Below are 72,089 nucleotides of genomic sequence, written 5' to 3' on the forward strand. Positions count from 1 at the left end.
GGAATGCCTTTTTATTACCAACACCTGGGTCAGAATTTGAACTCCGGCTCTGTAATGAGCAATCCACAATTAAAAATTGAATGCATTAATTTGAAATCTTAATTAAATTTAGCCTTGGAGAAACACAGCCCTAATAATGATCATTAAAAATATATCGGAAGTGGTTTTTTTCTTGTTTCTTCCTTTTTCTGTTAGCTTTGTCTTTTTTTTTTTAACCCTGAAGAGTGTAAAGTTGAAGGTACAGACACTCAGAATAGGATAAAGCAATTCTGCAGTATTTTGTCCTCAGAGTGATAATACTATCACATTATAATAAAAATAGTTTAGATAATAGAAAATACATTTTAGATGTGGCAGTTTATTTCCCTTATTGTGCAAGATTACTGTAAGAATATGGATGAACATGGCATTGACATGAATGACTCAATAAAAATTTGCTCAAAACAGCATTCTTAGATTGCTGTTTCCTTGTTCAGCATGTAGTGTAGAAGCCATTTAGCTGTAAGGTTTCTTTTCCTTTGAGTTGAGGAAATCGCTTTAGAGGTCTGTGAATTCCACAGACTACATCAGTAGTTGACACTCAAAAGTAGTCCTTTCCAATTTATTAAATTAAGATCTCTTCTTTGCAGCTGACACAATAGAGTAAAAATAGTATATTAGAGGCTTGATAAAGTAAAAGAATAACTATGTGCCTCAGCTTTTTGAACAGTATGGTTCCAGTATACATGTATTGTGTATATATGTGTATATGTACACACATACGCATCCATGGCATATTTTCTTATTTGTCAGATATGTCAAACAGTATTGTAAATTATCAGAAAGTCATATCAGAGCTTTCTTTAATAAGAAGAAAAAACCTAACTTTTGTTCCTGATGGAAGTTGCTGGCATGTTTTCAAACAGGTTCTCTAATGATCTTGTTTCACCATGGCAACCAATATGGAGGTGCTGGCTCAGCAGGTAGTGGAGACTCAGCAGGTGGCTGAGGTGAGTGACAGATGATATAACAACAGTTGGTGTATGAGCTTTTGAAATGAGGAACATATTAGGGGGTCCTTGCTGTTTACAGTTAAGCATAAATGGGACAGAAAGTCTTTATAGAACAGTATTGCTTTACATCTGGGGACAAACTAGTGTAACCAATATGTGGTTTGCTTACCTTACTTTATTCTGGTGGCCCCCATACTAGGAATGCAAGTAGGAAATTCAACGTGAACTATAGAGAAACTTGGCTGTATTTTGTATTGTTTAAAAAATTAATGCAACAAAATTTCTGGTTACTTGATCATTAGCTTGACCATTTTGGACATGAAAGGTTTCTGCTTATCTCTCGAGTTGTCATCTAAATCCAGAACAGTGTTTGAAGTTACCTGTTTTACTTATGCACTATATTGAATTTACAGTAGGGTGATTAATTTAAGCCAGCTTTTACATTTTCTGCCTACATGTATGAGAAAAAGAGCACAAAATCTACTTAAAGTGATATTAAGTGATGTCTTCTCTTGATGTATATTCACTGAAACTTGGATGCTCAACAGCTAAAATGTCTAAATCAACTCATAAACACCAAAACGGCATGTGATCATGGCCATAGAAAATAACCTATTTATCTCCTTCAGTATGCAAACTTCAGTCAAAAAATAAACAAGAATTTTTGTCTGGTTAAGATTATTTGGTTTAATATACTTCAAATTTACCTTGTAATCATAATCATATGATTACATAATTAAGGGATTTCATAAATAACAAAGGGCAAGTAGGCTAAGAGACCTCTGTAGACAAGGCCACTTTTCAGACATTAGTTTGGGGTTTTTTTGATCTGTTGAACTAAGATTACACCTGGATATTAAAAAATACTTTTAGTTCCAAGAAGACACTCCATATAAGAAGGAAATATGTGTGCCATTGTGTTTTCAGAAATTAATTTGAGATTCCCTACTTAGAGCAATTTTTTCCTAAAAAATTTTGGTTCTTTTTTAAATAGTGTGGAAAATGGCCTAGTGAGTATCTTGGGAATAACATCTAAGGATTGGTTTCAGAAAACTAAAATTTCACACTGCCAACCGACAAGTGAATTTTCACTGTAGTTTGCTATATCAGGTATGGATTTGGCAAGCTGCATTTTTTAAAAACACACCAAATAAACTTGGAAAGAAAAACCTGTAATGGAAATACTAGCAAATCTTATACTATTTTGGTAGAACTTGAGTGCTATAATCACATCTAAGGCACATAAAATATGTGACATTTGTAATTCCTCGTGCAGGAAATGCACCGTGGTAACATAGTGTGATGGTTGTATCTTGCCACTGGAGAGATCGCTCCATCTCAAGAGTGTATGAAGCTCTGTGATTTCTTCCTGGCCGGTGGGTAAATAGAGGGCTTCATCTCTTTATAGTATTCAACTCCTCCTTAAATGATATGCCTGTCCACTGCATAACACCATGAAAACTTTGTTCATGGAAAAACAGTTATAAGCAGCATTATCTCATTAAGAATTAATTAATGCTATGACCATGTTGAACAATTTCTTTATGAATGGCTGGCTGCCTGCTATTTGTGTCTTCAGATAGATACAATTTTTAAAACCGGTAAATACATTACTAGTTTTCTTGAAGTATGCTAAAATTCTGTATTTGTACTCACTATTTCTCCGAGTGAATGCAGCATGAAACTTGGCATTGGCCTTAAAAAATGAGAGTCTTTTTCAGAATATCCTATTTTTCATCAATGAAAATTAAATGGAAGGAGAGAAAGAGTCATTAATCATGCACTTCTAAGCACATTTAAGTTATGAATGATGAAAGACAAGTTGCAAACAGGATAACTTAATGCAAGTATTGTCAGGTTTAGCTATATCTGCATCATTTTTTCAACATAATTGCCACATAAGTAGTGTATGGGTTTATTGAGAACTATGATGCCAAGCACCAAATCAGACTGTCATGCAAGCAGACCATATGTTGTTTTTCTTTCTTGAGCAATAGTTCATCAGGTTTGTTTTCCATGAAACTGTGAATGTAACACAGAAGTTAGTGAGTGCACTCCAGTATCGCATTACTTTTCTACTTACTCTATTTTTAGGACTTTGTAAAATTGTAATTATTTCAAATGGTTTCACTGCTGTTGCTTGCTTCTGCTTTATAGCAGTGTTGCTTGTTGCATTTTTCCAACTGTGTATTTCCATTTTTAGTGTCTGCAGTTGCTTTTACTTACAGCTCATGGGATTGGAGAACAGAGAGCAGCTGGAGGATTCAAAGGGAATTTCAGCAATTCCTCCTCATCCTCAACAGCTTTTGAAAAGCTTAAAAAATACTTTAGCGTTAATGCAAAAATAAGAAACGTCAGTTGCATTGCTGGAGGATTTCAGTTCCTTTCAGTTCCCGCACTGCCCTGATAAGAACCTATCAAAACCTTGGGCATGAAAAAATACTGGATGTCTTTGTCACATAAAGTATTTTCATAGAATCATAGAATAGTTTGGGTTGGCAGAGATCTTTAGAGGTCATCTAGTCCAAATCCCCTGCAGTGAGCAGGGACATCTTCAACTAGATCAGGTTGCTCAGAGCCCCATCCAACATGACCTTGAATGTTTCCAGGATGGGGCACTTACCACCTCTCTGGGCAACCTGGGCCACTGTTTCACCACCCTCATTGTGAAAAATTCCTTCCTTATATCTAGTTGAAATCTATCCTCTTCTAGTTTAAAACCCCTGTCCTCTCACAATAGGCCCTGCTAAAAAGTTTGTCCCCGTCTTATAAGCCACCCTTAAGTACTGGAAGGCTGCAGTAAGGTCTCCCTGGAGCCTTCTCTTCTCCAGGCTGAACAACCCCAACTCTCTCAGCCTGTCCTCATAGAGAAGCGTTCCATCCCTCGGATCATTTTTGTGGCCTTCTCAGGCCCCTCTCCAACAGGTCTATGTCTTCCTGTGACAAGGGCTCCAGAGCTGGACGCAACACTGCAGGTTGAGTCTCACCAGAGCAGAGTAGAGGGGCAGAATCACCTCCCTCGACATGCTGGCCACGCTTCTTTTGATGCAGCCCAGGATATGGTTGGGCTTCTGGGCTGTGAGCACACATTGCCAGCTCACGTCCAGCTTTTCATCCACTAGTACCCCCAAGTCCTTCTCAGCTGGGCTGCTCTCAATCCCTTTATCCCCCAGCCTGTATTGATACCAGGCATTGCCCCAACCCAGGTGCAGGACCCTGCGCTTGGCCTTGTTGAACCTCATGAGGTTCACATGTGCCCATTCCTCGAGTTTGTCCAGGTCCCTCTGGACCCTCTTCAGATCTGTCTGACATGTTACATCATAAGTAGTTCAGCAATTTAGGTTTAAGTCCAGATGAAGAACAGTGTGCTGAAAAAGGAGAGTAGAAACACTGCTGTTCTGATGGAATAAGTTTTTGTTTTGTTGTAAGAATTAATGAAGTGTAAAGTAAGACCATTTATGTTTAATATTTTATTATTGGTCATTTTCTCATTTCAGGATGAATTTTCAAGGTGGAGTTTTGATGCTGAGTCTTCTGAAATAATTTTTAGTTCACATACAGCTTTGTCAAGTTACTGTTAATTGCATAAGACATAGACATACTGTCAGCCTGAGAAGTATCTCACACAAAGTGCGTATTGGAGTAATCAGATCCTACATGGTTTATGCAGTTTGGCAGCCTCTGAATTCAAGAATGTTACCAGATGTGGCCTAGCCACTGGTGTAATATAGGTATTGGGGTGTTATGTAAGACATAGTCTGTGATTTTTTTTTTTTAGGATGCAGATATGCCAAAAAGTGCAGCTTCTTCCATGACTGCTGCCTTCATATGTCTCCCACATGATCTTGCACCAGCAAGCTGTTAGGGCAGTTAAAGTACAGATGAGTTCTTCCACGGTGAATCTGAATTTTATCTGCCATTCTACAAAGGGCTCAAGTGGTCAGGACAGTTAATTCCAAAGAATATCTCTGAAACTCTTTTTAGATATATCTTACATCTGTGAAAGAAATATATTTGGACATTTCTAGGCAATACATACATTTTCCATTAAAGCTTATTATTAATTTAATAGCTAAAAAAGTTAATTACAAAAAATATCTATATAAAAATAAGTCTTTCTGATTTGATTTGAGATGTAGTGGTTTTTGTGGTATAAAACTAGGTACCATATTTTTCATTGAGATTCTGTAACTGTTTTGTGAGAGAAGACTTGTAAAAAATAGTTTAACTTTCTGGGTGCAGTTGAACATATTTGGGCTGTGATTGCTTAACTATGGCTTACTTTAATTTCTATTCTCTTTTCTGTAATATTAATGTCATCTCAAAAATTAGTTTATGCTTAGTGAGAACTGAGCAGTGTATTTAAGCAATACAATTAGTTTGGCTTTTAGTGGCCTGAATATAGGAAATGTTCTTCTACTTAAGTTAGAGAAGCTGAGAGGCTTTCAAAATTCCTCCACTATGTGGCAGATTGATTATTCTTTCAATGTATTTTTCAAATGCTGCTTTCATAATCAAGGTGGTAGTGGGGAAAGTATTGAAAATTTGGTTCGTAAGTACAGAAGTTTATTAGAGAGAGATATATACACACATACAAACACACCTACACACATAGATGCGTATGTACACTCTGTGCAAGTCAACGGAGTAAATTAGTATGCAACTTGACTATATGGCTATGAAGAAACATTATTTATTTCAAATGACATACAAATAATGAAATGTCTAGCCAAGCTTAGCTTCAAACTACTGATTTTATATATACATATATATTTTATATATAACTATATATCAGAAATTTAATATAATATGATTGCAACTAAAATGTAGAACTAAAGTGAACTACTTTACTGAAAAGAACTAGGAAAAATAAAGTATAAATATACAAAATTTTATATATACATTTTTATGTATATAAAATGACAAAATTAGGAATAAACGTAAGAGAAGCAGGCAAATTTAATTTTGCCAGCCTTCAAAATGCACTTAATTGCCAAATACTTGGGTTTAGTTTAATGATGAAAAAGGTAAGACAGTGGATATGTATGTTCCTAAGTGTATTTTTATATTTCTTGAGCTTTGTGTAGATCCCTTGTGTCATTTAATGCAAATCATTATTAATTAATATCTATACACCTCAGCATATGAAATTATCGCTAGTGATACTTGTTGGTTTGAGACCCCACGTGAATGCAGGCCTCTGCCTATTGGTCCAAAGTGGACAATTCTCCATGCTATGCCACTTGTCTTCAGCTTCTATCTTCCAGCAGTATACCAGAAGTACACTTGGCATGATTCATGAAATTGTTTTGTTCTTCCAGTCTCCCTACCTATAACTAGTGTTTGCAGTGTGAGTGCTCAAATGAAAGTATCAGTTGCATCCTTGTGGACTTCTAAGGAATCACATAGTAGTTAAGCATGAAATGTATCTGGTACAGATCCAAAACGATTGGTTAGTGCCATGAATCTGAAAACTGCTTTAATAATGTGGAGTCTTCTACATTTATGTCCTACAATTATGTTTAATGCTGATTGCTTTCTCCTCTTTTCTCCTCCCTCCAGTTGTTGCATATCAAATTCCACAATCCCTGTGCACATTAGCAAAAATTCCAGTGCAAGATACCGTCCCAGTCTTCTGCAAGCACATGCCGGAAAGGTTACAGGCATTCTTACAGTGACATTTCCAATAAGTGAAATACATACAACAAGAAAAATCATAGTCTAAGGAGAATGGTAGATATCTGAACTAATTTCTGAATAGTGTTTAACTCTGAAAATTACTAGGTACAGTAATTTAAGTATTTCACAGAATCACTAAGGTTGGAAAGGACCTTCAAGGTCATCAAGTCCAACCATTAATCCAGCGCCACCATGTTCCCTAAACCATGTCTTGAAGCACCACATCCACACGTTTTTTGAACACTTCCAGAGATGACGACTCCCCACCTCCCTGGGCAGCCTGTTCCAATGCCTGACCACCCTCTCAATGAAGAAATTTTTCCTAATATCCAATCTAAACCTTTAATTAATTCTCATTTAATTAATTCTCATTTACTCAATTCTCATTAGCTTAAGAGGCTCTCTGTTGTATTAATCATAATCTATACTCTGGTAAGCATTGTTCTGTAAGAATGTCACTGTTGAAATATTAGAAACTCTAAAATTACAAAATACTAATTCTGCTTCGCTATGGGTATTTATTATGGTAGCATAGTTGATGTCCCATAAAGATAAGAGTGAAAGCCTCTGTAGCTGTAATATTCCTGTGCAGCATATAGTACTGAGAAAGGCCCATCACAAAAGAATTATCAGGCTTTAGAAATCTAACATTACTCTTAGTTAAAGATGCATTTCATATCTTTTACATTTCTTGCTCAAGACTGAGATTTTGTGAGCGACTTAGGCAATTGTGACAAAGCTGTTAACTACATTAGTTAATACTACTAATGTAGTACTAACGAACGTACTACTAATGTAGTACTAACTACATTAGTACACTATAGTTGATAGGTTTCATATTTTATTTCAAATTTTGATTACTTTGCTAGCTTGTCTTTTGATTGAGAAAACATACAGCTTTTGGTCTTTTTTTTTTCTTACTATGTCTATTTGTATTACTTCTGCTTAAGTGTTACAAGGATTCCGCTTTCTCTTTGCAATACACCTATGCCAAACTTTACAGTTGGGAAGTCTACTTCTGAACAGAGGGTTATGTAGTGATAAAACATGTCTATATTCAGGGTTTGGTGTTTGTCCCAGGAAAGACAAACTGCTAATCAGGTATTATAAATGTCTTTCCTGAATGAACTGGACAAATAAAAGCTTGGACTGACAAGGTTATTAAGTGTGGTGTCAGATAATAAGCACAAATAAAATCCAACTAAAATCTTACTGAGTTTTCTCACATGTTTTAGGTACAATACTTTCTCCCACAGTAGATCGCAATTAGTTGACCTAAAGTTTACATTGTACCCATGCTATAAATACACTTCTGTAGTTACAGCAATTATTTATAGATAATATTTTTAGAGAGTTGTACAATAGATAATTGTGTTTTCTATCAATTAAAGAGCCTAATTTCAACAGTGAGCACATTTCTGTGCTAAGATTAGGAGTTCTTGAAGTTAAAATAAAATACCAGTGCTACTTAGAGCACCTAGGTCATGCATTTGTTGCATAAGGCTTTGTAATGGACTGCACTCAAGTGCATTCAAGTTTACTGTTGTAAAACTTGTCCAGTACATGGTCTGGTTTTCTCAAAACTTCACATACCATAACTGTAACAAATTTCACTTTCAAAGAATTTAAAAGTATTTTCTGTTTTCACCCATTTGTCAGCCTTCACTCCCACCTCATAGGAATGTTTTGTTATAGAGTTTGAAGTAATCACACGCGTGTCACAAACTTACTGTATGAATTCTTAAGTGTATTAAGACTGATTATGCTACTTCATATTTGAGGGCCCCAGACTAGTTTAGAAAGGCCTATGTTCCTTTAAATACATTAGCTTAAAGAACTTTAAGGCTTCAGATGCTCCACAGGGAATGTGGTGGATTTTCCTTTCAATTTTGCTGATTTGAAAAGAATTCAAGATACACACAAACTCTTTTCTCAGATTTCATTTTGCTGCTTTACAGTTCACAGAGAGTGAGCAGGTTAAGGGGCTTGAGAACAGGGGGAAGAGTAAGCTTGACAACCTGGGACTATATTCCCCAGATGAAATTAATCTTACTATTAGACAAACTCCTTCAGCAGCTGGCAAAACAGCAGGAACACGTCGATTCTGCTTCCTTGGTTACAGGGAATGATAGTGCACTTGACCTTCGGAGAAACAGGGTCACAGAGAGGGCATTTTAAAACAATACTGGCTGCTTGCTGTGATTAGAATCCTCAGTAATGGAAACTGGATGAAAATACCTGTGATCTGACTAAAAGTGACCTTGACATTTCTCTTGGATTGTTTTGCCCTCAGAGGTTTGCTGAGGAAAAATGTAAATAAGACTGCAGGAAGAATTTGACACTAAGTACTAGAGCCTGTACAGTGTACAGCTAGGGAGCTTCAGGAAGAAAACAGTACTAACTGTATTAAAGCAGATTATTTTTTCTCCCCATCTCTTAAAATAAGTGTGTTTGATGTGTTTTGTGTAGGGAAATTAGGGAGGGTTGAGCTATCTTTTACATTATATGTATTATTTTCTGACTCTAAGTCAGTGTTAGTGGTTACTTTTAAATTATTCTTGATTAAGCCTCCGTAAAATGTGGTGCACTGACGTTTTCTATGATATACGGCCTACTTTCTTTCTTCATCTCTTGAAGTCTCATTTGAGACTCTTCCCAGTCTTAAAGAAATTAAAGTGTATTTAATTTTTTAAAATACGTTTTAGAATTACAGAATTGTACATCATCGACTTTGCAGGAGTAGTTTTTTGCATGTATAGCTTCCAAAGCAGTTGCTTTAAACATTATACAGGTTTCATGATGTCATGTTTCTTCTGAACAGCAGATTAGAATAGTCAATGTTATGTTTAATCCTGTAAGTGAACCTAATATAAAGCTAAACTGTATTATCTTCCTTTTATGAGTACTTACAAGCCATTTGCTTTCAGATACTTTGATTGAATTTATCTGGCAGTGTAATTAATGATAGCTTAATTTTTCCTATAGTATTTTTATAAGCTGTCTGAAGGTAACCTTGTAAATCTCTGATAGAACTTTTTTTAGTGTTGCATATTCTTGGACTACTATTCCTTTTTTTTTCCTTTTTTTTTTAATATTTTTACTTACGAAGTCAAATTTGGTACTTTATCGTACTTATCAAAGTATCTATGGTACTTGACACATACTTATCCATTCTGATTCTTTGTAGGTGTGTGACAATACTCGAGGTAGAAATTTAGCTGCCAAACAAAATGACAGAAGATTTTTTTTTTTCTTCACTCTTGTAAGATATGGATATCAAAAAATATGTTCCCTTTTTGCATTTGATTTATTTACCATGGTGGTTGTTTTGCTGTCAACTAATGGTATGTGTATTCAGTCTGGAAAATAAACCTGAGATTTTTAGTAGCAGTCAGAAATTTAAAGCTCATCTTATTCCACTGAGTATTAAGTAAGCAAGCCTGAAAATAAGGTAAAATTTTGCATTTCAGAGTCCTGCACCATGCATGTTAATATATATATAACAATAATAAATGATATATGCACACGGAAGCATTTATTGGTATTAGACACGTTATTCTCCATTGGTGCACCATATCTTCTCAGCCAAAAGTTTAATAAATATTCTTGAATATTTAAATATGAAAATGACATATCAGCATATAATGGCAGCTGGTCTCAAATTTACCCAACTTTATAGAATACTCACTGTTAGACTTAAGATAACCATCTAGTCATGCGGTGAGGATGAGAAATAACTCATATTAAAGGAGACTGGAATGGATTGGTAAAAATAACCTTTATATGAGGATGTGGTCCATTCTATAGAAACTGAGAAAGTGTTTTAAAGCATAAAGCACTAGATTTCTTATTGACATGGTACCTGGAACCACTGTTGTACGCTAGGACCCCTTTGCAGCAGGCACTTTACAAACCCAGAAAAAAGAAATGGTTGTTCAGTCCCAAAATGTTTACAGAAAAATTTCAGTGCAGCTGTTGTACTGGTGTTCTTTTTATAAGTTGATATAAAGCCTCGAACAACATGGAAAAATTAGATGTTTATTTCTAAGCTGCCCACAGTGCATCAAAGTTTGAAGACGCTACACAAAAATTCTTAAGGATTCTATAATTGAAGGTGAAACGATTGGAAAACAGTTTTAAAAGATATTCTTGCTCTAATTTAGACCTTTTAAAGGGTGCATAGCTTAGATAATAATTTGGCAGGGAATATGAGGAGATCATTGTTCAAGTATGTCCTCTCAGAGCCTTGATTTTGGGAGACTTGTTTTTTTTCTCACCTATGTAACTTGTTTTCTGCTGCTGGATGCGTTGTATCATCCAATAATCACAAGATTCTACTATTTCTACATCTCTCCTGTCTATGTTCCTCATTTATCATGCAACTTTTGTGACCTGTGTATTAAAGATAATCAGAGATAATATGTAGAGATAGTATGTTAGATTCAGGTTTTACTTTTACAGTACATGGGTCTACTTATGGTACAGGCGATACGAAAGTAGAATAGTATGGCTTCATTAGACGCTGTATATTTTAACACATTTGCTTCCCCAAAGAGACTGCAGTAAATTTTCCGTGCTATCCAAACTGTTTTTTGTTTCTTTACATCACAGATGAACTTTTCTGTATATTAAATAGAAAAGCTTACAAAATTAAGATTTTTCCGTGCAAGCTTCAATAATGACCAAATTGACACTACCCTGTTGTTCAGTTATATCGGTTTTGATAGACAAATCATTCCAAGATTGTTTAAAAGAGGATTTAATAAAAACAAATTGTGAGCTTCCTGGGTTTTGCTACATGTCACTGCAGATATTAAACGCTATATTTGATACTCTCAAATTCCTATATAGAATGCAATTGTTATACTCAGTCATACACTAAACACAGTCCTATTGTGGGACAATGCAAATGTGTATTTAAGGAGTATTTATGAAAACCCAAAATACTGTTTACAATCACAATTTACAAGTATTGTAAGTGATAAAATTTACAATATGAAATTATTTTAAATTATATCAAAATGTAAAATCTCTTTTGAAAGGTAAGTAAGATTTATTTAGCATTAGGCAGACTTGCATAAAAATCTAGGCTGCTAAGTCATTGACATTATAGAACATTTTTCCAAAGAACAAAGTTTTGTCCTATATGCATTGTTTTCAAATAAGTAGTTATAGGTTAAACTGAGTGTAGAAGAAATCAGTAGTGCCATATTCTCTTTCTTATAGAGTATGTAACTCCAGTATTTTATTCCAGTTGAAATAGAATGTCTGTATAAATTTAAATGGGAAATTACAATGCTTGTTACTCAGATATGCTGCATGTCTAAAATCTGCTGTCAGCAGTCTTTTAAATATTATTGTGGTTTTCCATCATTTTGTATAATAATTTTCAACATAGAATGTGACTAAAAAAATACCCATGTTGTGCTATTGACTGCAGACAGTAATGTCACCTCTGAGTTACTGTAGTCCTAAATACTAGTGTCACACACTAAATCCTAGTGTCGTGCATGCACTAACTGATGTTCAAATATTTTTGCACCTTTTTTGAAAATACTGGTGAACATATGCAGTGTATGGCTTTAGAACCAAATTATCTCCTTTGTTTTGAACTTTCTCACAAGAGTCAAAATATTGAGCCATGTCACGGACTAGTAACTTGTAAAATGCACCAAGAAAGCAGAACTTTCGTAATGGGTACAGGACAAATAAATGTATGTAATTTTCTTCTAAGTTACTATACTAGAAGTAGCAGAATGATTTAGCTTTCCCTCTACTCTGTTGAAAACAAGCAAATAAAAAGAGATCGGAACTAACCATGTTCTAATTCTTCAAGAACTTCCACGATAATTTTGATGTACCTTGTTTTGATTTTGTTCAAAATCAATCAGTTAAGCCCAATTTTTTGTGTGGTCAGGTTCCAAACTAAGAATGGCAAAAATGTATGTGCTGATAGTGAAAAAAATACATGTACACATCTATATCTGCAGATACTTCTCTGTGTTAAAGACTGCTATAACACCTTCAGCTCATGCTTATATCTGGAAAAAAACCCACTAGTACCAACTAAGGTACTACTTATAAGCAGCTGTATTTCCTAAGCTTAATAGAAGTGGGATCGGATGGCTGTGGGCCGTGGCAAGCAGTACCTTTCTACCTGTGAGCTGACTGTAAGGACTAGAATACAAGTGCTTCATCTATGCTACATTTACAATTGTTAAGAAGGAACAATTAATACCAACAGTTGCATCGATAAATCTGAGGATGAACAAGCACGAAGTTTAAATATGCACAACTAATAATGCACAACAGCATTATGTGTTTAAATGTACGTTGTCAATGCCATATTCTGTAAACAGAAGATAAAGACTGTCAAGCCAATGTTGTCTTGCATGCTTAATTTAACATTTAACAGTTTTGCTCTGAAAATAGCTATGCAATCAGTGTTTTTCAAGCTTTTTCTAGGTATTCAGAAATAGATTTGCATTATAGTTCGGTACTCTAGAAAGGTATGGAATAGAACAAGAAACAATAGTATTCAGTTGTAGTGCCAAATTTAATCCTTGTCATGGTAGTGAAATCCTCACTAGAATAACAAGAATAAACCACATATACCTGAATACATGCTGAATATATTGATGATCTATTGGAGTATGGATTCCAGAAAAAATCTGCACCGTTCTAAAGTAGAAAAACAGAAATTGTGGGACAATAAAAAGGGGGGGAGGATATGAGCACACTGAACAACTGGAATTCTAATTTATTCTGCTGTCTAAAACGCAGATATCCAGATAACCAGCCATCTTACTTTTAACTTTTTACCTTAAAAATATTGGACAGTTAAAATTGTTCTTACTTCTTGAAAAATGAAATTACTGTTTTCTCCAAGTGAGCTGTATAGACACCACTCTTTCAGAAGGCTTCATAGATGAAATAAGGTCAGAGACATAAAAACTAAAGGCCAGTTTGGTCAGATAGGAGTTCTGTGCACGCTTCCAGCAGATTCCATATATTTCTTGTCTCATATATGTTCCTGGATTTGAGGACATTTCTGTTTAGGGGCATAGAGAAAGCTTTTCTAAGTTTGGGCTACCTGAAAATTTAAAAAGTAGTTAATAAAATACTTCGAAATTATTAAAAGGTGACATATTTAACATTATACATTCTTGTGTATACAGTGTATTTTGTTTCTACAGAAGCAAAAAATGAGGTGAATATATAATCAAAAGTTGAAAAAATTATTTCTGCATTTCCGTAAGCTGAAGGATCACATAGTAATTATCCAGTGATTTATTTGGGGATGGCGTGGGGTGGTGGTTTGATTTTGTGGTTTTGGTCATCTATCAGGTTCATTCTGTTACCATAAAAAGCCAATATTCTGATAATTCATTGAAAATAAATCGAAGTTGGTTTAATGACTGTAACCTTTCCAATGAAATTAGGTTCCATGCTAAAGGGCCATCTGATTTTTTATGAATACATGTATTTTTAAAAGTGTTCAGTACTGTAACAGTAAATTAAAATTCTGTACGTTATTTACAGGTGCAGACTGTTCAGACTTCACTATCTGAATCTCCAGTGATGACCAGCCCTTCCCAACGTATCCAGATAATTTCCACAGACTCCTCTGTAGCTTCACCGCAACGCATTCAGGTAAAAATCCATTGACTGAGCAACTAACTATTAAATCTTTTTTTTTTCCCTTCTCCTTTCTCTTATGTTTATAAAAAAGCATGCTAAAGTCTGCGGAAGACTTCCTTAGATTTTGTGAAAGAGATAATTTTTAGTGCAAACTAAAATTCTCTTTCCTAGCATATAGTTGGTGATGACTAGTTGGCTGTATATAATAACTGTATTGATGATGTTGTCAGTGAGGAGTATTTGCAGAAGTTAAACTTACATATACAAATATGTACATACAAGCCTAGATACACAAATCTCCTGAGCTCTAGCCATAGAAAATGGGCAGACATTGTCAACAGAACACCTAAAATAATCTCCAAGGGCATTCCTCTTATTTTCTCTCTCTCTCTTTCTTTCCCTATTTCTCTCTCTCTTTCTCTGTGTCATATTTAGGAGCAAGTGGGAGACTAGCCTATTTAGGATAAAGTTAACCTTTGGGAATGCTCATTGTTCCTGATAGATAATATAAAGATATACCATTAATGTACCAGAATGTATGCAGTGACAAATGGTATAAGAATTGTTAAGTATTAAGGTTACTATAGTGTTGCAGTACTGCAATACTGAGCTTTTGCTCTCATTGACCTTGTTCTGTGCCAATACAATACTCTCATGTACTTCTGCTAGAGGTGGTGCTGGAGAAGAGGACTTTGTACTCCAGGGCATTTGGAACAGTCCTGGCAATGCAGCCTCCATCACAGGATGGAGTCTTCTTGGGATATGCCTTGATCAGTGTGGGTGGGTACTGCCCCTATGAACAGCCCTGAAAACACTTTTTAAATTATTTTGACATTGTTATTATACTTGCTATACATGATACAATTTTTTTCTGTAATGTTATTTTCAAATATTCAAATTGCAGCATGTGACATACATAGTTTTTCTTATAAACCTAAATATCATTCACTTCTTACCCAGCTTATTTTTTTTGTCTTGGTTCTTTAGTATCAGTGCTTATGTCTGATTATAAAGAAGTATCTGATTTTTCTTTATAGACAGCACCAAGGAGATGTTTTTCAGTTATCAACAACATTTAGCTATGTATTTTATCTAAAATGTTATTCCTTAAAGTTATCAACAAAAGGTGGAATCAGGCAGCCTTATTGTTTCACATGCTGATTCTCAAAATTCTGTTATGATGGACAGTTTCTATTTTTGATACAGTTGTCTGGTAATATAGTCTCTATTTTTCCTGGTAGAGTAACCATATCAATATGTATCAATATTTCATTGCAAGGTAGATGTTCTCACAACATGTATAACTGAAGCATAATGAATATTCAGCATTCATAAGGTAGGTATTTACATTGCAACTTTTGTTCAATTCTGCAAAATAATCTACCTCCTTATATCCCTGATATTTCTGAAAAAAAACTAGGCCTCCATGGTGAAGGAGAATACTAGGATGAGAAAAGAGTATTCCTGCTTCCTCAGAACAAATACAGGTGATATTGTAGTGGTGTTAGTGATAATGCAAGACTGGTTTTCACTGTGAATTGTCCCGTTAGTTAAGATCCATATGAAAACTATGGAGGCTGAAGAAATCTTGGCAGGGAAAACTCTGGGGAGCTTAACAACTGAAAAGTTTTACAACAACAGGACTGAGGGCTAATAATTGTTCTTCAGCCTTTGAGCTTCTTTGGAGCTTTATGTTTGTAGACTCCATACACTTATGCACCAAAACGTTTATGCATATGAGACCTAAAATGACTTACTCTATTCTGTAAATATAAGAATTTAAAGAATCCCTGAAAAGCTCTGTCTTGTCCAAAATTAGATAGTAGTCTGGCTTCATCCCCAGCTTTGGGTACCATTTCCTTTGTGCAGGTTTCTTTACGTTTGTGTTCACAAAATACGAGATTAATCTTTCCTGAAGAGGAATCTAGAAAAACCATTAACTCTGTTTTGGGTAGTTCTAATACCTTTTTGAGGCATTCTAGCTTAGTAAAACTATTAGCATAGTCTTACTATTAAACTATTAGCATATGTCTTACTTTCTGTAAGACATATTACACAAAAAGGACATGACAGATAGATAAAAAGTCTAGTTAATCAAAATTAGGGAAATAAATACACTTATTGTGACACCTACTACAGTCTCAATTTAAGAGGAATATCCATGTGTAAGTTCACTTCACATTTTATTTTCAGTAGTAGTTTCAACTCTGACATTAAGCCAAATACATAAATGAATTGTATCAAAATAGCTTTCATAGTCAGATTATACAAAATGAATACAAATCTCAAGAATGTACTATCTCAAGAATGCTTTTTTTGTCAGCTGGGGTAATTTTTAATTTAATGTTTTTTTAAATGATCTAGAGGTAGGAGTCGAATGTGCATTAAGTAAGTTTGCTGATGATACTAAATTAGGAGGAGCTGTGGGTTCCCTTGAGGGTAGAGGGGCCTTACAGAGAGATCTGGATAGACTAGAGAGCTGGGCCATCATCAACCATATAAAACATTTAACAAGAGCAAATGCTGGATTCTGCACCTGGAACAGAGTAATCCTGGTTGTACATACAAATAGAGGGATGAGAGGCTGGGGAGCAGCCCTGTGGAAAGAGATTTGGGGGTTTGGGTTGATGGCAGGTTGAATATGAGTCACCAGCGGGCCCTGGCAACCAAAAGGGCCAACCATGTCCTGGGGTGCATCAAGCACAGCATTGCTAGCTGGTTGACAGGGGTGATTGTTCCACCCTGCACTGCGCTGGTGCAGCCCCACCTTGAGTATTGTGTGCAGTTTTGGGCGCCTCAAGATAAGAAGGACATCAAACTATTAGAGTGTGTCCAGAGGAAGGCGATCAAGATAGTGAAAGATCTGGAGGGCAAGACTTATAAGGAGTGGCTAAGGTCACTTGATCTGTTCAGCTTGGAGAAGAGAAGGCTGAGGAGTGACCTCATCACAGTCTACAGCTTCCTCAAGGGGGACAGTTGGAAGGAGCGGTGCTGATCTCCTCTCTCTGATGACCAGCAATAGAACACGAGGAAATGGAATGAAGCTGCGTCAGGGGAAGTTCAAGTTGGACATCAGGAAAAGTTCTTCACTGAGAGGATGGTCGGTCACTGGAGCAGGATCCCTGGGGAACTGGTCATGGCACTAAGCCTGTCACAGTTCAAGGACCATCTGGACAATGCTCTTAGTCATATGGTTTAGTGTTAGGAAGTCCTGTGAGGAGCAGGGAATTGGACTCGGTGATTCTTACGGGTCTCTTCTGACTCAAGATATTCTATGATTCATGAAATTTCTGTGATGCTGTCTCACTAGGCAGAGTATACCCTGTATATATACCTGCCATTCATCAGTTGCGGTCCTTAACATTACGTTTTGTTCTTATTCTGTCTGGGACCCACTATAACTAACTGCTTTTGAACAGTTAAATGTGATTACAAGATCTCCCCATATGTCTTCATTATTAACAGTCAGACTCACACTTTTCACAACTCTGTCTAGTATTTTCCATCTATGTGGTAGATATGTAGATACGTACACATTATGTACATATGTATTTGATTTGATTGTTTTGCAATTAATGTAGGTACCTGCAATAACTTTGCACCAGTGTAATAAATGTACAGATAGCAAAATAATAAATAGCAAGGACAATTATCAGAGAGTATTGTATAATTCTGAGACAGAATGAAAGGTTGGTTGTTTGCAGAGACTAAATTAGAAAGGCAAAAGCTCAGCTAGAGCTCAGTCTGGCCACAGTCATAAAGGATAATAAAAAATGCTTCTACAAATATATTAACAACAAAAAGAGAGGCAAGGAAAATCTCCATCCCTTACTGGATATGGTGGGGAACATTGTCACCAAGGGTGAGGACACGGCTGAGGTACTTAGTATCTTCTTTGCCTCAGTCTTTAATAGCCAGTCCAGGTATCCACAGGGTATTCAGCCCCCTGAGCTGGAAGATGGGGATGGAGAGCACAATAATCTGCCCATAATCCAGGAGGAAACAGTTAAGCCACCTGGACACCCACAAGTTTATGGGGCCTGATGGGATCCACCCAAGAGTACTAAGGGAGCTGGCGGAGGAGCTTGTCAAGCCACTCTCCATCATTTATCAGCAGTCCTGGTTAACCGGGGAGGTCCCAGATGACTGGAGGCTTGCCAATGTGATGCCCACATCTACAAGAAAGGCCAGAAGGAGGATCCCGGGAATTACAGGCCTGTCAGCCTGACCTCCATGCCGGGGAGGATCATGGAGCAGTTCATCTTGAGAGTACTCACGGGGCATGTGAAGGACAACGAAGGGATCAGGCCCAGCCAGCATGGGTTCATGAAAGGCAGGTCCTGCTTGACCAACCTGATCTCCTTCTATGACCAGGTGACCCACCTAGTGGATGAGGGAAAGGCTGTGGACGTTGTCTACCTGGACTTTAGTAAAGCCTTTGACAGTGTCTCCCACAGCATTCTCCTGGAGAAATTGGCAGCTTGTGGCTTAGACAGGTTTACTCTTCGCTGGGTAAAGAACTGGCTGGGTGGCCGAGCCCAGAGAGTTGTGGTGAATGGCGTTAAATCCGGCTGGCGGCCGGTCACAAGTGGTGTTCCCAAGGGCTTGGTTCTGGGGACGGTCTTGTTCAATATCTTTGTTGATGACCTAGATGAGGGGATCGAGTGCTCCCTCAGTAAGTTTGCAGATGACACCAAGTTGGGTGGGAGTGTTGGTCTGGTGGAGGGTAGGAGGGCTCTACAGAGGGATCTGGACAGGCTGGATCGGTGGGCTGAGGTCCATTGTATGAGGTTTAATAAGGTCAAGTGCCGGGTCCTGCACTTGGTTCACAACAACCCCATGCAATGCTACAGGCTTGGGGAGGAGTGGCTGTAGAGCTGCCTGTTGGAAAAGGACCTGGGGGTGCTGGTTGACAGCTGGCTGAACATGAGCCGGCAGTGTGCCCAGGTGGCCAAGAAGGCCAACAGCGTCCTGGTCTGTATCAGAAATAGTGTGGTCAGCAGGAGTAGGCAAGTGATCATGCCCCTGTACGCAGCACTGGTGAGGCTGAACCTTGAATACTGTGTTCAGTTTTGGGCCCCTCACTACAAGAAGGATGTTGAGGTGCTGGAGCATGTCCTAAGAACGGCAACGAATCTAGTGAGGGACCTGGAGCACAAGTCTTATGAGGAGCGGCTGAGGGAACTGGGGTTGTTCAGTCTGGAGAAGAGGAGGCTGAGGGGAGACCTTATCACGCTCTACAACTACCTGAAAGGGGGTTGTGGCGAGGTGGGTGTTGGCCTCTTCTCCCAAGTAACTAGTGATAGGATGAGAGGGAATGGCCTCAAGTTGCGCCAGGGGAGGTTTAGATTGGATATTAGGAAAAACTTCTTTATGGAGAGAGTGGTCAAGCATTGGAACAGGCTGCCCAGGGAGGTGGTGGAGTCACCATCTCTGGAAGTATTCAAAAAATATGTGCACGTGGCGCTTAGGGACATGGTTTAGGGGGCATGGTGGCATTGGGTTAACGATTGGACTTGATGATCTTGAAGGTCCTTTCCAACCTTAAGGATTCTGTGATTCTGTTTTAAAATATAAAGTTTACTGTGGCTCATAAAATTCTTCAACATGTTTTACAGATTGTGACAGATCAGCAAACAGGTCAAAAAATCCAAATAGTGACAGCAGTGGACGCAGCTGTATCTCCAAAGCAGCAATTTATTTTAGCCAGTCCAGATGGAACTGGTGCAGGAAAGGTGATACTGGCAGCACCTGAGACATCTAATGCCAAACAGCTTATCTTTACCACCACAGACAATATTGTGCCAGGCAGAATTCAGGTAAATATAATAATTGAGATAGACCATAGATTTTGTTTTTCAGGTTTTAATTTTTAGATTATTTAAGTATATAATTGCTTTAAGACAAATTGCAATTTCTAAAGATCTAATGACATGGGACCATACTAATTGTAGGCTTCGTTATTTAATCATAAATCCTTCCGTCTTCATGTTCCTCATGCATTCCATTGCACTTATCACCCCTTGTTGTGTGTTCTCATTAAAATTCCAAAGATATAAGCAAATACTTAAGATGGTGCTTGTGAGGAGGGCCAAGTTTTCAGATGGTCTGTTCAAGTTTCACAGATATACAGAGATACAACGCACCTGAGCAAACTTACATTCACAGTGCAGTATCAAGACACTGCAGTAAAAACTCTCTGGAACAGAAGCTGTCCTCTGTTACAGTTGTTTGTGAGTCTTGAGTAAAATCCAGACCAATGGGAGCTTTGCAAAACAGACTATATAAGCAATGGTCTACCTTTAGTGAAATTTGAGATTTCTTCCTAGCATTCTTAAAAAAAAAATAGGCACCTGGTCCCTATTGCTACTGTTACAGTAGAGAATATTTTACAGGGAGAAGCATCACTTCTATAAATACATGAAAAATTCTATTAGCAGTCTTTTAAAATTTATTTTACTATGTTAAATGGGTTACCTGATATTACAGAGGGAAATTTTTGTTTGTTTGTTTGTTTTTAATTTTTCTGTGTTAAATAAAATGTTCTGAGAAGTTTTGGAATCCAAGGCCTTTGGAAGTTACAATATTTCTATAATGGATCTCAGCTTCCGGCTATCCCCTCTGAAACCTGTAACACTAATAGCTAGAGAAGGGGTAGACGGGAACAGCATCTGATATACAACCATCTTTGGCTGAAATATAGCAGCTGTTTGAGAGTAATTACAAGATGGAAAGAATACTGTTGACTGCATAAGTAAGGAAACTTACTCATACTGAACAAAGCTAGCAGTTTTATTTGGAATTTGTTTTGCTATGACTGTTTCAGCATTCTCACTATGGACAGTAAAAACTCTCATTAACTGTCATTTTATAATACTTAATTTCATTCCAGATGTCATACTTATTCTCAAATTCGGTCACCTCTTCCCAGTTGATGCACCAGTCTTGTTCTGTAGGCAAAACTCCGTACCTTCATGTCAGAAGAAAATACTGGCTAATTATTTCTTTTTGTTCTGGAATGTTGTTTTAGATACTGACAGACTCTGCTTCGGTGGAACGTTTGCTGGGAAAAGCTGATGTTCAGCGGCCACAGGTAGTAGAATATTGCGTAGTCTGTGGCGATAAAGCATCAGGTAAGGAAGCATAGAAAGTAGTATTCAAGAAACTTGACTGAAAGGATGAGTGGGATGAAGCAAGGAGGTTGCATGTATTTTAACTGATTTTAGCCATGCTGATGGTAAAACGAATTGAGTCTAAAATGGAAAAAAGTAACATTATACTTTGTATCTATACACACAGAATAGTTAAATGCTGCTTGGAAGGATATCAGTTTGTGCTTCAACTGGAGTATATGATAAATCAGCATGTGCTGAAAGACAAAATAATGATTGAATAGCTCCTGGTAACTGAAAGAGACTATTTGAAGCATTTAGTCTGGTTCCCCACATCTATGGGCAACCATGCAATAAACATGTAACCTAGAAAATTCTACCTGCTCCAGGAAAACACTTCTTAGTGCTCTCTAACAAACTTAGGACTTCCCTGTAGATTTTGGTCTTTTACTATCACAGAAAAAACCAAATCGAGATCAAGTGAATCCTCACTGTTTCAGATTCATGCAGTAACAAGGAGTCTACGAGGTAAAATTTCTACTTTAGCCCAAGAAGTGGACTGTGCATTCATGCTACAGAGAAGACACCGTTCTGTCTCTCTGTCTCACTTTCTTTATTTTTAAGTGTTTATGTAATTAAAACAATACAAGAATTGATATGTATAGGAATTTGAAATTAAGATTGCATTTCAAATTTTATTGTAAAATTACTTATATTCCGAAATTACATAAACTCTTAGCCTGTATGTTCTTTTAATGTATCCTGTAATCTCTAACAGCGGATAGAATTGCGTTTGTACTTATCCAGAATGGGAACTACCACTTCACAGGCCTCGCATTCAGATATAGGCTTAGCCTTCCTATCTTCTCTCCAATCTCCCACCAAAAAGTCCTCACAATAGGTAAACACGAAACATTCTGTAAGATTTTAACAATGCTTTCATGGTGCAAAATGATGGTAAGAATACAAAATAAATTTAAAGGGTGACTTTTACAATGTTTTACTTGCTTAAGATAAATATTTCTATGCTAAAATGTAAGTAATTTCCATCTGATAACAATATATATGTTTCCTAGGTCGTCACTATGGTGCTGTCAGTTGTGAGGGATGCAAAGGTTTCTTTAAAAGGAGTGTGAGGAAGAATTTGACCTACAGTTGTCGTAGCAACCAGGACTGTATCATCAATAAACACCATCGGAATCGCTGCCAGTTTTGTAGGCTTAAGAAATGTCTAGAGATGGGCATGAAAATGGAATGTGAGTGTTAAGTACCCAATGTGATACTGTGCCTACCAAATAATAAATATGTGGACTACCACTTTTTAGTGTGTTCTCTCCATTTTGGTGTATGTTGCCTGAAGGAAACAGAACTTTCGGCAGACAAAGCATCTACCGTACCTTTCTTTCATCACCATTTTACATCTGAGGTGCAACAGTGATCTGTTTTGAACCATGTCTCATACTACTGTAGTCTTTGAGGAGCCCAGTAAGAGCCTCACTTAGAATGCATATTACAAACACAGTGTATGTTTATAATACAAAATATTTTAACATGGATGGACATAAATCTGAGTCTAATGTTCAGTGTTCAGAATCTGCTTGCGTTCTGGTTTATTTTTGCTGCTTTTTCAACCAGTGATAGAAAGTAGTTGATGTCTTTTTTTTTTCTTTTTAAATTTTTCTATTAATTTGGTCATTTGTGAGCATTGTATTATGAGGCATTGTATAAACTATCATATTTTAAATAATATACTTTCATGTTTGTTTGCAGGGCTTCATACAATTCCAGTGCTAGCATCCAAACACTTCTTTCAATGTATTTTGTTTCCAGTTTATAACACCTCTGCTTCTTCAGTCCAGCACTCCATAAAGCCTATTACATGGTTGTTTTGTGATAAATTTATGGAGAATTTAAGGTGAAGCAACAAGTATTTTCCTTTTTCCACTGTGATCTAGGCAGGATAAGTTCCAACCAATGAGTTCAAGGGAAGCAGAACCTGTAAATAGGGAGATCTTTGTTGTATTTGCGTTCTGGAACTCCAGACCTGTAGCGATGATTGCTGTGCTTTGCACACACTGTGCTGAGTTTAGCAGGAGACATTTGTACAAGAGAAACTGCTGCATTTGCAGAAGCTAAACCTTTCTTTTCCCAATATGATTAGGATATATGCTCACTGACTTTACTTTTATGCCCATATTTATGGGCATTGGGTCAGGTTTCCGATTTATGTATCCACCAAGCCAACAAAATGCATATAGCTACTTTTAAGCCCCTAATTTTGCTGACAGTAACATTATTAGCAAAAATAAAATCAGAAACTAAATAACTCTTGCTGGTTATGAGGACAGAGAGAGACATATCCATATATTTTACTGTTACATTCAAAAGGGCTATAGAGAAGGGTTGAATTTTCTTGTTTCCGTATTAATACTGTTAATCTTCTAGAGCAATAACTGCTGTATGATAAATTGGTACAATGAATAGCACAGAAATATTATCTCCATTTACATTATGCCTTACATTTGCAAAGTGTTGTGAGAATTATTAGTAATACAACACTTTTAAAAATTCTTTATACTATCCTCATAGGCTTTTACTCATTTTACTATCCTCATTTTCAGGTGAAAAATTGATGCAGTCAAATGTTATGCCAAACTATAGAGGAGTTTGTAAGGTTTAGTGACTTATATCCCAGATAACTTTCTGTAATCTGTTTAATAATAATACCTTAATATTTTAAAGATGCACTTTTCACTTCCTTTAAAGTTACTGTTTCTTACTATTTTTATTAAAAAATTTACTACACTTGTTTGGCACATTGAAGACTGAGCTTATTTTCTTCCAGTTATCTAGTAGAAATATTTTAAATTCTAAAAAGGTTAGTTTTGGAACACTGTTCCCTAACTGGGTGGAATGAATGGATGTGAGTGAATTGTGTATCATGCAGAGATGATGTCTCCCAGGGGAATAAACCTGCATCTCTCATGTAACTTGCCTGTTTTGACATTTTCTGGGTTCACTTTGGCTGTGCCTTGTTTTCAATCATCCAGAGTATGACTGTGTCTAACATTTAGGTATAGCTTCACCTGTAAAAAATAAATAAACAATTTGAAAACACATTTTGCAGAATGTTCCATCCTATTAAATGCCAATGAAATAGCAAGCTTTGACTCCAGTTCAGCAAAAATTAAAGCAAATGATCAATCTTTGACCTTCTTAGTTAAAAATGTACATAATCACAGGTATGGTAAAATTGGACCCTGTGTTTCTTCAGTCTGCATATTAAATTTCCAGTTTTGCGCTGAGCTGATACACCATAACTGTGGAAACTGAAATGCTACTGTGAGAATTTTACTTTCTTTTTGTGTTTTTCAGTTGAATTATTTCCTTTAAAATCTGCATGTTTCTCTCTTTATGTAGCGGTTCAAAGTGAAAGAAAGCCTTTTGATGTGCAACGTGAAAAACCAACCAACTGTGCAGCTTCCACTGAAAAAATCTATATCAGAAAAGATCTACGAAGCCCTCTAATAGCAACTCCAACGTTTGTGGCAGATAAAGATGGGACGCGGTGAGTACCTCAGTTATTTGTGCATATTACTTTGCAGTCACACCTATACTCTTTTTTTCCCCTCTGCTCTAAAGAATTGGACAGAAAAGAGCTCACATTCACAAATCATCTGTTTCTGTTACCAAGACCAACCTAGATTGTTGTGCTTCTCATGGAAGTTTTTATGTCTGAGTACAGCTGGGTGGTCTTCAGTTCAGAATTGGCTCTTGTCCAGCCAGGTCAAAGCATAGGCAGGGGAAATACGTGATACTCAAGCAAAAAGCATGTAGGCTTACACTGTGATGCATTCAGTTTAGCACTTCTCTGAAATAAAATCTGCAAATGGCAGACTCAGCCTTTCTTCTCCTAATGACAGTAGTAAAAGAGACTGCAGTTACTGCTGATTCAGATCCCAGGAGACTAGTTTCAACAGCAGCAAAACAGCAGCAGCTTCCTTTTACTATACGAAAGATACTCTGGGACGGTTCCCATACTCTCAGTTGTCTCCATAGGCAGTGGGTGTGGAAATGCATATCATAATAAATAGAGGCAAGATTTGTCTTTTTCTGAGTAGGATAAAAAAACTCCAGGTTAAGTATCACATTTTTAAAACTGTAGGTCCAGTTAGTTTATGAATGGATAATAACCACCTAAACATATTGGATCTCAATATTCAGGTTTTATATAGATATTTAATTTTTTATATATATATATATGTATTCTTTGTTGAACAAATGACACTGCAGTTAAGAAGATTAGGCTGCAGATTTCCTGGAGAATTGTTTTTCAGTGTTCTCGTTTGCAAGTCAGATTGTTCAAAAGTACTGCTCACAGATATATTTGCTTCTTTGAGATTTCCTTGTGCTACAGATCTCTTAAAAGTCCTATAAACAATATTATAGTCATTAAGTGTGACTCTCTATTTATGTAAGTTTCAGATTTGCATAACACATGATAACTTGCTGCCCTTGGGAGTTCACAATATTAGTTGTTAGTCTCAGACCCCCTAAATGATAAATTCCCTGCAGCCTGAACCTGTTTTGCATGCATTTGTATTGGGTTATGCAGACTTGAAGTGTTATCTAAGTAACAAACTTATAGTTGCTGACTGCAAAGACTTCCCACTGTCTCCCTAAATTAGATACAGCAAAGTGTAAGGATGTTTGGTCAAAAAGTAGCAGAAGTAAAGGCAGCAGAGATTTTATGCAGACCTTGATTACACGACTGTTGATGCCTGTATTTTGGAATGTAAAATATATTTTCTTGACGTAACTTTTTTCTTCAGTGCTGTCCATTGTCTAACTTGGAATACAGAGTCATGCATTCCTCCAAAGTCTAATGCATAACTCTAGAGCTATTAAGTGACTTCTGAGAGCATGAGAAGACAACAACTTTCCTTAAGACAGAGTAAACCAGCATAAAAAGCAAATGAGAGGATATCTATTTGGGAAGTTGTCATTGCTTTTGCACGGGAAAGGAAAACGTATTCCAGTCTTTCCATCTTTCAAGCTACTTTTTGGAAACTGTTTCAGAAAGACTTAAGTCCTGATAAATAAACTCTGAGCTTCATTAAATTGTTAATTTAAAAATTGGTAATCCCTTTCATTCTGGCATAGGTTGTTACATGTTCTTCTGATTAATGTAAAATACTATTGACTGTCAGGTGCCTTATGCTTTTGAACAGGTCAGCAGGTCTTCTTGATCCAGGAATGCTTGTGAATATTCAGCAGCCTTTGATCAGGGATGATGGTACAGTCCTCCTAGCTACTGACTCCAAGGTATTATTCTTTCAGTTAAGTTCTGAACATATTTATTTATTTGTTCAGATTATTTCAGCTATGTACATAGACACAAATAATTCTTGCTCTTGAGAAGGTTAGGGTAAGTCTGAAGATCTGTACAAATGGAGGTAATAAGCTGATGAACAGGAACCCGATTTCTGCAAAAGGTCAGCCACAGGTAGTTCCCCACATGATATGTCAGCTGGGGCTATGATTGATTATTACAATAGGATTTAAAGATTATTGTGAGCCGTTGTTCTTCCTGTAGGCGTTCAGGAGGAAGGAAAAGGTACATAAGGGAAAAAGAACACAAAGATTAAAAATGGGAAAAATTTATGTATGATACATCACCTATAATTTTGACCTACTAATATGGTTCGTTCTTTTTAGGCTGAAACAAGCCAGGGTGCTTTAGGAACATTAGCAAATGTTGTAACATCTCTGGCTAATCTCAGTGAGTCACTAAATAATGGAGATACTTCTGAAGTTCAACAAGAAGAGCAATCTGCAAGTGAGATTACACGGTATGCATTTATATTTGCAACTTATTTAACAATTTGTATTCTGTATGGTATATACTTACACTCATTCACTCAAGTAATTTGACATTGTGACACCAAAAACAGTAGAGAAACTACTTTGAAACATAAAAACAATTCTTTAGAAATCCAAGTTTGTGAAGAACTGTGTCCTGTGTTATAAATGTAGCATTCTGAAGCTAGACCAGATTTCATACTCAGAAAAATAATAAATGACTAGTTTGAGTCTCTCTCCTTGAGAGGCTCTGAGAATAGCAACACCTCAGTACTGTTTTATTTGATAGGCTTGTTGTATGGAAGCTTCTCCTGTGCAATGTTCATGCCTTTAGCCCTGCTCTTTACGGGTCTGTATTACTGCAGATTTCTGTGTGGCCATAACACCTGCTGGTAATGTATGAAAAACGTAGTTAAACTAAGATTAATAAACTACTTTTTTTTTTTTAATGTTTAGAAGGACTTTGAAGTCTTTCTTGTCTTTATTAATGAGAAAAATGGGAAAAAGGAACATAGAATTTGAAAATTTCCAGCAGAGCTTGGGATTTTTATGGTTGGGATTTTTGGTGGGATTTTTGTTTGGAGTTGGTTTTTGGGGGTGAGTGGGTTGAAGGACAACATATATTGGCAGTATAGTGAAATAAGGAAAATACTTGGCCTCAAAAGTGTCCATTGTTTCTCAAGTAGAAGATTTTTAACAGGACCTTAACTTCAGGCTCTTAAGTCTTTTATTTAAACTCTTCAAGTGAGTGAACTGATATTTAAAAACACTTGAGACTGCAACTTCGACTTATGTCAGCCTTGTACTCTTCCTTTAAAGCAGAAAAAAAAATCCAAGCACACACCTCCTGCCTCACAAAACTTCTTGACAAAAATACTGGCAAAACAACAATATACCATAATACTGTCCACTGGTATGAAATTGGAGCGCAAAATTCTTGTTTAAGTCTAAGCTCTGTTATCATAAGAAGAGAATTTACACTGCTTTATTTCGGCAATGGCCCAGCTACAATTTCAATATAAAGGAGTCCAGGGACTAGCCTCTCTTATGTTACTGTCATAAGGTTTCTAAGGCTCAGTCTATACTGTGAGATCCGGAGTGTCTGGCCGTATCTCATCTTGAGGGAAAGGAAATTCAGGCATGTTTTCTAGAAGAGAACCACATATTCTCTACTGTTCCAAGAAGTTGGACATCAAGGACAGGGACTGCAGGGTGTTCTCCAGAGTGCATCTATAATCCTCACATAATCTATTAAACATTCCAAGGCAAGAAGGAGGGGATAATGAATGGTAAGTGCAAGAGATCCCTTTACTAATACAAATACTAGCATAAAACTGTTAGAGCAGGATTTACAGTAGTAAAAAGTTCCCCCCCTTACAACGAAGATCTTTTACCAGCAATATATGGGCAGATCTATTCCTTTTATTAATGTCCAAACAGCACAGAGGTGCCAGGTTGTAATGAAAAGTCTGACCTTGTGTCTTAGCATAAACAGTTCCTGTATATGTTAGCTCTAAGTGGAAATGCTTTATAGCATTTAATTTGACCACTGCTCTGAATTTTTTTAAGGTGTAAGGAAGCACTCTTTCATTGTTCATTACTTTTTTTCTCAGGGCATTTGATACTTTGGCTAAAGCACTTAATACCACAGATGGTACAGCCACTCATAACTTGGCAGATGGGATGGATCCTGCAGGAGGAGGGAATATTCATGTAATCAGTAGAGATCAGTCAACACCTATTATTGAAGTGGAAGGACCCCTGCTTACGGATACACATGTGACATTTAAGGTATATGCTTCTCTAAATGTCTTACTAATACTTAAGACATAACCCAAAATTAGTTTACTATGTTTTCTTTATTCTTATATTTAATTTTGACAATATAATCTAGCATAACATCTGCTGTTACAAAGCTTTAATACAATTTTCACTCTTGCATACTGTATCTAAAGGGTATAAGTGTTATTTAATAAGACCTTTTCACAGACAGAAGGATGCTTTAAAATTTATTTCACTTTCCAATGCTGTTGACAATTTCTTTCCATATCATCCGTATAGTATGATATCTTGTTTAATTAATTTATAATTCTAGATAGTGTAAAACTTTCATCTAAAAGGCTCCCTCATGTAAAGAGAGGTTACAGTGCCTTCTTAGATGCTTAAGGTTAGACCACTAAAAAAGGTCTTGCATTTTAGAGCTGCTTCGGCTTCAGCTGTACACAAGTAAACACATGCTAATAAACAGTATGCTAGAAACAATAAGGGTGTTCATCTTGCTGTAATCAAATTGCACTCTTTCAAGAAATACAAGGATCATTACTGAAATAAGTAATGCTTAATGTAGTCAAACTTTTATCATAACCTGCTTATGCCCATTAATGGTGTTTTGTGATTGTAGATTCCTATTACATGACGTATAGATTTTAGATTTTATTTTGCTTCTTTTTTAAAAATTTTAAAAGATCATTTATAGTGCTGTGATGCTAGCCAACACTCCACAGAGCAACGAAATGTATAGATTTAATTATTATTAAATAAATATGAAAACATCTTAAAATGAAACATTTGAGCGCTCTCACATAATTTCTTGTCTCCTATTCCCATTTTGTATTCCTTGCCAGTAGTAATCACAGAATCATTAAGGTTGGAAAAGACCTTAAAGGTAATCAAGTCCAACCATCAACCCAACACCACCATGCCCACTAAAACATGTCCCCAAGTGCCATATCTACACATTTTTTGAACACTTCCAGTGATGGTGACTCTACCACCTCCCTGGGCAGCCTGTTCCAATGCTTGACCACGCTCTCTGTAAAGAAATTTTTCCTAATATCTAGCCTAAAAGTTACTGAGTTATTAAAAGCTATGAGTTATTTAGTACAATTTTCCTTTGACAATTTCTGGTCATATAGTTGCTTATGACAGACTATGAGATCAGTTTGAATATTTTTGCTAGTTGTTTCATCAATAATAAAAATTGGTTTATGTCTGAACTGTATATATCGTACTGTACTTCTGTTTTTTGCAGCTGACAATGCCCAGTCCAATGCCGGAGTACCTTAATGTACACTACATCTGTGAGTCAGCATCACGACTGCTTTTCTTGTCTATGCACTGGGCTAGGTCCATACCTGCATTTCAAGCTCTTGGGTAAATGGACATACTCTGTTGAACAGTTTGCTTTCTAATGAATTTAAGCACTGACCTGAACACTTTTCAGCTATTTTGAATTTTTAAATTATTATATTTTTTAATTTTTAATTAATTTTTAAAATATGTGAAGACTATACAATATTGTCCTTTTTGAAGAATAAGATAGAAGATGGCAGAGGAGGGGATAACTACAGTATCTGATGTTACTGTAGTTCCAGAAGCTAAAGCCAAATCAAAAGCAAGCATTTACAGAAATATATCTTGATAAAGAACTAGTGAGCACCATTTTACAGATAACTTGAAATGGTTTCCTGTAGTTGACCTATCACTTCTTTATGCTTTTTGAAATATTTGTAATATGCTAATATATGTCTTTTAGTAAAAGTGATTTGCAATACATCCTTATTATTAATTGTTATAATTAACATAATTACACATAGGATAACACCAACCCAATATGAAGACTACCTACAGTTGTTTGACTTTCTGTTGTTTATAGGCAGGACTGTAATACAAGCCTCGTGCGTGCCTGTTGGAATGAGCTGTTTACCTTAGGCCTGGCACAGTGTGCACAGGTGATGAGTCTGTCTACTATCCTAGCAGCTATTGTCAACCACCTCCAGAACAGCATACAGGAAGGTATGTTTTCAGTGTGTGATTCTTATATGTGCTCGGTCCTATAAACACTACAGGGACATTTGTATAACATTGCTCATGAGGTGTTTCGTAATCAGTGGCAGAATTGTTCCCCAGGATCCAGGGGAAGGAGAAGCATTTTCTTGCATAACTACCTTTCCTCTGGTGGTCTACAACTTTTGTTGCACTGACCTCACAGAGATCTCTGATGTAATTTTTTTTTCTCTTGGAATAATGATGTCTTCTTCCAAACCACACCAGATTTTTTTCCTTCCAGAACTTTCCTTCTCTGCTTTGCAGTGTGAGTGCTATAGCATTTGCCAAGTATCACAACAAGAATATTCTTGAAAGTATAATAGTTTTGGATACTGCTATAATGCAGTAATGATTGATGTGAAGTACCCTCTGAAGCATTAAACAACCTATTTTCTTGACACTCTTAAGATTTATGTAATTTTAATTTTTAATTCAGTGTTGGGCTGTTGATAATGATGACTATATCTAGAATGGATGATAATCTGTTATGGTTGCTTTTTTTCATTCTTTTCTTTGAGGATAATCCCATCAGTATGATTGATTAGTGTGAGAATAAAATTCCATTTTTAATAGGAAGAAAAAAACAATACTAGCAGCTTTAAACTCTGGAAACACAAAAAGCTATCTTAAAATGAAACCTATCTTAAATGTAAATGTGAGTTAAAAGTAGTTACAGAATACTATTTGGTACCAATTTGTTTGACCATTTTTGTGGTGCCATTATTGTGCACACAGCAAAAATTGGAAAATAGGCTTTTACTGAGGAGAGTAAAACTTGATTGTAGAACTATAAAATGTACAAAAATAGATAATCTGAAAAAAATGTTTAATATCCTTCAGTCCTAGTAAAGTACATTTATTTTAATCTACTCTATTAGCTTTGTTATGATAAAGTAAATTAGACAGAAATTTGATTCTTAAATGGATAGTATACTCTCATAATTAAGGTGGGGAGGAGTGTTCTTGTCATTTAAGAGAGCCTGGATGGCCCTCAAAATACAACAAAGTGATGCTCCTTTCCTGCACAGAGAGAGGGGCAAGAGTTTGAAAGACCAATACGGAAACATGCACATTATATGTTCTGTGCAGAGTTAGGCTTTCAGTTGTACCTCTGTCAGAACAAAGAGATCTGTCTCTTCCACCTACACCCCAGGCAATGATTTTGTGGAGGAGTAAGTGGTGGGGCTATTACAGCCTTAAGCTGGCTCCACTTCTGTTCCCATGTCCCAAAAAAGAAAAAAATATATTTGTTCTACAACCTGTACTTCCCATCATACTGTGTTACCTAAGACTGGCCAAGAAAAGAGGATGATTTGTTTTGTTATGATTTGTTGATTATTTGTTTTATTTTTTCTGCGAAGTTATCATATTATATCGTGTATTATAAGTTTAAAATTCAAAACAAAGTGAAGAAATTTCAGAACATTATCTAGGAAGCATATTAGTGATGAAGCTATTTGGAAATTCTAGAATTCAGATTCACTTTTCCTGAGTATTTCTGCACCATCGTTTCCCACTTAAAATAGAAATAAAAACATTGCATCATGTCTATCTTGATCCATCTTGAGTACCTAAAAACTCGTATCATAATTCATGTATTTTAGAAATGTAGATTATGCTTTCATTCTTATTTCAAGACATTGTGCAAAAAATATTTCTTCTGTTCAATCTTTTTATTGCAGTTTCAGAAAATATGTAAAATAATCATAAGTTACATCAAAGATTCAGTTTAAGGCACAGTGGTCTAAGCAATCATATACACTATTAGCTGTGCAGGTAAAGGTTATTTTAACTATTAAGTTATAATGATATGAAATATTAGCATTAGAGATCATGACTGGAATAAAATTATTCTAATGTGTTCCTCAAGAAAAAGTTTTATCCCTTGTGAATTGACTTACCTCCGAAGTATTCAGAGATTTGTCTTAATGTAATCTCTAAGGTTTTCATTCTTTGACTAGCCTGCAGATATGCAGAGAGAAGGTATATTTACCAAAATAGAAATCTCTCCCTCCCTAGCTGAGCAGCTAATACCACTCAATTGTAACTTATCCACAAATAATACAAGATTTTTTTTTAAATCAACATTTTAAGAAAGACAATGAAGCCAACGTAAGGAACATGATATTCCAAATGATGGAAGAATCTGTATGTGTTTGAGTGAATTTACCCAATCAGAAGGAAGGAAGACTATTTACCATAGTAAATGAAAAAGTCACTTCTAAAAGTACAGGTAGAGGAAAAAGTATCACTGTCATTACTGCTTTTGCATTAATTTCTGGAAAAGCTAACTCAATACTGTTTGAATTTATAAATCAGGATTGCATGATAGCATTTGTTTTGTGCTTCTCTTCATTCCCATAATCACTCTAGTAATTTAAGAGTCTCTGCTCGGAACAGTACATCACTGGTATAAGATTGGTGTTGCAAATTATGCTGTATTGGCAAAATTATGTGAAAGAGTTAACATTCTGTTTGCTAGCCCTGTGTCTGACTCAGCCTTATGAATCTTCACTTCCATAATCACAAAATCACAGAATCATTAAGGTTGGAAAAGACCCTTAAGATCATCAAGTCCAACCATCAACCCAACACCACCATGCCCACTAAACCATGTCCTAAAGTGCCACGTCTACACGTTTTTTGAACACTTCCAGAGATCGTGACTCCACCACCTCCCTGGGCAGCCTGTTCCAATGTTTGACCACTCTCTCAGGTTGTCATTCAGGCCATCCTTATATGTTAAGTGGTTTTAAGATAGCAAATGACACAAAAGACTTTAAAATGTCACTTCACTTGTTTTATAAAAAGATATTGGTTAATCTATCAGATGTACTTGAGCTCATATGAAATAGTAAGCAATATCTTTTTGTAGATAAACTTTCTGGAGACAGAATAAAGCAAGTCATGGAACACATCTGGAAACTTCAGGAGTTCTGTAACAGCATGGCCAAGCTTGATATTGATGGATATGAATATGCATACCTTAAAGCTATAGTCCTCTTTAGCCCTGGTAAGGAATTTAGTAACCCTATCTTTTTAAATAATAAGCATTCATACGTTAATATTTTTGCATTTTTTTAAATGAGACTCATGTCTTGAGATAAGACTGCTCCGTTAAGCTGCAGATAAAATGATTGATCCATAACGACTTATCACAAATAATACGTGTTTTAAAAACAACTTTGGAGAAACATATCCATGTTATTTACAGTTCCAATATATCAAGTGTTTCCTGTACCTCCACCTTAGAAATTACCTTCAACTGAGAATCTGAGTAATAAGTTATCTGGGATGTGCTCTAGCAATATTAGTGAAGTAAACGGCAGGAAAGATTAGAGGAAATACATTCTCACAGTGACAAAAAGGAATCGGCTTAAGCGTTAGTATTTTTAATACAGACTTAAGAGGGATCGCTGAAATATGAGCAGAAATACCACTGTATTTTATATGGAACTTCCACAAAATCTCCAAAACTAAATGTAAACAGGCTGTCTTCCACTTGTTACCAAAAAAATGACAGCAGATGACTAAAGCCTGATCAACAGTGTTTATGAGATATGAGGATTTACTCAAAGAAGACACTTGAGATTTTCTGGAATGATAAGGTAAGGACACTAAAGAAATGGGAAGTGACAGTCTCTTCAGAAAAGGTTTAGAAATGTTCCTAGAATACAGAAAGGTTAATTTAAAACTGTTGACAGGCTGAGTGAAAGGGAAACTCTTGCTCAGAAATGTAAATTATTTGCTTTAATTCAAAGGTGTTCACCCCATGGAATTTCACAAAATACAAAGGAGTATCTTGTTATCAGGGTTTTTGTTTGTTTTTTTTAATTTATATTATTTTTCTCTTTGTAATAAAACTTACTTGAATTAGAATATATTTGTGTCCTGAAATTTGCTTTTGAAATTTTTTTGCAGATGGTACCATTAGGTTTAGGTTTATCAGGGTTTTTTTTCAAGTTGGAGGAGCAAGAAACTCTCCAAACTAAAGCTATTTCTGTCTGGTTTCAAGGGAAGAGCAGTTTGAACACAACACTGCAGATATTTGGGCATAGTCAGATAGGTGGTATTTTCTGGGGTTTTTTTCTGATCATGTGACCGTCTTTGAGGAGCTGAGCCAGCTGGAATTAAAACATGAAATGGACTCGGGAAGGTCAAGAAATTGATCTGTCAAGTAAATAACCCTAGATACTGCTCAGTCAGCACAGCTGGTCAAAAACACAGAGGCATACATTTAAAAAAGCAAGGCTAGAATCATAAACTAGGAGTGTCAGTGCTTGGTACGTACCTACAGGCTTAATCTTTTTCCACTTTCTTGTGGATACACACAGCTACATAGAGAAAAGTGAGCAAGCTAATTCTGAAGCCAGGAAGCAAATGTTCAACTGAGTGGTTTCCTTTGTAGAGTTAACATGTTAAACATCACAATACAAGAGAAATATTTAAATGAAGTTAAATGCGAGAATCTTATAACTACATATATTTCACAATGTATAGGGAAACAATCGACATACAGAAATGTTTTGTTTCTTTAGATCACCCTGGTCTGACCAGTTCAACCCAAATAGAAAAATTCCAGGAGAAGGCACAGATGGAATTGCAGGACTATGTACAAAAAACCTATCCAGAAGATACTTATAGGTATTTATTGTCTATAGTACCCAAAGTAATGTTGTGGGCCATAGCTGGCAAAGTAACATCATTGATGTAAAAATTTGATTTTTGACATCTGTTCTTTTTTGACTATTGATAAGAAAGAACTAGAACCTTGTTCGTAAAAGCAAGCAGGTTTGTTTAAAGATAGGTAGAAGCAAGAATAGCTGTCTACCTTCTTCCATGTAAATTAAACTTGAGTACTTTTATTTTTTTGAGGTTTGTTTTTCTGAGAGTCTCATGGCTATGTTTAGAAAAGTAAACAGACTTACTTTATTAGAACTCTCAAAAATAACTGCCTCAAACTTCTTTAATTCAGACTGCCTCATTTTTCAAGTTAGTTGTCAAAGAGGCTTTGAAATACTAAAAGGTATTTATCATCCTTTAAATGTTTGTCAAGTTACATATACAGAAAAGTATTAAAACTGTCGGTTTATAAACCTTGGAAAAATAAGGAATACATGTGGGGAACAGTAACCAACTCTTAAGCTTCTGTTCGTAAGAAATTCCCACATCCTATTTATTTTCTCCTTTGTTTTTTTTAAATTTCCAAGGACTTCTCTTTAAATGTATCTAACTAGTTTTTTCACCTCTCAACTGTTTGTGTTGCTTACTTGCTAGAAAAAATTATCCAATTTTATAATAATCTCCATAAAAACTACTTAAATTTCATCAACACAATGATCCTCTGCACTAAAAGGGAAAAATCTAACTTCTGCCTAGCGATATGTCCTAGAACATCTTCTCTTTCACTGTGAAAGGTATCCCCATGCAAAGAAGCATGCAATTCCATACATTTAAGCAAGGTCTAAGAGTAGTGTAACTTTAAAAAAATTTTTTTTAAAAGCCTGGAAAAGGGAGAGCTTCTCCCATCTCAGAAACTGGTTTCTACACTGATCTTACAGAATTAATATTGGGTGCGGCAACAGAAGGGGTATAAGGATTTCCAGTTAGGTGCAGTGAAGATGGGATTCTCTACTTCTCTACTTCAGACATATCCTCAAATCCCACATTCTTCTTCTGTGTACAATTCAGTTATTCTGGTTTGATGTGTGAGAGCTGGATATCTGCCATAAGAAGAAATACAGAATTTGTTCCATGTACTTGCCTCTCTTTATAGTGGCTCAGGGAAGAAAATGATAGAGTTACATTTCCCAAACAATGTCATGTATTTTAAATGATATTGTCTATGTCCCCATGTTCTCCGATAGATAAGTTCAGAGTACAAATCTGATTATTTCTGAGCAACTGAATGCTGGCACAAATTGAGATAGAAGCACAAGTTTTATAATTTTCACAGAAAGAGCAGCACAGCTTGAATCTTTTTGCAATTTTTCCCTACAGTTTACAACATATCATATATTAGCAGAACGCACCTTATAAATTTTCTCCATAGATATTCAAGCATTTTCCAGAGGCCTGTGTTCAGTGCTGCCTAAGGTTTACTATTACATGGCCCTGGTTCAGGAAATTTATTTATTTTGCCTTTGTGATGTACATCTGTCATATAAACACAGCAGATATGCTTTTATCATTGTCCTAAATTTCAAATGCATTGAAAGTCCAGAAACTCAATATGATGACTTCATTGTATTGGATGTCTGTTAACATCCTGGTACATAAAAACCCACAGCATTTGGCAATATGTATGACTAATAGCACATCCCTCCAAATTCCTTTTCTCATCAGAAACAGATTCTTTTATTTCCTTTTATACATATCCAGTCCCATTCTTGCTATCTGGTTTGTCATTAAGTTGCTAAGCAACCGAGGGCTATGCTGTTTATGGTTTATATTTTAATTAAGCATATTATTCTTAAAATTGTACAAATGTTCTCACAAGTCAGTGTGAATATTATTATTCTTGGCATTATCCTGAACTATGAAGTGCTTCTAGAGCTGGGAATTTCAAAAGCAGACCAGGAGAATTCCATGTTTGCACATACACATTGTATCTATAAAGGGCATTAATATGTTTGTTTCATTGGAAAACCACAAAGAAAGGTGGTGGCTTTATATTTCACTTGCAGGATAGAAAAGTAACCATTCTTTTTATAGTAGCTCAGTTAGCTTTAATTGCCACTTTACTCCCATTCATGAGTTACGGTAATAATAAAAGCAGATCCAGCTCTTTAGCCACAAAGTATTTTAAACTAGAATTATATGTATTTATAATGCACTGAACTTCTTTTTCAGGCTAGCCCGGATTCTAGTTCGCCTACCAGCACTTAGGCTCATGAGCTCTAGCATTACTGAGGAACTGTTTTTTACTGGTCTCATTGGAAATGTTCCTATTGACAGCATAATCCCCTACATTCTCAAAATGGAAACAGCAGAATATAATGGTCAAATAACTGGCACGTCTGCATAGTGAGAACAACACATTTGATGGATTGAAGTAATTTTCATAAAACCATACAGTTACAAAGTTAAAAGAACAACATTTTGGTATGTACAAATATCTCCAACTTGTTATCAGTTTCCTGTCAGATTTCTCCTTGTCTGTTTGCTAACGTTGACAAAATTTAAGCAGCTGTTAAAAGACCTGCTATAGGACCTTTTCTGCCACAAGGAATATTTTTGATGCCTTTAATTTAAAAGGCTATAGATTACTGAACATACTTTTCACATGCTTTGTATTTAGAAATTATCAGTGGTTAAAAATAGAGTTTTATAGTATCAAAGATTAGTAATAAAATTACTTTAAAAAGAACAGTATGTAAATATTTTAAAATATCCTTGGAATTAATATCTAATAAATGCCAGGGTATAATACTAGCACTTTGTAAGCATTTCTTGTCAAAGCGACAACATCATCAACATCCTGCTTATGAGTATGGAAAATGAAAAAAAATGCGTATGTCCTTAGTCAAAATGCTAGTGATTTCTGTGAAAATGTAGAGTGCTACAGGAGACAATCATTTATTCAACAAAAAGTCACTTGCTTTTATGTTATGCATGAAATATTAATGTGGATTCTTAAATCAGATATCCACATCATATGAAACTATACTCTTTTAAATTAGTGCAGCTGTAATTCACAGTACGATGCAGTCATAGTAATTACCTACAGTAGGAGAAAAAAAATGCTACAGGAATTACCCACAGTAGGAGAAAAAAAGTGTTTCTTGCCACAGTAATGATGAAATGTTCAGGTTCCTTAAAGTTTCTATTCAGACCAACACAGTCATGACAAATGTTATCGTAATAGGAAGCCTTTTGATTGTGGGGAAAATCAGTCATTAACTGGAAGAACAGTCATTTTCAAGTAGAACTGTGTGATGCTCTTGGAGTATGCTTTTTGTATTCCCAAATTGACTCCTCCTCTCTGTATTCCTAAACACCCTCATCAAGTGTTTAGGAATTGTAGTTTAGGTGTAGGAATTGTGTTTAGGTGTAGGAAGGTACAATTTAAAACCTGAAATGTGTAGAACCTCTGGCTGTCAGCAGGAGTATATTACAAAGCTCTCTTTATTTCTCCCTCCCTCCCCTTCCTGACTAAGCACTCCCAGTTTTGCAGTGCTCTCAACCTTCCTGTGACTTGGTTTGAAACTGAAATATAGTTAGGATTTACATTGTCATGTACAATTGCGGTTAGTGACTGATATATCATGGACTTATAAAACTAACTACTTGTAAATTGTCTAGAGTGATGAGCCATCAACATGTTTTCTAGTATTGGCCATTAGCTGCTAGTATTGCTTTTGTTTTAGTATAATTTATTATTATTTCCATTAAATATTTTAAACAGTCAAAGTTTAAAAAAAAGTCATGGCAATTAATACCTTCATCTGGTCCTGGATCATTAGATGCATCAATTATTTCAATTATTTGTATGGTAGAGGCACTTTCTACCTGTGTATTTTTATGTGCAAAAATCTAATGATAAGTTCAGCACTTTTGTTTTTCTTCTGTTATTGACATTTATTTAGAAACACCAACCAGGTTGGTGTTTGCGTCTTCTAAGGGTCTGAACTGTAGCCAAAACACCTTAAGTAGCTCTAGATGAGGCTTCTGATGTAATAAAAAGTCCTGACATGTATTTCATTCTCATTAGGAGGTTCATGTCTGTAGTACTCATTGTGACACAGAAGGTTATTTAGTTTTAGCTTCTTGATGCATTAGTCTTCTATAGTTAGCATTGTTACAGCATTCAGAACCTTCTTTTTTCAAAAGGGTGTTACAAAGAGTCCAATATACATGCAGAGATTTGTAATATTGCACTTTCATTTCTCTTGGCTTTTGCTATGGCAAATTAAATTGTCATATTTTTAACGTGACGGAAGATCCACACTCTGAATGTTAACTGGAATGCAGAATTTTGTACTACCTGTTTTATTGCGGTGTTAACTTCTTCTGTGATTGTGTCAGCACTTCTGATGTAAAGTCCCTGTTTTAAGGGTATACAATTTAAAAATCAATTGTGATATTAACAACATCAGAAGAATTAGCTACCTTGGAAAGAGTTCTGGCCATTTTTGTTAAAATTTAAAATTTTATTGAGTTATGTCATTGTTGTTCTAAAAACAGTCTGCATTGAACTACTGTGATATTTTTAATTGCAAAAAAGATTATGTAGTTTAATTTGCTTTCAGTATTTTGTAAAAATCATTTAAGCAGATAAGAAAGCATTCTTAATGACAAATGAAATATTCCTTAGCACAAAAACTAGCCATTGGAATCTTTTTTCCCAAATTTGAATACATATCAGCCGGCTTTTTCATGACAAACATCCTTTCAACTTCCAGTTTTTCAAGTAAGAGCCCCATATTCTGTGCAAAAACATGTTTTACTAATTTTTCTTGCTTGTGCTGTGGGCATAACAGTTCAGGAAACAAAATAAAGCCACTACAGTTTTTTGGCACAGAGTGATAGCATGAAATAAAACTTAAAATGTATGCATTGTATTACATTTGTAAATCAAAGTGGTAAATATCATGCAGCTCTGTTTACAAATAAACTACACTCCCTACAAATGAAAGGCCACATAATGATATCCTTGATCCATCTCTGGTAGTCACTTACTCTGCAAATAGTTCCGAGGACATCAGGGATAAAATATTCATTTGTGTAAATGAAGTAAAAACAATGCAATCCATATCTAGGGTTTATTTATTGTGCATGCATTTAATAGATGAAATGAAGCAGTTCCATACTTAAGAGTCTGATATTGCCAACTGAAAGCTATAAAGTCTCTCTTTGTATAGCATCATCAACATGATTTGCTGGTTTGCATTAGTCAGAACCAAGCTAATTTAGTCTTTAAGCCATTAACAAAAATTACTTTCTCTAACTATACACAAATAGTGTGATTCCAAGTGATTCCAAGACTAACAGTTTGGATTGTAGAAATTTGGATGGAGATGCTAGATCATAGAGCTTAAGAAATATTCAGAATCCAAAATGTTTTGCATATTTGAATATTAGCTATAAATAATAAGATAGATATGATGAATAACTTAACACTTCTTTCTCACATGCTGCTTAAGGGCCATCATAAAAATGAGCCACTGATTTGGCACATGATGGAGAGACACTGAAAAGAATCACTTGAAACACTGCCATATAAAACTATAAACCATCTTCTCCAGTGCAGTAGGGCTCCTTTGCACGAAATTTCCACCGTAATCACAGAATCACAGACTGGTTGAGGTTGGAAGAGACCTCTGGAAGTCATGTGGTCCAAGCCCCTGCTCAGGCAGGGCCACCTAGACCCAGCTGCCCAGGACCATGTCCAGGTGGCTTTTGAATATCTCCAAGGATGGAGACTCCACAACCTCCCTGAGCAACCTGTGCCAGTGCTTGGTCACCCTCAGAGGGAAAAAGTGTTTCCTGATGTTCGAGGGAACCTCCTGTGTTTCACACACAGGATCATAGAATCGTAGAATCTTTGGGTTGGACGTGACCTTTAAAGGTCGCTTTAAAGTCCAACCCCCCTGCAGTGAGCAGGGACATCTTCAACTAGATCAGGTTGCTCAGCACCCCGTCCAACGTGACCTTGAATGTTTCCAGGGATGGGGCATCAACCACCTCTCTGGGCAACCTGTGCCACTGTTTCACTACCTTCATTGTGAAAAATTTCTTCCTTATATCTAGTCTAAATATACCTTTTTTTAGTTTAAAACTGTTGCCCCTTGTCCTCTCACAATAGGCCCTGCTAAAAAGTTTGTCCCCGTCTTATAAGCCACCCTTAAGTACTGGAAGGCTGCAGTAAGGTCTCCCTGGAGCCTTCTCTTCTCCAGGTCGAACAACCCCAACTCTCTCAGCCTGTCCTCACAGCAGAGCTGTTCCAGCCCTCGGAGCGTTTTTGTGGCCTTCTCAGGCCCCTCTCCAACAGGTCCGTGTCTTTCCTGTGACAAGGGCTGCAGAGCTGGACACAGGACTTCAGGTGGGGTCTCACCAGAGTGGAGTAGAGGGGCAGAATCACCTCCCTCGACATGCTGGCCACGCTTCTTTTGATGCAGCCCAGGATATGGTTGGGCTTCTGGGCTGTGAGCACACATTGCCGGCTCACATCCAGCTTTTCATCTACCAGTACCTCCAAGTCCTTCTCGGCCAGGCTACTCTTGATCACTTCATCCCCCAGCCTGTATTGATACCAGGGGTTGCACCAACCCAGGTGCAGGACCCTGCACTTCGCCTTGTTTAACGTCATGAGGTTCACATGTGCCCATTCCTTGTGTTTGTCCAGGTCCCTCTAGATGGCATCCCATCCCTCAGGTGTGTCAACCACACCACTCAGCTTGCCGTCATCTGCAGACTTGCTGAGGGTGCACTCAGTCCCTCCCACTGTCTGTGTCATTGATGAAGGGATTAAACAGTTCAGTTTGTGCCCATTGCCTCTGGTCCTGTCACTGGGCACCACTGAGAAGACCCTGGCTCCATCTTCTTTGTATCCTCCCTTCACATAGTTAGACACATTGATGAGATCTTCCCTGAGCCTTCCCTTCTCCAGGCTAAACAATCCCAGCTGCCTCAGCCTTTTCTCATATGTGAGGTGCTCCAGCCCCTTCATCATTTTCATGGCCCCTTGTTGGACTCTCTCCCGTATGTCCACGTCTCTGTTGTACTGGGGAGCCCAGTCTGGACATGGCACTTCAGGTGTGGCCTCAACAGTGCCAAGAAGAGTGGCAGGATCCCATCCCTTGACCTGCTGGCAAGACTTTGCCTAATGCAGGCCAGGATACCATTAGCCTTCATTGTGGCAAGGGGATGTTGCTGGCTCATGTGCAACTTGGTGTCCCCCAAGACTCCTGGGTCCTTTTCTGCCAAGCTGCTTTCCAGCTGGGCTGCCCCCAGCATATACTGGTGCCTGAGGTTGTTCCTCCCAAGGGACAGGACTTTGTCCTTCCCCTTTTTGGACTCCATGAGGTTCCTGTCGGCCCATTGCTCCAGCCTGTTGAGGTACCTCTCAATGGTAGTACGACCCTTTGGTGTATAAAGCAGTGAAGCTGTTTTAGCTCATTCAAAGAAATCTTTTTCTTTTCCTTGTATGTCCATCAGTAGAAGATAGATGTTCGAGAGGCACAGAACTGGTGAAGGGATTTTTTTCTGCCAACAGTTTAGGTGTTGCTTGGTAGCAATAGAAAAAGGCACATCTCAGTAAAATGGGCCTGACAAATTGTTCTTGCTCTGTGTTAACCTTTGACGTTTTAATCTTCTTCGGGTGATTGGGCTTTCAGGCCACTCTAACATAATGAAGGTAGAACAACATACACAGTACAGCTGCAGACTCAAGCAAGTTTTAAACTATCTCTGCAGAAAATACTACAATGCTGATGTAGTTCTTGTAATTTCTGAGGTTTGTTTCATCCCCCCTGCCAGTAACGGGAAGGTGGTAACAGGCTAATCTCACTAGCTTTACTTTTAAATTAGTTTCGTTTCTTCTTTGCAAGCGCAAACTTTTGCTTATGAATATGTGACAGGAGAGTTTTTTATTATTATAACAGTTATTGAAAAACTGTTTCTTGATTTTAAGTATGGACATAGCTTGTTTTCATAAAGGCCAAATTTCAGTGCCAAACATGTTTACAGAACTAGGAGTCAAAGGATTACAGTCTGAAAGTGATTCTAAGAAGAGTGACATTTCACTGAAGTTCTACTTAGTGCCTAAAATTCACTCTCGCCAGAATTTTCAAGGTCCTGTTTCTGCTACTCTTGAAATGAAAATATTTTAACTGGGTAGAAATATAGTGATCTGATTAGATCTGTGTGAACTTGAGTACATGTGTATATTGGTAATAATTCATTCAGACAAATATTAGAACTCTGTGCTGACTGAAATTGGGGTATGCAGGGAGTTGATAACAAGGCAATAATGTCCATTCTCCATGTTCTTCATTTATTTTCCAACTCTTTTGAGAAGGAACTGGATTTAAATCTTGTAGAAAAAAAGAAGAAAGATCAATAACTGTGAAGGAGTATTTTGGATTAGCTTTGTAATAATGATTTTTATTGCATTTGTGACAAGGGCAAGAAGGTATACTACTTTTCTTCCCTTAATTTACTTACATTGGACTACAGAGACATAGAACTAAGACCATGTGCAGCAGTCATCTTTGTCTATTTACATTGCTTGTAAATTAAATACAATGCTTCCAGTGGAGTTACTCTGGCGTGAAACTGGTAGACGAGGAAAAAAAAATCTCCAAGGAGAGAGCCTTCAAAGAGATCATACAACCCTTTATTTTAGCTGCCTTAAAATATTAGATTATTAAGGAGGCTTAGCTTTCAGAGCAGTCTGGGGCAAGAAACTATTGTTGGTCACCATTGATTACTTGGTATCATTTAGGAAGTCTCTTTTTACCATTATCTGAAGCACTTGGCCCTCAGGGCAGCCATAATGCCTCTAGTGAATAGCACTGACTCAAGATTTCTCTGCTGAATACAGCTGGCTCTGCATTATCATCATAGTACCCTTTCGCAAAGGGCATATTCTGAGGTGGGATAGGGAAAACAAGTCAGGGCTGAAGCTTCCAGGCAAAACCAGTTTCCTGACTGTGTTTCTTCTTTGGCAGAGACTGTAAAACACTTTAGTGGATCTTGAATGACAGAAAATTAGTTTAAAAAACAGCTTTATATGAAAAATTACCAAGATGGCATGGCAAAGGGGAGAAAATGAAAACATTTACTTTTTGCACCTTTTAATTCTAAAGTTGCTGAGTCATTTTAACAGTAAATTCTCCTGAACTAAGTTCAGACTTATTGTTTGATGAAAAATGTCATAACCCCTCTTGTTAGATAATGCTACAACCCTACATCTGCTGCAATCAATGTTATCAACATTATACAAGAAATTATTTGTGAAAAAAAATTGGAACATTATTTTTACTGAGGTTGCAAGTTAAAGTGAAATTCTTCATAAAGTTTAAATGCTCCAAGTCTAAATATATTAGGCTTGGACAACATCAAACCCTAGAATTACCTTATTACTGAGCTTTTTGTTGTGAAGTCATGCTAACTTCATTACAGATAATACTGTCATAATGTTCCATAATTCCCACAGCCTGTTTTATCCTCTGAGTTACATGAATGCTTTGAAAATGGCTTGTTATTGTTAAATTCATGCCTGTCTTCCTTCTTTTTAAAGGGGTTGATAGATTTTTGCACATCTTCATTTTGTGCCTCCCACCATTGTGCATTTCTGCATGTTCAATTCCAAAACTCACTCGAGCAGCTAATGCATATGTACATAGTTGTATGTATGTGTGTATGAATGTATATGTTTATACCTATCTGTCTAAATATATTATGTACAGTGTATAGAAAGTGTGTAGTGTATGTATATATGTACAGATATGTAGCCATGTATTCATACCGTTCTATATGTTAAAAGCTTTTCATTCATTTACTAATTCAGAGCTTCCTAGTTTTCATTTCTTAGCCCAAACTAAGCCTCGCTTAAGCAGGTGAATCCTGCTGAATTTCAGAGCTTTGCACCTTTTTCTAAACCCAGCCTGAATTCAGTATTTTCTGTTCAGAACTGACAAATATAGTCCATGAATTTTCTGGCTTTTTTACATTACTCCCTTTACCTTTTCTCATTTGACGGAAGTTTGTGTAGTGCAGAAGTTTGCCAGTGAATAATTAATTCAACATATAATGTCTGCTTAAAATAAATAAATAAGTAACTACTAACATAGAAAATACTTCCCTGTTTCCAATACATACTCATCCCTTTTTCCAATACATACTCATTCTCTTTCAGCTTTCTGAGAGACTTTTTTGTAAAGTTTTGTTTTGCAGTGAAACTTGGTAAGAGATTGATTTTTTTCAGTCTTCAGCAGTGGCTAATTGGAAGAAAAACAAGTTGCTCTTTATCATTGAACTGAAGCACACAGAACAGGATGCAATGGATGCTGTTTAAAAAAAATCAATACTCATATTGCTATAATGATAACATGAAACCAAACTGTTAGTTAAACAAAGACTATATGTCCTCTGTTCAATGAAACAATATTTCTGTTACAGTGGTAATTAAATAAGAGGGAGACTGCAGTTAGTTTATTTCTTAGCAAGTATCAAGACTTATTTAGGATTTTCATGATGCATTGCAATTGTATATTCACTTTCCAAAGTTATTCTCTTTATTGTCTAGCTTAAACTAAACAAACCTTGTTAGTTCATTTAGTTGTCAGTCCATTTTCACATTCTGTTCTTTCCTGAAACTGTAATCTGTGCAGATCTTTGCACCGTGTGTGTGAAGTTTCCGTTGTTCACATGGGAGCTAGACACATGGAGCATTTATGAAATTAGACTTGCAGTAGGACAATTTATTCAAACATTTAAATTATCAAAATATGAGTAGTTCTTGTTCCTTCTCCCTTCTGGTGACTTATGTTACAAAGGAAGCCTTCTATAAAAGTAATTGTATTAACTTTGTTTTTTTTAAAAAAGCATTTCACAGACCATGTAGGGGAGTAGTTCAGCAAGTCTTGTTTCTGTCATATTAAAAAGGTGAAGTGGAATTTTCTGGGCATTTATTTCCACCTTTTGTACTCAATGTGGCAAAGACTTGTGTATGTTTAAGCAGATGAGCAGACATCAATTAAAATAATGTAAGCTTCTTGCATGCTTAAAGTAAAACACAAGTCTCTTTCCAAGTCAGGCCCTCTGCTTGTAAATGTTCTGTTTCTCAGTGTATCACTTAGTAAGCGTTTGTAAGCTTTTGTTTCAAATATAGGAAAAAAACTGTAAAACATCCATTTTAACATTTCAAACATTATTCTTGAGATTTTCAGCAGGAAAATTATTTAAATTAGTGGCAGGAATTCCTGTGACAGATGGTCCCTCATTGGTGTCTTGACAATCAGTGCTGTTTGAATAATGTTTGCTTTCCTCTATAAAGGCTGAATGGAAACCTGAATGTCTATTAACATCATTGTACTGCAGTAACATTTTTAAAGATTAGGAAGCCAGTTGGGGTATTGATCAGGATTGAATCTGTTTAAAAATCAAATCGTAAATTTAGAAAAAAGAGCATATTTTTAAATTGTGAATTTGTTTTATATACATGTTTGAATTGTTTGTATTCTGAAGGACAAAATGTGATCAAATCTAAGTGGCAACAAAGGCTCTGTTGTAATATTCTATGGAAACTGTGGAATGTGAAATCAGCTTTCTGTATTTGATCACAGAAAGCAAACGTCTGAGAAACACATCTATTGCCAAGTATCTAACACCCCTGAATAACTGGCTTCTTGTACATTTTTTTCTGATCTTAGATAAATTATAATAAGGCACAGGTCCATTTTAAAATATTTTCAATGATTGTGCGTTAAAATTAGGACTGAATACATGTCAAATAAAAGGTATTCTTGAAGAAGAAAACATGTTACTTACAGAGCATATATGTTAAATTTCTCATATACAGAATCGACAGTAAATGTGGGAATATTTTTCATAGTTAATCTGCACTCCAAAATACATTGCAAGCCAGTGTTCAGTTTCATAACTGAAAAACTGTACATTTTGGAAGTATTGCATCTATTTGGCGTACTAGGGAGTTCTGAGCTCCTACAAAAATAGCAAATTTTTATAAAATTTTTATAAATGGAATCTTCTACTTTTAATTCCTTGGGATATTCTCTGGAAGTCTCTGTTCATTATAATTTAGAAAACTATTGTTTATGTTATATTTTAATTTCAAGTCCAAAACCTTGCAAAAGTTGTTAATTTCTCACAGCTTCTTTTGTGACATCAGCATTGTTATGTGTGATAGCATTGAAAAATAATAGCATGTTCTTTTTTTAATCTCCATTTTCTATCTAATCAATGTCTTCAGTCATGAAGAGGAATTTGCATTGTGGTGTTTGTATATAGAGTATTGCAGTGCATGATTTAGCTTATGCATTTTATTAAATGCTGTTTAAATGTGGCATTTTATTGTTGTGGCTTAATACTACTACCTAAATGAGGTTTATACCATTAAAGTGAATTACAAATATAAATGCATCCTTGAGTTTTATTTTTAAATTCACTTAATTTCTTCTTAAACATGAGGTGTCTAAGCCAGATGATAGGTAGATACATAATTTTCTATCTCCTAGGAAGAAAGTGTTTTCCCTCCACTACAGTGATTACCTATGAGTGATTTAACCAGGTCTAAGACTCAATATAAATCCCATGAACCTTACTGACAACAGGGAGCTACATCTAGGAGAAGGATGTTTTCCTAAAGGTTTTCATTCACTTTCTTTAGCCTTCTGTTGTTCTCCATTGTTTTAGGAGATAGATAGATAATTAGCTATTAATACACAATGCTTCATGTTTACTTTTTTCTGGTACCTCCTTCCTGTTCCACAGTTTTTAAATTAAGGTGATGCATTGGGTCTTTTTTTAATTCCCTTCACACATACTTTATGACAGAGGTAATGAACTTGGACTTTATTCCAAACAGTAAATGCATCCTCCATGTTTATATATAACATGGTTGAGATGCACCGCATGTATTTATATAGAGAAGCTACAATAGTTAACATCATTTCATATTGCTGCTGTTAGAAACTGTACAACTTACTTAACTTAGAGAACTTTCAGTTAGCAGAAATGAGGGTAATCGAACTTTAGATTTCTGTTGTCAAATTCAGGTGCCTACAAGAAAAACATGCATGGAAAAAAGGTCCTTTTCATTTTGAGACCTACTGTGAAGTAGGAGGTTTTGTTGCCTAAGTCTGAAAGGTTGATCCTCTGCCAGTTGAACTTGTGTCCACACAGTAGAGCATTCAATTTGTTAGTCTACCTGTAGAGCATCTAGAAAAGAAATGACAGGAGCCCAGAAGGGTATTACTAGTCAAGATCAGTGCAAATTGACAGGATTTAATGTAGGAAATGTTTCAGAGCATTTGTATATCCTGTGGCATGAACTCACACATTAAGGCAAATTTTTCTTCAGCACAAAATGTGGTTTTTGGCATTTGGCAGAGCTGTCTGGCTTGTTACAGACAAAAAACGTACATTCATTCATGCTGTGCCAAATAATGTATTAATTTGAGTTGCTTTTTATGTTTCTTTAGGCGCTTAAATGAAAGTAATAGTGAAAAAGTAAAAAAAAAAAACTTTCTAATAGCATGTTTCAGAATTTTAATTTTTGCATCAAGATACAATGTTACAACAAAGGGAAACAACAAAAATGAAGTAAAAATATTGCATGTGAGCATCTTTTTCTTTGTTTTTTTGTAGGCTGGTTTGTTGGGGTTTTTTTCCCAGGGCGAGGAGTTGCAGCCTTTCTTTTAGTTCATCTTCCAACCCTTTTACTTCCCTTAAATTGCTACTAACTAGCTTTTTGTCCTGCTTTAGCTGTCACAAGATGATACCTGTGTGTACCTTAATTTCACCCTTACTACTTTTGCCTCCAAAATACTTGATTTGGAGTAGTTTTGACTTCCTTATATTAATAGCATCAGCCCAATTTACTTTTTGAGACACTAGCCAAGAGTGGCTGCCCGGGGATGGGGACAAGGGCAAGAATGAGCAAACGTGCCCCAGCACTCTCGTAGTCTTCAGCAGTTCACAGCTCAGGGACATCCTGAACCAGGCCTTGGTGCGTGGCGTAGGATCGCTGCCTCAAACCCAGGCAGCCTTCTCTTGAACACACGTGCTGAGCACACAGTCACAGAAACGTTGCTAATCTGCAAAATGCAACTCATAATGGCAGGCTCTCAGATGAACTGGAAAATAGTGATGAAAAAAAGACATCTGGCTTTGTGCACCATCTTTGAACCTTCCGGATCTCTTAAGGAGAGCAGGAGAATCAGCTGGGAGACCCGTGGAGGCACCACGGCCTGCAGGCTCAGCCACCGCAAGGCGCTGCCCTCGCCGCTCCCCCCGGCAGAGCGGACCCTGCCCCGCGCACAGGGCGCTGGGCTGCGCGGACCGGCGCTGCCCCCCCGCCGCCTGCCCCGCCCGCGGAGCCTCGCGGATGCTGAGGGAACTACGGCTCCCGCCGCTCCCGGCGCGGGGCGGTGCCTCCCGCCATTTCCGCCCGGCGGCGGAGACGGGCCCAGGCCGCCGCCATGCCGATGAAAGGCCGCTTCCCCATCAGGCGGACGCTGCAGTATCTCAGCCAGGGCGACGTCATCTTCAAGAGCTCGGTGAAGGTCATGACCGTGAACTACAACACGGCAGGAGAGCTGAGCGAGGGAGCGAGGTGAGCCCGGGTGCGTCGCGCAAGCGCGGGGCTGTCTGCGCCTTTCTCAGAGACGTCTCGGCTCGGGGGGTGTTGCGCCATCCTTAGAGACATGTCGACTTGCGTTTTGTGTGTTTTTCTTCTCTTTCTTTCCAGAAAGTTTGTGTTTTTCAACATCCCCCAGATCCAGTACAAGAACCCCTGGGTGCAGATCATGCTCTTCAGGAACATGACCCCCTCGCCCTTCCTCCGGTTCTACCTGGGTAGGTGCCGCCGGGAGCGGGCGCTCGGGGCCCCTGTCCCTCCCTGAACGGAGCTTCCCCCGAGCAGATTGGTCTGCAGGAGCCGTCGAGCAGCGACGGTTTTCACGTTTTTTCACGACGGTTTTTTCCCATCATGCCTGGGAAGGGGGCAGAAGGGTGCTTGTTTAGAAAAGAGACTTTATGTGTTAGCAAAGACCCTGTGCTCACCCCCACCGCCTCACACTTGTGGCAGCTGTCCTAGAGTTGTCCTAGGTGAAGACTTTTTTTAAGTAGGAAAAGCCTATTGAATCATAACATTGTACATCAACTGTAGTGGAGAAGCAGATGTCTTAGTTCCATGTGTTCAAAGCACCTTTGCAGCTACTGTGAAAGAGCATGTGGTAAGGAAGGGGTACTGTTTCAGGTACTGTCACAAATCTTTCTTGACAGACAATGGAGAACAAGTTCTGGTTGACGTGGAAGACAAAACCAACAAAGAGATAACGGAGCACATTAAAAAAATCTTGGGGAAAAGCAAGTAAGTAAGAAGCAGCTAACATGCAGTCTAGCATACATCATAATGCAAGCCCTGCAAACTTTTGTCAGTTTGAAAAGGAAATACCACTTTTCCCAGACAAAATTGACATCAGCTAGGTGAAGTCCACAAACTAGGAACTGTAAATCCATCTTTTCAGTAAACTGGGTCCAGGGAAGGGAGAAGAAATGTCACTCAGGCTTCTAATAGTAATGAACAGGTCTCTTTTCTAGAGAGACGCTTGAAAAAGAAGAAGGAGAAAGGAAAAAACTCTCACATCCAGCAACTTTTGGGCCCAAGAAGTATCATCTGCGAGAATGCATGTGTGAAATTGAAGGCCAAGTTCCCTGCCCTGCTCTTGTGCCACTGCCTAAAGAGATGAGGGGAAAATATAAAGCTGCTATGAAAAATGAAGCATCAGCCTGACATCTGAAATCATGCAGTTGTTTTTCCTCAGGGTTGGATGATCAAGGTACTTCAGTGAGAGACAAGAGGTAACAGCTCCTGGAAACAGGAACAAGAAAGTTCATATAATACAGACAGCCTTGTCTCCCGAGTTGTCTTACAGCTACAACTAGAATAAATGCAGTGAAAAAATAAATATAAGTTTAAAACACAGCTTTTTTGGTGCCAGTTTTACCAAGCACTACACTCAACACTGTGTAAAAGGAAAACAAGACAGAATGACTAGAGCCCTATTTCCTACTCATGCCTGCATGTATTAGGTTATGGCAAAAACAAGGTCATGTTTGCTTTGGGCTAGAGAGACTAACCTAACAGATTAATTTATCTTAGAAGCAGCACAGAATTCCACAATTTATGGAAATGAGCAGGAACACTTTTACACCACTTTATCTTGTACTAACTGAAGACAGCCAAATTATGATCTAAGTCCAGGCTTAAGCTACATGCTGAATTTTCTTAGTTACCACTCAAACAGTTAAAAATCTCATTTACAGCTGATAGTGCAGCTCTGAGAAGCACTGATCAAGTCAAGAGTATCTGCAGTAAAGGAGATCTTGTTAAGTTGGTATTTGAAAGATAGGCTTTACAATTACCTTTATTGTCCTTCAAAAAAGTTTAAGCTACTCTTAAAATGTAAGACAATTCCCTGAACAGCCTTCCTTTAAAAAGCAGCCATACAAAGGAGAACTGTGTCTAGGTTTATCAACTTCCAGCAAATTCTAGCCAGCAAGTCCATTATGTTTCAAAGTCCAGTCCTGCTACTATATAACTCCTGTTACCTCAAACACTCCTGCTCCCTGCACATGGTCAAAAAAGCCTTCTAAATCATCATAGCTTCTGCCTCACTGAACAGTTACACTATACCTATAATAGTATATAAACAGATGACACATTGTACTATATTGCTAAGAAATTGGTAATTGCACATACGTTTAAGTCAGGTTTATATATGCAAATTACTGTAGAACTGTGTTTCAGCATTTCTGAGCTAATGGTCAAGTACAAAATTTTACAACAACACAAGTGTACCGCAAAAACTGTCAAGGACGAACACAGCACAAAATAAACATGTTGTTTTATTTCATCTCCATTTACAAAGTTTCCAGAGTAGTGCATGCAATTTTAACAAAAGTCAATGCTAGTTAGTAATTGAGCTTTATGGTTAAGATGTCTTAATTCCATTGTGCCTTGTGAGCCTCACAGCAGTCCAAATACCAGCATAAGGTCTTCGCTTTGGAGATGACTTTAGCATCACATGTTGAGTCTATCACATTTAACACTGACAAAGATCATGAGGTATGCTAATCTGTTATGTGCTTCTAAAAATACATTACATGTACAATAAGGATACTTTAATTATTAGTGTATTAGACTGAAAATACAACACAGGATAGTTGCAACAAGGAAAAAACACTTTTTAAATGTAAAAGCTGAAGCCACTGAAACATTTTTTTCATATTGATACCAAAAGCAGCTTTGGGTTACAGTGCAGGGAGAAATTCTCTTGACTAGCATACAAATCTGTCTTAAATAACTACCTTATACTACTTCTGTTAAAACAAACAATTCCAGGGATTATGCTTAGCATATATATATGCTTACCATTTATTTTTTGCTGCCTTTGTTAATCTGGTGCCACAGTGCATGTTTTGTTAGTTTACAACCTTTCAGAATGGTCTGTTCATCATTTCACTTGGTGCAAAATAACACTCAGGGACTCAAACAACCTGGACACCTTTCAACTTCAGATATAGGCTACAGTAAGAACATCAGCAGTCCTTAACTGGCTGCTCTAAGTTATTTTGATCAATTACTAGTGCTATTAAGTGAGGCTATAGGTGGTTTGTTTTTTTTTAAACAACAGTTCCACAAGTCCCTACCTCCACTTACTTACAGCAAAATACAACTAGAGTTCCTGCTCTTTAGGTAGCATAATTATTTGTGTGTCTAAAATACAATGCAATGCTTGGGCTACAGCTATGCTAATATATATTATCAGGGACATAGTCTTTTAGACTTGTCCCATTACATAAAAGTTTACACTTCTGAATAAGCCCAGTATTAGTACTCTACAGTGTGATTTGCCTGATTTTCTGCTATTTCAGCTTTAAATAAATACACCCTTTAGACTAACTCCTCCCTACCACCCTTTCAAACACTGATCCCTGATGATGGACCTCTGCCTTTCAAAGATAAAAATCAAAGCAGCTCAGGCTCCATCTTTCACAAAGATACAGGCTGCCCTCACCCCAAAGTGACCCTACATTTCTGATACCAATCTTCACAAGTCCAGCTCTAAGCTCTCCTGCATCACAGGTGCTGCCCATCCCCCCCTGGACCTCAGGATCACAAATTACTCCAATTTGGAGCTTCTAATTCAAGACAGACATGCCTGATTCTCATAACGTCTGAGGGGAATCAAATATGAAAGAGAATTGCCATTTGGCACTATCACAGCCACAGACTTTGTCTCCCAGCTTTCACAGAATTCCAGTTCAGTAGCACTTCAGCTCTCCATTGTAAACAAGACTTTTGTTCCTTGCTACAAAAAGAGGGTTCCAGTCTCAGAAATATGACAAACATGATCATTTTGTCACCCAGAGAATTTAAAGGAATGTGTGGATTCCATAAAATAATCAGGAATTGGAGGCTCACCCTTTATTTTATAGTTTGAAATGATGCTAGCCTGATGCTTATTTCCCTGGAAATGAGTAGATGCTTGTTCCCTCACAAGCAGGTCTCTCAAGCCAGCATGGCGCACTCTATTACGCTGTACTTTGTGCTCAGAGCAAATGGGAAACTAAAAGTGACGAGGAGACAGCATGCAAATTTTACTTGGGAATTTTTATAAACACATTAAAAAGTTACGCATTAAGATCAGTTATAAAGTTATTCTCAGTCTTAAAAATCCCTTTTATGTATTAGCATGCAAGAATGTATATTCTGCACCTCAAAGAACACAAGAGCCTTTTAACAGCACTTTCTCATAACACCATTAGACAATTAAGCTAGCCTGTAACACTGCGCTGTGTCATTATCAGAGGATGCAGGAGTTTCAGAAAAGTTTTAATCTCTCTTTAGTCAAAGCCCCACTTGAAAGGCCAATACTACAACAGAAAGGGGGAAGATGGCAAACCAACATTGCAACAATTCTCAAATCATAGTTCCCTATTAGCACTTAATCACTTTGACCAAAATAAGCACACAATAAGACCAGTTAACATTAAAAAAGTGTTGTAACAAGTTATTTTAAAATTTCTTAGTATAAGCGTTTGAGACCAGCAGCATACCTCAATAATTCTTTCTTCAAGACTGAGTAGTAGTGGAAATCCCTAACTGAAAGTGCATAAAAGTCAAGAGTCTCCCAATTCCCTTGTGATCTGTACTCCTGTTTATAAGCACCTGTTCCACCTTCCCATATTTAACAGCAGACTTAAAATAATTATTACATAGCCCTATTGCTGCTTCAGCAGTTAGATTTCTCCTTCTGCTTTGCTAATGTGCGCTTCAATTCCTTTAAGTTCTCTGTCAGTACCTCTACCTCATCCATTCGTCCACTATGTTTGGCATCAAATATATAAGCTTTGATATTATCTATCTGTTGGAGAAGCAGCTCTTCCTCTATAGCCTCCTCTCCAGAAATCTCATTGCCATCCTCCACTTCAAAGGGATTGGTAGAGGATCCCTCTTCAAATGGATTCCCAGAATTCCAACTGCCTCCAGGTTTTTGAAATGGATTTTCATCCTCTTCAAAAGGGTTTGAAGTACTGCCAGGTGCTCCATTAGTTTGTTCATGCTCCTCATTTTCAAATGGATTATATTCTTTTTTGTCACTCTGCAGAGCTGTGTTAGAGAAAGAAACCATTGGAGAAGTGTCTTTGGCAAATGGGTTAGCAGGATCTTCCTCTAACTGAGGGGTGTCTGCTTCATCTTCGAAGGGGTTTAGACAGGCTGTCTGATCTTGGTCTTTGTCACACTGTGGGACATTCTGGGGTTTGAGTGTGAAGATCAAGTGCTCTTTAGCTGGCAGCTGCTCAACAGCAGGAGTTTCAAAACTTGGGTCCCATTTGAGCCGAGTAATATCCAGATCCAATGCATGCGCTGTCAAGTTCTGATTCTCTTTTGCAACTTCATGCTGATGCTGCTTGACTTCTCTGAAGTCTAAGGAGTGTGTCCTTGAATACAGAGACATGAATTTGTGGTGTTCTCTTTCCCACTCTTTTTCACGAAGGACCTGAAGTTCCTCCCTCTGCATCTCTTCCTCTTCTGCTTGTTTTTTAGAAAGCTCAATAGCTTTCAGAGTTTGTTGTTGATCATATTCATCCTGAAGCTGCCTCAGGTTCTCTCGCAACATATGGACCTCGTCTATCCTATTAGCTGCCTTTGCTTGCTTAATAAAGGATGTGATATTGTCAATCTGCTGAAGAAGTGGGTCTGCTATCTCACTCTCTCTTGATATGCTAGATGTAGGTAACCAGCCTTCAGATTTCCTGACTATTCCTTTTTTCAGGTGAGTTGCATCACCATTAACTACAGCTGCAGATCTGCAGAGAAAGTCTTTCTGCCTTTCCTCTTGTTTTCCATGTGTTTCAAGAGCCACCTATAACAAAGAACACGTAGTAAGAGAATACTATGAGCTTGAAAAATTCTGTTCTAAATATCCATAGGTACAAGAAGTTAGCTGATCTTAGACATCGCTGGCTGTCACTGAAAGGGATCAGCTGCATTTTTGGTTACTTTGCAGAAAATGCTTATTTTCATAATGTTACCCAAATGCTTCACTTCAGTTTGTTTGTGACAATATAGATCAAAGTCCTGTGACATCTGCCTCTACAAACTTGAGGGCAAGTAGGAGCAGTGACAGTGCTTTATATAGAGGAATAAAATGCCTAATGCAACTGTGCAAAGAGTGGTCTAGATTGATTTGGACAGGAATTGTATCTGACTATATCAGACATTTGTAATAGAACATCAGCATTAAAGGTCACTGATATCATTATCTTTGGAGTGCAACAGTTCTTATTTCTCAACTTTTACCTCAAGATAAAGCTGGTTTGGTTTACAATTAGTGATGTCCTCCCTCCTAACTGAAACAAAACCTCTCTGAAGAGGCATCCTTATTCTAATATGTCCTTTTTCACCACCAAGAGAAGTCTCCAAATTCTACTTGTGCAAATGAACTCCAGGATGCAATCTGAAAATCCATGTAAACTAACATACTTAGTTTATGGCTTGCTCTGCACGCACAGCAGCAGAAACAGAATATGCAGCTAAGTACAGCTGGTTTCTAGAAGTGTTCAGCTGCTCAGTACACACCTACTTATGTTCTGCATAGAATACAATAACGGTTACATGAATCCCTGAAAAACAGGCTATGGAATGATATGCATTAAAAAAATTAAAAACTGAAATCCTGTGTTAAAGGCAACTATTCATACACACACAGCTACTAGGCTTGAGCCTTTGAAGGGGACCCTGATACATGATGTAACAGATCTTAACCTGTCTTACCATATGCAGTCTTCTCTTCTTCAATTCTTCATACTGATCTTTGGTTGGCAGGGACATAAGGCCAAGCAGTTTTTCCTGGAAAAAATTAAAATATTAACAGTGTTGCTTGTGGGCATTCAGCAAGTTTTTCCAAGTACTTGCAAAGAGAGCAAGCACCAACAGAACACCCCACAAACAAATAAAAGTTAATTCTAAACTGCAGTCACTGCTGCAAGTCTGAGCACATCTTTGCTGCCATAACTATACTGCTAGCTAGGTTCACACCTCAGCAAGAGACAAAGCCAAGATTCACATGTTGCCTTATGTCCCTAAGCTCAGTGATGCTCTGACTACACTATCTGTATTCAAGCTAGCTCATTTAAGGCTACCATAACTCATTAAGGGAACTACAGAAAACGTATAAAACTAAACCTCCTGTCAAAATTGTTTCAAACCATGGGGATGCCTGGCAAAAGAGAACGCTATATAAAATTTACATTCAGCTCATAACATATGCTCCATTTACCTGAACAAAAAGTGTAGCTGAATATCTTATCATTCTCTGAAGTTGTAGGGTTTTAGGATGAGGTTGGGGATCTTCATGCAAGCCTAGACTCAAAATCTTCTTACTGAATCAAAGCAAACATACAGCCTCATCAGTTCAAACACAAGGGCCAACAAAAATGCAACAGAAGGGGAGAGACGCAATATTGGGTAAAATTTTTCTGATGTTCTTTTAGGTAAACTATTTTAGATATTACAAGTTATAACACTTTCCACTCCCACCTTTTTCACCTTTTTTTTTCCTTTGGGAAAAAAAAAAAGTGCCACTATGTTTCCTCTGTGTTTAGTCATTTCCACTGCAAAGGAATGCATTATTTTTAAGGCTGGAAGAATAATTAGAAATTGATGGTGCACAGGAACAGCATCTACCTTTTCACATGCTCTTTACAACTGAGCAGGCAAATTGATTATCCATATGAATAAGCAGGTATATGCTACACAAAAATAAACACCAACAGTTGAGAAAAACTACAGAGAAGTCGTGAGAGAGAGAGAGACACACATGCTGGGGGGAAGGGAGAGAGAGATCTTTTACCTTAAGGCATCTATAAATTCATATACTTTTTGAATCTCCACCCTCAAATCATTGGCATGTTCAAGATTGTAGGTTGTCTCTCCAGCACTACGAAATAAAATTTTATTGCAAGTCACGCATACAACTAACAATACAGACAACACTAGAAGTTATGCCAAGATGACCAAGATTCAACAGTAGTAAGAATAGCTAACACTAAAGGGGTTGAATTATTTTATTCCAAGCTCATTGTGTTTAAAAAAAACCTTTTTTTGTGACAGAAGTGGAAAATGACGATCATCTTGTGAACATGAACATTTCATAGAAGATCATTTTATTTATGATTGTATTATTACTATTATAGGAGAAATTGTATTTTGACACAATAATGCCACTTTGCTAAGTACATTTATTTTGTGTTGTTTTTCCTCAAGTGATTGGGTGCAGAAAAGACAGAGACTTACCAATAAGTAACTATACCATTAAAGTAAAATAGTTATCTCTATTAATGTTTGTCAGAAAGCAAAAGCCTACAACCCCAGATGGGTATAATATTTAAGATGTTAAGAACCGATTGTCCACACGGGGACACAAACAATTATATGCACTTTATTAGAATCTCACATTTATTGATAAAACAAATTAGGATTTACAGGGAAGACTTCACCACTTTTTAGCTTCCCTCTGCTTTTACATCACAAGTATAAAAGATAAGATCTTTTACCTCAAATCACTCTCAAAAGCAACTTCACTATCCGTATGATTTCAGTTTCTGGAACTTGCTACTACTCAGAAATCTTTGATTTCATCAGTAAGAAGTCTGTTGTTTTCTGACATGTGCTTTCATTATCCATGACATTCATATTTTTACTTTTCTCCAGTTGTCAAGCCACGTAACATCAGCTCTCATGAAGTCATGACAAAAAGCAGTAATAACTTAGCATGTTTTTTACCTTCTATACTTTTTTCTTCCTTTTGGTACATGTGTTTTTACAAAAACTGATGGTTTTAGAAAAAATAGGCTGTCATTCAGTGTAACAAAACTGATCTAACGGACATACACAGAAATATCTGTTACCTTTAACTTCCCAAATGTACATGCTTCATAGTCAAAGACCAGTTTGAGTATTCCTCTACTATACAAGCCAGAAGTACAACCTGACAACCTCCTGCAGATACAGCTAGAGAGATCTAAGTTATCCCAGTGAGAGAATACTACCACAAGAAACTATGCACGAAAGTGTGATATGTGAATCTGCTGCAGGACAGGGGAGGCCAGCTAGATTTAGAAAAACTGTGAGGTGAAGGTGTCTTGCTTCATACAAGAACAGATGAGAAGTATTCAAACAATCCCTTACTGCTGGCACTACTTGGAAGCCATACCGTCCAGCTGAGGGCAGCAATATCCTACTTCAACATTTTCCAAGAGGCTCATTGACACAAGAATTCTATGTAGCCTTTTACTTCCTTTTTGCAAAGATGACATGTCAACATATGACAGTGGCGCCTCACTGGAAAGTGGCTTTAAAAACAAATGAATCAGACTATTTCACTGTACGCAATGTTACCATTAATAATTAATTCAGTACTACTTTGTTTGAAGAGCATCCAAAAGACAACAGCTAATCTTACCCTACTTTTTCTTGTAATTTACACACTCTTGCAGCCTTAGCATGCCACTTTATTCCTTCCCACACTTTCGTGGAGGAAAAAAAATACATATATTCATAAACAAAATCAGCGAATGGGTCTTACTTTAGTGATTCTGCCATCCTTATGTATTCTGGTGCCTTCTGGTCAACTTTCTCCATGCAGAGTCGGAGTTTCTTGTTTAAAACAAAATATATTAAAAGAAAAATAATTTATATTGGAACACTAATGCAAGAACATGCTGCCATAAACCATTCATGCTGTCTCTGCACATTCAGAGTTAACTATGATGAAAGTCATTTAACTATTCAGGATTAGAAGACACTCCAGTTATCTTCAGAACACTGAGGGCATGGTCAGGAACAGAGAAAAACTCCCTGTACCCCTGCAAGGTAAATTTTGAATTCAGAAGCTATTTTAATGGATGACTTGGACAACTTCTAGCCTTAAATCCCTTCACAAAGAGCACCAACAGAAACGCCCATTAATACTAACATGGGGGGGTTGCAGACTCTGAAACTAGTTAGCAGACTACTGAAAAGATACCTGATCACTATCAGTACCTGCTTCCAAAGCATATTTGAATAAGAGTTACAGCCATACGCTGTTGATTGATATGGATGGTTCAAAAAAGCATTTACCATCAATGAGAGAACAGTGCTGACAACACTGAGTCCTATAGCTCCCACACTCCCTATTGTGCAGCCCATCAAAGTGCACAGCATATCATTGGCTTAAACAAGAATTGTTCTGAGGAATCCCGGCTAACATAGTTCACAGTTTTAAAGAGAAAGGCATCTCAGAACTATTAGTTCCAGATGATGAGAATGAAGATGTATCTTAAAATTATGTTGAAGTTATCGTGGGATATAAATACTATATGGCAACTGGCTCCATTATTTCAGATAGATCTTTGTTACATGGCATAAGCACCCAACAGAGTCTATTCTAACACGAGTGAGTATTAAGTCATAAACATGAGATAAAAAGCCAAGAGTTAAGCAGTGACAACTCCAGATATATACACCCAGGATGAAAGCAGCAAAGAGTTTGATTTACCTCATAGAGTTTCACAATCTCTGGAGTATATTCTCTCTCATCAATCTGTTGTTCTCTTTTCAACAGGGTATCTTTGCAGTGCTGACAACAACGGATTCGGTCATCATCCTTCTCATCCAGAACTGAGCTCACACTGCTTATACTGCTAATGCTGCCACGGCGGGAGCCATGGACACTATTAGGTGAGGAGTTCGGGCTAGTATGAGAACCCAAGGCCTCTTTGCTGGCACTAGTGAGTTTGCCTAAAAATTATACACAGGTAATTTTACAGTGACTGGAGAAGCCAACAGATTTTAGCAAAGTGCAATTAATTTGTGTTAACAGAAAGTTTACATTCAGGTAATATTAGAAAACCAAGTTGAAACAGTTTGCTGAAAGAAATGCAAGGAACCCATAACAACTAAGACTGAAAGTCAGAATTTGGGTCTTCACTGTAAAACCTGCTCCATTCTAAAAGCAGATACAGAGCAGATTGCTGAGAACCACCTACTTTGCTTATGCCTAGAAGCATTCTTACTTCAGAGCTTGCATAGTTATAGAATAGTGTGTGGAAGACAGGTATGTTAATGCTGTCCCTGTTTTGTGCTTGAACACTTGAAAAAGCACAGTTAATGTCATTTAATTCCACAGAAAATACAGTCTCCTCTCCAATGCATGGCACGAGGAAATCAAGATTCAAAGGGTGGATGATTTCCTTAATGTCAGCATTTGAACAAACATGGGCAAGATTTGAACTATCCACAGTAGTTTTAAATGTCAAGAACCATGGCAGTTATGTTTCCTAAAGTTAATACCTTCATAGTTACGGTACTCAGTACAATAGAAGACTAGTATATTTACTAGTAGTGTATACTACTACTACTTCTAGTAACTTTTTCAGTGTTATGTAACACTTCCAAATCTGAAGAAGGAAGAGACAAAGAATGGAGAAATCATTCTTCTTATTCTGTTTCATAGACAAGTGTTTGTATGAAGCTGAATGACACATTAAGGACCAAGTTTTCTGCACAGGCAGAATATTACCAGCAGCTTTTTTTCTAATGGCAAAAAAGCCAGGGTGCGGTTAGCACCCTGAGTGAGCTAAGGAAACAAGGAATTAACACCACACACTGTACTTACTTGCTAAAGGAAGACTGACAAGTTCCATGCACTTCTTGCACATAATAGACCCACAAAGGCGGCAGTGGTGACGTCTGTTTCGAATACTGAACTTATTGCCACAGTCTGGGCAGAACGGAACATCCTGATCACTGACCCAAGGCACAACAGACTTCTCTATCGCTGTGATTGGGCAAGAGGGGAGATAATACATACAGCGTAAGATATTCATGCAATTAATTCATCAGCTGGTTAAACTATAGGAGCAAATAGTCTGAGGTAAGCTCACACCAACCTCTTATTTTGGCTGACTCAGTGTTTGTTCTGTCAAACGATGTAAGCTAGTAGAAGATAAACAAAACATTCAAGAAAATTGTACTTTTGCAAGAAAAACACCCAACATGACCCAGCCCAACAAGGAAAAGAAACCTGGGATTTGAGAGATAAAAGTCTCAGCCTGTTTTGCACCAGATTCCTGCAACTTTACTATTTATTTCTAATACCATATTCACACAAGTAGTGCTAAACAATGACTGCCAAACCTGTACAAATCCTTACAGCATCCAACATTATTGCATCTGAGACAAAATGTAAGTATACCATTGGTAGATTTTGAATAACAAGAAGCTGGAAGAATCATGACAAAAACATTAGGGAGAAATTGAGTAAAGTAAAAGATGGTGAAAATAGTGTATAGAAACAGAAATCATACCCACAGTACAGGGTCAGACCAAGCACAGAACTCAAGGATTAAAAAAAAAAGGAAAAGAACAATGTGTTAAGAGAGTCAGAGTTTAATATCCTTTATAAAGTGCGCTGCTAGATAAATGGGCACACTTCATACTAAAATATAATTTTTTCATCTAGGAAACATTCAGAAGGCTGGAATATTAAAAAGCAGCAAATTTACCTTTTCTAACCTGATTATTAACTTATTGACTTCAACTACGTAGTGATCAATCCTCGCTGCTCGGTGTTTCTTGAAATCAGAAAGATGGCTTCTCATAGCACCTGGGAAAGATAGCAGAAAGTTTTCATAGTCACTCAGGTTGTTCTGTATGGAACAGGCTATCAATAGACAGTATATTTCTACCACACAAAACAGCAGGCACTACCTTAAAGAAAACATCTGCAACAATTTTTTTTTTTCCCCCCTCTTCATCTCTCAGTTACATTTGGGAAGCTATTATCAACTAGTAGTACTTTCAAAACCACTCCCTTTAGTTTCCTGGCTACATGTTGAACAAAGGGAAGAGGCACGTCTAATGATTACTGGAGGTCTATGCAACAGCAATTTCTCTTTCAGACTTCTGATCATTCTTCTACCTTTACGGGTTTGAATCAATTCCTTGATGACAGTTCAGATTTACAGAAAACTGATCACCAAGTATACAAAAGAACAATATAGCATCTATTTAAGAAATGTACAATTCATACTCAAGAACACTGGTTTCAAGTTTAAGTTTTGATCCTTTCCCGAGTAAGATGAGTCAGGTATTAAAAATCAAAAGTTACAGACAAAATTTAAAAAAAAAAAAAAAAAAAAAAAAAAAAAAAAAAAAAAAATCAGTCTTTCTTCTGTCTGGTAGAACACAAAACCAGATGTTGCTTTTTGATACTACCTATGTAAGTGTAAGAATCTCACTTCTTACACTTCACATTGGCTAATGAAATAACCAAAAAACCTCCAAAGCTGAATTCACAGGAATGAAAGGAGCCCCTCTGGGTAACTGAATTCAGCCACTGCTTTGAAGACATCACACAGTCCCTTTCACAAACTTACCAAATCCCATCCTAAAATACATAAGGTTCATCTTCTCCTTCATCTTTCAGAAAACAGTTCTCACTAATGTTCAGAAACCTTCCACTAGTTCATTGCCTCAATTCATTCTTAGCTAATATTTATACTATGATTGCTGCTGAAATAGTTACAAGGTCAAAAGTATAATCATCTGCAGAACTGAGACTCTGCAGACCCAAAGGACCAAGCCCTAGTCTGTCAGCAGCACATGGACAATTTTCCAGGATCCAGCAGAGATAAATGCTGCTTCCTCCTCCTGAAAATAACCATAATATTTCAGTAATAGAGGAAATTTCAAGTACCAGTATTTGTAATTGCAGGCTCAGTCAACTTATCCTTGAAATTCTACTAATGTAGATTTATATTCAGAGGGGTGGGCTTGAGGTTGGGGGTTTTTTGTTTTGTTTTTTTCACCCCTTTTTTTTTTTCCTAAAAGTAAACCTCTTTTTTAATGAGAGATAATCTACACCTCAAATCCAAGGAAAGAGCTGAAAGTTTAAATCAATGAACAAGCTTTTTGTCAGACATGTAAACTAACAACCACTTTAAGTGTAGCCCAAAAGCTGGAGATTTTATATAGCTATAATTTAATTTTTAATTAGTGGTTTATCTGTTTTGTAGAGGGCCACAAGATGGTTGCAGAACACCTCAATGAAGCTAGATGCACAAAGGTAAACACAAAACCAGCAGGTCTCAACCGCTCAGGCACAATGAAATGACAAATAGCTATCCTGCTCTCAAGATTAGTTGGGGTACTGATTCTATACTTATCTGCATTTTTCCCATCACCCCACACAATGTAGGCAGGCTGCACAAAATCAATAGGCAAACCATAACCCCATGCTACAGTGTATCAGATGCAATACAGACACATTCCTATGCAATTTCAGCAATACTGTAGCACTCTTCCACTTAAGATAAAAAGTTATCACTTTCTAGCTCTCCTACCTACTTCCTGGGGCTCCCACATGTATGGATCTACTCCACCATAGCTGAAGGACTCATATCGTTCCTGAGATCCAGAATCAGTTCTGTCATCTCCTCCTTGTTTCAGCAATTTCTTCTTTGCTCTTTTGGCCTTCTGGACTAGATCTGAAAAAGATAAACCCAAGTTATCAAACATGGCAGGTAACCACCAAATATTTGTTCCATGAAAGCAGTATGGAATATTCCTTATCTTTTAGCACAAGTGTTTTTCCTCGATGACAAGTTTATCCTCAACATGTTCTGTTTAGAACCAGAATGCGGCTCAGAGAATCACAGATGACATGAAATGCTCTTTGTTATCTGTCGTAAAGTAGTGCTGACGTCCTAATTACAAAACAGTAGTTTTAGACATTCCATTCAGGGACTTCACTGTAAAAGAGTAAGCCATCTTAAACTATGGGACCGCCTTTCACAGCATTCTGGGACATCATACAGATAATATCTTAATTCCCAATGATTTTCTTAGGATTCAAGGATGTGCAACAAAGTAAGTGTTGAACAAACTACAAACTAGAATTTCAGTGTGCTAGTACATCTAAATAATTTCAGAAGTACTAAACAGCCCACTGCATTATCTCATATGAATGCTAGTGAGAGGAGGGTAGTCTCCTGGGCCAAAAAAAAAACCACAATCAAGGAACTGGAAACTTCAGAGCTTTTATTGCTCTTGAAGCTGTGTTCCTCTCTGGATGCTAGCAGAATTTGAGGGCAGTACTTTTCTTGCCAAACACATTCGGTATCTCCTTGAACTACATCTTTTATACATCAAGCTTTCTAACAAGCTGCTGGGAACCATGGGTTAGCATGTTCTTTCATATTTTTATTTTTCTTAGTGTCCAAAACACTGGAACCTCCACCTTGATCTTACTTGGAGTCTGTTCCCCGGAGCTTCAGCCACGAGGGCTGTGCCAGCAGGCCCCTCATGCAGATATAATTCCTAATAGTTTTTCAGCTGCTGAAGTTACACTACCTCCCTAAATGACACTCAGTGATATAAAACACTCTTCTCAACAGAACTGTGTGAGGTTGGCAAGGGCTTTGCTAGCATTGTAACATCATCTAAGAAACAGTATTTCCCCTCCCCCCAACTACTCTCAAGCCAGCATAGCAAATGCCAGCTAGACACTGCAGTTTCTTAAGTGAAGTTTACACTATCTAAATAGAAAATATATTTGCACTCGAGACTTTGAAAGTCTGACATACTCCAAAAGAAGTAGGGATGCCTCATGGCTTTGCCACAGACATAAAAGCTTTTCCAACAAACTTCATAACCTTGTTTGCCATTTAAGTCAAACTTAACCACCTCAGTATGACTCAACCAAAGTAATAAGGTGATTTTTAAGTGCTTCTAGAACTCCACAATTAGGACAGCTGGAGTTCAGCACAGCTGTGCAACCACTTGTGACGCACTGTTTGAATACTAGTCCCTAAAACTAATTCAGGTTTTAGGTAATTTAAATAGGTGATGCTGGCCTTCCTTCTTCTAGAAGGGACTTCACTGGATAGACCTTGAAATGAGTAACTAGGGCAGAAAGTAAGCAGACAAAACCAACATCCTGTACACAGGAACACACATGAAAGCCTGATAAGTCACAGTATACTACTTTAGATTAAAAGAACACTAGAGAGAGCAAAATCAAAATGCACGTGTTTTGTATTAAATGAAAGAAGCATTTGGGAAACCTTACTAAGCCTAAGTTGTTGTTTTCTTTCCTCTTATCACAATGAAAACCATATTGTTGTTCTAGTTTAAACACTTCCACAGAAGCATCTGTGATTCAGCACTGTACCCATGATGAGAACATGACTGCCAATACTGACCAGTCTACCTTCACTATCCACAAACAGCAGTGCTAAGATCCAAAAGGTAGCCAGTCTGATGGAAAGCAACTTAAAGATTCATGAAATATTCAGCTGTGCTACCCTTAAGATAGGCTTGTTAACACAAGCTTTTCACTGACAAAAGAGACTTCTGAAGTACTAATCATGAATCTTGGGGGAAAAGAAAGCGCGGGGGGGGGGGGGGGGGTGTCTGTAAAAATTCAACAGTGCCAGATCACTATCGCTAGTGTAATAAAACAAAACCAGAAAGATTTTTGCAGGGAACACACTGAATTTTTTATCACCACTTTTTGCACATTTTTCTCTCAATGTAAAATGACACTGTGTACACAAGGGGGGTAAAGAAAGGTAAATATTTTAGTTAAACAGAATTCAAAGGGATTTTTCAAACTCTAGTAAGGTAATCCATCACACGACCCTGGGACACTCTCAGCATCTACTGCCAGCTCTACCACCCGCATTCTTTTCCATCTTTTCCCACCAACAACCTTCCTTAATTATCTACTGTCAAAACAAGGGATTAATGAACTGGTATCTGGCAAATACCAGATATTCCCCATATTCTGTAAGGTCTTCAGGTAATTCTTGGGAATTCATGTGTGTTACAGTATAAATAATTTTTCAGATAAAAACAAACAAAAAAAAAACCCAAAAAGCCTATAATAAAAATCATGCATAAAATCAGACGTTTGAAGAGTGATGTCTTTTAAGTGCCTGCTTTAGAATTTACTTATTGAACATATCAGGAATAACATAAAAATTAGGCCTCGGCCTAAATTAATTTATAGAGAAATGGAACGCCATGTCTAGCTTCTAAATCACTTCAATTAATCTTTTAGTATTCTTAGACATTTTGAGAGAGCTCCCATAACGAGCAGCTTTGGTTGTACACAATTTTGCACAGCAAAAATGAACGCATTAGAACAGCTGTCATGCCTCTTACTTCGGAGCTGTCCTTTGACGTCTCTGTCCTCACTTGAATGCTCTTCTTCGTAGTGCGACTGAAGCTGATAGAAAGACTGGAGGTCCTTCAGGCAAAGCGGGCACAAAAAGCCTTCCCTCATTTCTGCCGGGTCACCGAAGGGCGGCGGGCAGCCGGATGCCATGGCGGCCCGGCCGCTGACGGACAGCGCTCGCTCCCCGGTTTCAGCAGCAGCGCATCAGCGCGGGGCACGGCCGCCTCGCAGGGACGAAACGCGGGGGAGAACAGCGTGGGAGCGGCATCGTCCTTCGCGGCTTCCTGAAACAAACACGGGCAGCGGCGTCGGGCTGGCGGCACGGCTTCACCCCACTCCCTTCCTGTCCCCTCCACGGCCCAGCGGGTGCCCACGCCGCGGCCCCGGGAAGGACGGGGCCCACGTCTCGCCACACTGCATGCGGCGCCCGCGCAGCCGGCAGCGCCGTGCGTGTCCCGGCCGGTGCCCGAAGGCCCCACACGGGGCAGGGCGGGGGAGGACAGAGAGGCCTGTTCGCGCCTCTGCTGCGGAAGGTGAAGTCGGGTGGCGAACCAGAAACACCAAGCCGCGGGCGGCAGACAAGGCTAGCGCGGCGGCCCGCACCCCACGGTACCCGCCGCCTCGCCCCGGGCGGGGGCAGCCTGCGCAGGCGCAGGGAGCAGCACGCGCCGGGCCCGTTGCCCCTCGCGCGGCCGGGACAGGGGGCACGCAGGGAAAGGGGTGGGGCTTAGCTCTCCCGCCGACCGCCAGAGGAGCGGCCTTTGTCGCCCCGGTCCCGCCCCAGAGGGGCCGCTAGCCCTGAGGCGGGCGGCCGAGCCTCACCTCAGCGCCTAGGCAGGAGATGCGTGTCCTCCAGCAGCAGGGAAAACAGGATCCCACCCGCTCCGCGGCCCGGGCGCGGTAGAGCCTGGCAAAGGGCGGGGCGAGCGCCGAGATATCGATGGGCGGGAAGGGTGGGGACAAAGAGGGCTGATCCGGGACCGAAGGGAGAGGCAAGGCCCAGCTAAGGCCTGCGCTGCCAAGCGCAGAGCTATCGATCGAGGGCGAGCGGTGGCGGGGGGGGAAGGGGAGAAGAGGAAAGAGACCTGGGCCTGGACCTCGACGTCCCTCGAGGGGGGTGCGGTGGCATCTCCTCGGTTTTCAGCCACCCTGGAGTAGGCTCTAATCATGGGGCCTGCTGAAGTGTTCCGAGGCTCGCAGGTGTGTATGAGAGAGGTAGTCACGGTGACAGAATCCTTTCGGGAACGGGACGGTGTTGCCACGCATGTGGTGGGGGAGACTGCCCCCCTCTCTGACCTCCCGCTGCTTCGGGACAGCTCGAATAACACCTCTTCTGCTAGCTGCTGGAGGTTTTGTGCTTTGTATCCTTGTTACTGAGCGTGCTGGGAAGAGGACCAGCGTTGCTAAGAGCTGCAAGCCTGATGTTCTGTTTCTCAGCCTACCAAGTAATTCAAAAGGAAGTGTTCCAAAACTGTAAACTATAGTACTGGGTGACATGCTACTCACAGAGACACAAATAGAATCCAGCAAACCCACTACTGCTTGCCCCTGCCTCCTAGCAAATAGTTGTGTAAATCAATGTCCAAAGCAGATGGGCATGAATTATAACTAGATGCCCAACTCCCAGGGACTTCAAATCCCAGCTAAAGGATAGCAGATGATCCCAGATGGGATAAGGGATTCAACCACAAGCTGGTTTTAGTCACCATTCCAAATTTTGGTCTCATTCCTGCAATCTGGTCTTTGTGGGCTGACTATTACATGACCCTTCTCAGCACCTTGTCACATCAATGAATTTCACCTGTTTTGTATTTATAGTTCCATCATCCAGCAAAAGTATAATGGGAAATCAAAGTCTTAAACCCAAACTGGTTTAACCATAGGAGTAAACAGGTGCTATAAACAGTCAAATTCTCTGGTTTTGTACATGTACAGTTTCCTGTTGAAAGCCGTTACACTCCAGTTTTCAAAACTATGCATTCTTGATTCAGTTATGAATAGCGAAACAGGCAGCTGTGGAAATAATGTAGAACCCCAGTTACAGTCACCTTCCTATTGAGCATGCAAAATACAGATGCAATTTCTCTTTGATGTTAAAAACTGGTAAGAGATCTCATCATGCTGTAAAAGCTGCCCTAGTCAGGTAGTCTCACAATGCACTCAGGTAAATTATAAGCTGTTAAGCATTTTTTAGAAGGTATGATTGTTACTTTTTTTTTCTTTATTTAGTAAGTTAAGGGACTGTATTAACCCCAAGGTCTTAAAAACCTGAAAATATTTTTAAGTGCTACCAGTTTCATTTTAAAACTTGAAAAGTCCTCAGCCTATAGGGACTAGAAATTAAACTAGCAGTGTATGTAAAGGAAGGCACTTAAAGAATGACAAGGAAAAAATAGAAGTAACCATCTTTTCATCTTTTCATAGTGCTTTCCAGGTGACCCACCTAGTGGATGAGGGAAAGGCTGTGGATGTTGTCTACCTGGACTTTAGTAAAGCCTTTGACAGTGTCTCCCACAGCATTCTCCTAGAGAAACTGGTGGCTTGTGGCTTAGACAGGTGTACTCTTTGCTGGGTAAAGAACTGGCTGGATGGCTGAGCTCAAAGAGTCATGGTGAATGGCATTAAATTCAGTTGGCAGCCAGTCACAAGCTGTGTTCCCCAGGGCTCAGTTCTGGGGCCAGTCTTGTTCAATATCTTTGTTGATGACCTGGATGAGAGGATCCTGCTCCCTCAGTAAGTTTGCAGACAATACCAAGTTGGGTGGGAGTGTTGATCTTCTGGAGGGTAGGAGGGCTCTGCAGAGGGATCTGGACAGGCTGGATCAGTGGGCTGAGATCAACTGTACAAGGTTTAATAAGGCCAAGTGCCTGGTCCTGCACTTGGTTCACAACAACCCCATGCAATGCTACAGGCTTGGGGAGGAGTGGCTGGAGAGCTGCCTGGCGGAAAAGGACCTGGGGGTGCTGGTTGACAGCCGGCTGAATACAAGTCGGCAGTGTGCCCAGGTGGCCAAGAAGGCCAACAGCATTGTGGCCTGTATCAGAAATAGTGTGGCCAGCAGGAGTGGGGAAGTGATTGTACCCCTGTACTCGGCACTGGTGAGGCCACACCTCGAATACTGTGTTCAGTGTTGGGCCCCTCACTACAAGAAGAATGTTGAGGTGCTGGAGTGTGTCCAGAGAAGGGCAACGGAGCTGGGGAGGGGTCTGGAGCACAAGTCTGATGAGCTGGAGAAGAGGAGGCTGAGGGGAGCCCTCATCGCTCTCTACAACTACCTGAAAGGGGGTTGTGGCAATGTGGGTGTTGGTCTCTTCTCCCAAGTAACCAGTGACAGGACGAGAGGAAATGGCCTCAAGTTGCGCCAGGGGAGGTTTAGATTAGATATTAGGAAAAACTTCTTTACGGAGAGAGTGGTCAAGCATTGGAACAGGCTGCCCAGGGAGGTGGTGGAGTCACCATCTCTGGAAGTGTTCAAAAACCGTGTAGATGTGGCACTTCAGGACATGGTTTAGTGGGTATGGTGGTTTTGGGTTGATGGTTGGACTTGATGATCTTAAAGGTCTTTTCCAACCTTAATGATTCTGTAGTTCTGTGATTCTGTGATTTAACCATACATGGAACAGGCCTGCCAAGATGTGCTGAATATACTTGGTCCTGAGCTGGCAAAGCCTTCTAGCATGCTCATCTCGTCAAAGCACCTTGGTATTCTCATTGCATAGGCCTATATTTGGAATTGGGGCTTCAATTAATAAACAACCTTTCTTATTACTGTCATCCTTTACTCCCCTCTTTTTTCCCCTGATGCCTATTTTCTGTGTTCACACCCTAAGGCGGCACCTTTTCCTACAGAAGTATCAGAGTCTTGAATCCAAGCAAGGTTAGTCTTCTGTGATCTTTCTCAGTAGGAAATGGTTATCTGCATCCGTTTCAGGTCCAAGACTTTAAGCCTTGTCTGAACAGTGAAGAGCCTGGAACAGTCGTTGTGGCATAAAAGTTATTCTATGTTAGTCCTGTATAGACTCTTACTCTTCCTGTGAGCATCACATTCAAGCACCCATGTTACAGAAAGAAACAGAGAGGGAATAAATTTGGGATAGCTACAGCACTTTGAATTTCTTCTTTCCCAGATTCGTATTAATTTGGAGAGCATTCCTTATCTTGGCAAATCCTGAGATTAAAACTGTGGAATGCACGAATTACAGTATTTGCTTGCTTCTCTAATACAGCTAGCATATTTTTGGGCATTCAAGTATGCTTCTAATAGTAAGTGCATCTGCTTAGTGCTGGAAAACTCAAATTATTACCTTTGTAATAATAATAACCTTACCAGAGTAATTTCTTTGGGGCAGGCAGACAGTTCTTTCAAGGAAAGCATTAAGGGTGTGGATTATGCTCACAGTTTTGAAGTTGTCTTTAATTCTTTACTATGTGAGTTGTCTTTTACAGTTCTGAAAAAAGTCAAAGGCAGGCACTGCAGGCAAGCTCTAAGG

At 38.0% G+C, this 72,089-nt stretch overlaps 3 protein-coding genes across 5 annotated transcripts; 2 read left to right on the forward strand and 1 right to left on the reverse strand.

Moving 5' to 3' along the window:
* Nucleotides 1–929: 929 nt before the first annotated feature.
* NR2C2 (nuclear receptor subfamily 2 group C member 2) lies at nt 930–38,141 on the forward strand (the record flags this gene model as incomplete). 3 transcript variants are annotated; one of them, XM_082004804.1, is made up of 14 exons in its annotated part: nt 930–989; nt 14,214–14,324; nt 19,931–20,131; nt 21,343–21,445; nt 22,501–22,680; nt 24,845–24,992; nt 26,656–26,749; nt 27,143–27,276; nt 28,900–29,077; nt 30,318–30,439; nt 30,942–31,081; nt 33,990–34,127; nt 35,653–35,758; nt 37,967–38,141. In XM_082004804.1, 14 exons carry the CDS (start codon nt 930–932, stop codon nt 38,139–38,141), a joined length of 1,890 nt encoding a protein of 629 aa, XP_081860930.1. The 3 variants fall into 3 exon arrangements, with proteins under 3 accessions (XP_081860930.1, XP_081860931.1, XP_081860929.1); XM_082004805.1 differs by having other exon boundaries at nt 930–980; nt 14,229–14,324; XM_082004803.1 differs by lacking the exon at nt 930–989 and adding an exon at nt 2,295–2,368.
* A 12,142-nt stretch (nt 38,142–50,283) lies between these two features.
* Nucleotides 50,284–51,722, forward strand: MRPS25 (mitochondrial ribosomal protein S25; the record flags this gene model as incomplete). Its single annotated transcript, XM_082004430.1, has 4 exons — nt 50,284–50,417; nt 50,553–50,659; nt 51,089–51,176; nt 51,407–51,722. The coding sequence occupies 4 exons, from the start codon at nt 50,284–50,286 to the stop codon at nt 51,597–51,599; spliced, it is 522 nt and encodes a 173-aa protein (XP_081860556.1). The 3' UTR covers nt 51,600–51,722.
* Nucleotides 51,723–55,104: 3,382 nt separating this feature from the next.
* RBSN (rabenosyn, RAB effector) lies at nt 55,105–67,849 on the reverse strand (the record flags this gene model as incomplete). The annotated part of the gene is made up of 11 exons (XM_082004485.1): nt 67,587–67,849; nt 64,763–64,906; nt 62,924–63,024; nt 62,309–62,354; nt 62,035–62,196; nt 60,916–61,157; nt 59,962–60,032; nt 58,228–58,314; nt 57,655–57,757; nt 57,150–57,224; nt 55,105–56,238 (listed from the first exon to the last, which is right to left on the reverse strand). Exons 1-11 carry the CDS (start codon nt 67,747–67,749, stop codon nt 55,105–55,107), a joined length of 2,328 nt encoding a protein of 775 aa, XP_081860611.1. The 5' UTR covers nt 67,750–67,849.
* Nucleotides 67,850–72,089: the final 4,240 nt, after the last annotated feature.

The sequence above is a fragment of the Phaethon aethereus genome (assembly GCF_964289735.1).
Source record: "Phaethon aethereus genome assembly, chromosome: 11".
NCBI classification, from domain to species: domain Eukaryota; kingdom Metazoa; phylum Chordata; class Aves; order Phaethontiformes; family Phaethontidae; genus Phaethon; species Phaethon aethereus.